This window comes from Eulemur rufifrons, chromosome 3 (assembly GCF_041146395.1).
Source record: "Eulemur rufifrons isolate Redbay chromosome 3, OSU_ERuf_1, whole genome shotgun sequence".
In the NCBI taxonomy this organism is placed as follows: domain Eukaryota; kingdom Metazoa; phylum Chordata; class Mammalia; order Primates; family Lemuridae; genus Eulemur; species Eulemur rufifrons.
The window spans coordinates 71,749,628-71,810,575 of record NC_090985.1 but is presented as its reverse complement, the minus strand read 5'-3'; the positions used below and the strand labels follow the sequence as shown (position 1 = coordinate 71,810,575).

At 39.3% G+C, this 60,948-nt stretch overlaps 1 protein-coding gene across 2 annotated transcripts; it reads left to right on the top strand.

The window, feature by feature from the left end:
- Positions 1-621: 621 nt before the first annotated feature.
- On the top strand, positions 622-16,586 carry CA2 (carbonic anhydrase 2). 2 transcript variants are annotated; one of them, XM_069466265.1, is made up of 7 exons: positions 624-974; positions 2,100-2,297; positions 9,911-10,029; positions 10,511-10,603; positions 11,624-11,686; positions 12,933-13,088; positions 15,753-16,586. In XM_069466265.1, exons 1-7 carry the CDS (start codon positions 941-943, stop codon positions 15,870-15,872), a joined length of 783 nt encoding a protein of 260 aa, XP_069322366.1. In that variant the 5' UTR covers positions 624-940; the 3' UTR covers positions 15,873-16,586. The 2 variants fall into 2 exon arrangements, with proteins under 2 accessions (XP_069322367.1, XP_069322366.1); XM_069466266.1 differs by lacking the exon at positions 9,911-10,029 and having other exon boundaries at positions 622-974.
- Positions 16,587-60,948: the final 44,362 nt, after the last annotated feature.

Below are 60,948 nucleotides of genomic sequence, written 5' to 3'. Positions count from 1 at the left end.
TCCGCAGTTAATTTTTTAAAGAGAAGAAAGACGGTAGAAGGAGAAGATGAGCACTCCAGGTGAGGCCCTGCCAGCCCACAACGAAATGCAATCTCCCAGGCTCGCTTTTGTCCGGGCCACCCGCCCGAGAGACAGCGGCGCCGTTTTCTCGCTTTATTCCACGACCGTCCAGCAGAGGGCGCGTGGCTCTCAGCGCCCAGGGCTGCTCGCTCTCCAGCGCCGCAAGGACCTTATCCCTATTTGCCCCAAGGTCATAGCTCCTAACCGAGCTTGCCCGCTCCAGGGCCTGGACGCCAGAGAGTGAGCCCTCGGAGCTGGAGACCCCGGCGCGGTTGGGGCCGATGGGGCAGGGTGGGAGGGCTACGGGGCCAGGTGTGATGCTATCACAATGGGGACAAGGCATGAAAGACACCGGGGGCCCGGGTCCCGAGCAGTCCCCGCCGTCGCCAGACTCCGAGCCCGGGAGGGGGATGGGGTGCGCGTAGACGCTCTGCAGCCCCAGTTGGACCGAGGAGCCCGGGAGCTGCTGCCGCCGCCGCCGCCGCCGCCGCCGCCGCCACAGCGCGCCGAGAGATCGGAGCGTCGCTGCCCGCCCAGGAACCCGGGGCCCGGGCCGCCGGCCTTGGGGAGCTGGGCGGTGGGGGGAGAGGAGCTCTCCAGCCCCGCCGAGCGCCCACGGAGAAGGCGTTTTCCCCGCCCCCGAAGCCTCCCCCGCCCGGCCCGCCCCGACCGCAGGGAGATCACCTCCGCCCGTCACCTCCACCCCTGACTGCCCAGGTCCACCCGGGGTCCCCTCCCTCAGGCCGCCCCCGAGCACGAAGTTGGCGGGAGCCTATAAAAGCCGGTGACGGCGTGACCCGTGGACACATCGTGCAGGCGCCCGAGCAGCCACCGCTAGACCGGAGCCAATTCCTGCCCTGCCCCGACCGCCTGCGCGACCATGTCCCATCACTGGGGATACGGCAAGCACAACGGTGAGTGCGGGCGGCGGGCGGCGCGGCGGCGCCCGGGTCCCGGGTCCCGGATGCCGGCCGGGGCCCCTTAGCGCCCGCACCTGCAGTGTGCCGCGGCCGCGGGGAGCGCTGGAGGCTCAGGTGCGCCCCGGGCGCCCGCCCCGCCCGCGGCTCCCCCGCGCTGGGGATGCCCCGTCGCCCCGGCTCCGGGCCACTGTCGAGGAATCCCCACGTCCGCCGGAGGCGCGCGGGGCCCGGGAGAGGGGGGCGCACAGCCCTGGCCGCGGGACCCGAGGACAGTTCTTCCCGGGTCCCGAGCTGGGGACCATCCTAACTGGACCTAGGAGGAGGCGGAGAGGGGTTATAACGAACATTTTCAGTTGCTGATCGCAGAGAAACTAAGGGACCCCCTTTCCCAGACCCCTCCAGCTTCGGCACCACCTGTGGCTGAGGCTTTCAGCAGAAACTGTCCCGGGGCATTTTCTAGGTCTCCTTTTAATCTATTGCTCTGATTTCCGAGTTTTCTCTTAGTCTCTCGACTTCTAACGTTGAAAGGTCGGTCACCAGGAATCGGGCTTCAACATGGCCACAGATCTGGGTTCCCGGGGTCAGCGAGGTGAAGAGAAACATGGGTCTGGCCCACCTTTGGAGGATGTGGGACTTCCTGGGTAGTGAGGACCCTGGCCGTTAAAGGAGGGGTGCCCGGGCCTGAGCAGTGACTCTGTCCTTCCATCCAGCACGAGGGAGGAATCTGGACCTGCTTAAATGACTTAGGTGAGCTTGCATATCTCAAATCCCGACCACAAGCCCCGAGTTAGTGTCTGCCCGATTTCATTTGCTGAATTTCAGTAAAACGACTGTATAGTAGTTAATATTTATACAGCCCTCACTGATGTAAGAGCTTTAGGTGTATTGATTCTAATTCTCCCAAGGACATCTATGAGGAAGATATTATTAACCCATATTACAAATGTGGAAACTGAGGCACAGATTAAGAGTTTTCCCAAAGGTTACTCAGCTGTTAAATGGTGCCGCTAAAATTGGAACCGAGCAGATCGGCTCCGGAATCATTGCCCTTTTCTAGGGGTCTAGGTGTACCCTCCCCACACTGGGGGATACACGAGTGTCTTCTCCTCCCGCCCCCAGGACCTGAGCACTGGCATAAGGACTTTCCCATTGCCAAGGGAGAGCGTCAATCTCCTGTTGACATCAATACCGGTGCAGCCAAGCATGACCCTTCCCTGAAGCCTCTGTCTGTTTGCTATGAACAAGCGACTTCTCGGAGGATCCTCAACAATGGTCACTCTTTCAACGTGGAGTTTGATGACTCCCAGGACAAAGCAGGTCAGTGTTTAAAAAATAACTTGTGACTTTAAGCCAGTAGCTGTTTTTCCTACTTAATAGAAGGAGTCAGGAGCAGTGGCAGGAAACCCCTTAATAGTACAGTGTGTCTCAGTACTCAAGATGCCACTCTGATAATGTTCGTTAGGTCCCAGACTCCGAGAAGTAGGCTAATTACCTTGAAGTGTCCTGGGACTTTCTCCCCTGTAAAAGTCCTGGCATTTATGTAGGGCATTGAATGACTATGATATGCCTGTGAAAAGTCACAAAAGGCAAGATCCCCTGGCAATAAAGATCAGCAATGATGAGATTTGTACAAATTGAACATTTAAGATCCATTGTAAAATATTTGTCTTCTAGAGTTGATGCCTATCCATTAGAAATATATCTTAGTGAATATTATCTTCAAGGTAGCATTGAGAAGAGTGATGAAAACCTGACAATTTCAAATAATGAAATTCTTGGAAAATATTGTATTTATGAATATTTCTCAGAATTGGCAGCATATCTTGGTATCTATCCAGAAATTGATTCCTCAAACGAAGATGTTTTAGACTTGGGGGACATATCTGGCCCATCACTGACAAAACCAATTACCATCATTTATTTGTAATAGAGCTGTTTACAGGATGCCCACTGAATGCTTCGTTTTTCTTATTTAAAACAGAAGAACAATCCCATTCAGACATAGTAGCTGCCTTCTTTGCTCACTGGTTGCTTTAAGTGCCAGTGCCCTATTTTCCTGAGTGCTTTCCTCTGAAGGTCATTGAAATGGTGCTGTAGACACATTCTGTTCGGTGGTGGTGTGGGAGAGCAGGGAGTGGTGGAGGGAAATGAGAGAAGATAGAGGAAACATTCACTAATGTTGCCACGGTTTCGGAGTAATGACCTATGGTAGTAATATATTATATAATATGTAATTGTAACAATCATAGTCCAATTCACTATTCTTTTTCAGTAGGTATACAATATACTCAGTTCAGTTTTGAAAAAAAATTCTTGCTCCCTCCTTCCCTCTTTTTAAAAGTTTAAGACATTTGGCTTTCTGAAACAGAGATTCTAGAAGACAAGTTGATGGAGGATAATGTGGAGATGATCTGAGAAATGTTTTCACCCTACCGGTGCCTGTGTATAACTCTTGCCAGTACACACACACACACACACACTCACACTCACACATTCTGGCATAGTATCATGATTTATTAGAATCAAGAAGAGGATGCACATTGAAGACACTTCAATGTTTCTGCTACATTGCCTTCCCAACCATTCCTCCCACTCAGAAGAAACAATGCTCAAATAATTAAACAATTTCTTTTTTCAAGAAATTGAAATTTCAAGAATACTACATATTTATAATATGACAAAGCCAAAGGTCTCTAGGTACTATACATACAGAAAGAATGCTGTAAAATTTCATGTCCACTCATTTAAAGAAGTGAGCTACTTTAGTCTGTAGCTGTCAACATTTTTTTAAGAGCCACAGTGATATTATTGTTTTCAATGGATGTGATATCTACCAAAATATATGCTTCATTAGATGCTACATAGAAATTAGATGCTTAAAGTCTTTTTTTGGAACAATGAATAAACAAATATCTAACAAATGGAAGAAGATGAGGTAATTCCCTGTATTCTTTAAAAAGTGATTGTGAAATAAATTGTTCCAGTAATACATATTCTCAGTAAGTGGATTTCAGCACTATAGTCTGGTGGCTAAGAGCATAGTCCGGGGCAAGACAGACCTGGACTTGGGTTCCAGTGCTGCCACCAACTAGCTCAGTGACTTTAGGAGTAAGAGTAACTTAACCTGTCTATGTTCTAGTTGTTTTAAACTGTAAAATTGGAGTAACAGTAGTATCTTCTACAGATGAAGGATTAAATGGGACAGTATATATAAAGCATCTAGCCCAGTGCCTGGCCCATAGCTATTCTTCATGAATGACCTCTGTTGTTGTCATGACTATGCGCCATTTGCCTTTATCAGGAAATTGCTGTAGTTGTTGTGCCTGTGACAAGGTTTCCGAAAAAACTTAATTTAATGAGCTTTAAGATTAGTTCCCATCGCTTGATGATATTTTAAATTTTTATTTTCATATATTCCGAAACACCTTATTTGTCATATTAAATATGTCCTGATTTTATATATGAAGTTAATATACTGTTATATATTTTACCATGAATATGTTACTTAAGCTTTGATGGGTTTTTCCGTGAGCAGTAACTAATTAGAGCTAGCCACATTTTCCCAGCTATTAGTATTTCTTCTGGTGAGTAATGTATACATTTGAAAAGAAGTTTAGATTGTAGAACAGAGTAAAACTACGGGTTGAGATAGCTCCAACCCATGTTGTTAGAGACACATGTATTATCCACATAGGTCTCACATAAAAATCATTCCTAACACCAATTTAATGCATGCCAAGCTAAGCATCATGAAGGCCGGATGGAAGCCAGGTCCCTTTCCTGCATCTCCAGGGCCCATGCCGAGGGTACGTGAAGTAGACAGACATAGACATAGTAGACACTGACATTCACTTTGATGTAAGTACAGAAAGGAAGTTTCCGAGGAACCACAGAAACACGAAGGAGACTTAGTAGTCTAACTGTGTAAGTCGGGAAAGACTTTCCAGGGTAAATAAGGCTTATGTGGAAGCTTGAAGGACTTTGATGTCTTGGGACGAGCCTCCAGGCAAAGGGAAATAGGAAACACCAGAGGACTCAAGAGAGCACAGTATGTGCTCTAGACAGGCAAGAGGTATGTACTAAAAACAAGGGTCGAGAGTGAATATTAGAAAGACTTGCTCTCCTTTGCATATGAAAGAGTCCTTTGTAATTTTGCCCATCTTACATTGTCAGTTATTTTGGTTAAATGAGGATTCAGAATATACCAAAATGTTGACAGTAAGAGAAAATATATCTACAGAATAAATTTTCAAAAATCGTACCATGTGGAAAAACAACCTTTAGACTTTTCTTTAAAAAAAAATCATAGACTCTCAAAGCTAGAACAAAAGGTAGAGATACTTTAGTCAAACCCATTTAAAATAAACATGAAGAAACAGAAAGCTAAAGAGTTTTAAATAACTTACTAAGTTGTCTCCTTCTTAGTTTGCTGGATAGACTAAATGACAATCACTTAAAAATAGAATTTGAATAAGAAGCTTTGAATGATAATCATAGTTAACATTTAGTTTGTACATACGATGTTTTAAAAAACTAATATGCTTTTCTATATACTTAAGTCTAAAAATAATGTATTCGTTTTGGCTACTTAATTGTTTTTAAATCAATAGTTTAACATTTCTTTGGTTAAGAGTTATTTTTATAGTGTTAACATTTTTAGATATCCTTTACCTCTTATTTCCTATATCTAAATGCAGTTCACGTATCTACACTCTCTCCCCTACCCTACCCACCCCCATTTAATGAGATTTCAGCCTTCTAGAACTTCTCATAGATTCAGGTTCTCAGTACAATGTCCTAATGTTACCTTATACCCAAACTTAATTTTGGGCTATCAGGAACTGAGCAGCTTGAGTTTATTGCTATGTTTAAGCTTGAGAGAATTCTTTTTAAATGTGAGGTTAATAGGCTTTAACTAGAAGCTTGGATTAAAGCTCTCCTCAATCTTCTAAATTCCTTTAAAAATAAACCAACTTAAATTCATCTTAAATTGATGAAAAATTGCTAAGCCTTTTAAATTAAAAAATAACTCTCCCTGCTTGAGATGTTTTATTATCAGCTTTATCTGGGAGAAAAGAATGGCAGTCAAATTATTAACTCCTGCTTATTCACTTTTATTAATGAGTTTAAAGTTGTCCTACTTTATTGCAAAGTTAGGGGCAAATATTGGAAGCCAGTGCTAGAATTATTGGGCCAACTCATATACAATTCTCAAATCATTTATGGTTTTTTGAAATTGTAATTTTTAGATATGTTATTTCAAGAAAAGAAAAGGAAGGAAGCAGAATGAGTTTACTTGTGCTCAATTTTAGCAGATCATCATCTGTGTGACATAATGGATCTTCATAAATGGGTCCTGCTGAACTTTCAGGGACTTGCTTTTGAAGCTCTAAAATGTTTTCTCCCACAGCAATCATAAGTTAAAAAGAAGCATAACAACAACAAACAACAGGGCTTGTCACGCACATGGTTAATGGTAGGTAGCAGCAGAACCCTGAATGTCTAGAAAACTGACCAAAGCTTTCTACGTGCTGTAGTTAATTATGTTTACATCAAAGAGCTTTTCTTTTACTCCTGTATAATTGTCGTATAGCTTAAACTACAACTTCTATTCTCTTGAATTTTGACAATGTTTATTCTCATGAAAGAGACAGCCAAACATCTTATTGCTTTAAAAACATGGAATATGGATGTCTGAGAAAAAGACTTGACACGAAGGCCTAGGATTATTGGCTACTGCCAACAAACAAAACAGTAATGTACGATTTTTAAATGTTCAGGTTATTTTTAGAGAAGATGGTTCAGCTCCTGGAAATGCCAAGTTTTCTGTATAAAACTTCATTAGTAGGAAATCACTTAAATTTTGGTTTTAAACTAAGGATTATTGGGAAGAGTTTATTTGTATTTTGGATTTAAGAGATTATTAATGTTCACTAAGGTCTTTGGCTTATTATTCCAATGCATTTTAATTAAATAGTAATAGTAAGTGATTAGGAAGAAAAATATTCAAAAATATTAAATTTTTAGTTTTTAATTTGTATAGGTAGTCTGATTTTTTCAATATTACTGAGTCTCTTTATTTTTCATAATAACATAATTTGCATAATTTTCCCAAATAACATGTATAGGAAGACAGATTATTCTATAATATTTTACTTGGTACTTAGTTTGCATTATCTATAGTATGTATAACTCATAACAGATCATGAAAATTAAAATTGACTGGAGCTCTTAGTGTTGAGATTTGAATTCAGATTAAATTTTGGGAGTCTTGAAAAGAATATTAGAGTAGAAAACCTTATTTATGTATCTCCATCCCTCATGGAACATGTTTCTATGATACAATAAATCATTGACTTTTTAGAGCTCCACTACCATGGCTGGATTTTATAGAAAAAAAAGTGCAGTGAGCAATTTCTGCTATTTTTAAAGATTATTTTTGCATTAGAAAAAAGGATTCATTTTAAATAGGAAAAATTTAGGAAATGGCATGCAGTAATCAAAATAAGTAAATAAGTAGATCTGGAATACAGCATAAGCTCCTTATCTTAAACCAAAATGTGATCTTTTCTGTTTCTCAAATGAAACCATGTATGCTAACTTTACTAGAGTTTGTAACAATTTATTATTATAACAATATTATTGGAGGACTTCTTTGCCTAAACTCCATGGTAAGAATTTGCTGAGAAATAATGAGCTAGTTAAAGAAGGACAGATATGCTGCTTTCTGTAGCAATTAAACTTTAAAGATTTAATAACTTTTCCTAATTACGGTGGGTTTCTAATCTTCATACCAATAAGTTATACTTTAACAAGGGGTAAAACAGGTGTCTGGTGACAATAGATTAGCACTGAATGTGTTTAATCATTGAACCCAGAGCTTGCTTGCTTTTCTTTCTTTCTCCCTCCCTCTCTCCCTCCTTCTCTCTCTCTCTCTCTCTCTCTTTCTTTCTTTCTTTCTTTTTAATGTTATCAAGCCTTGTTTCATAAAAGTTTATATACACTCTTGGCTAATTCTAAATGTTCTCTGAAACAAGTAAGTTAAAATGGAATTTTAAGGTTTGCAAGAGAGAGAATAAGAATGAGAAATAGCAAAAGCTTTATTTTCTTTAAAATGTAAGATCCTGGTATGATTCCTCACAGGTGGAAAGCAGATACATTTAGAAAATCAGTTATCTCAGATGCTTAATATGGTTTTATTTAATGAGTTTTGCCACCTGGTAGAATTAATGTTGTTACAAATGGCATTGGCTTTTTATTATCAGCCCATCTGTTACTATGTTTAAGGAGTTAATATAAAGACCTTTTTTCAGTAGCAATTTATTTCATAAACATATATTTCACTTTTAGGATATATTGTTATGAAAAGGAAATTCTTTTATTTTTGAAAAAGTCTAGTATTGAGGGCTAAGACTAATTCTTTCCTTACTGAATTATCAGATAAAAAATAAACTTTTACAATAGTTGTTTTTGTGTTTCAAGAGATGTGATTTTTATCAGAATATATGTTTCTTAACAGATCTGTAATATAACACCATTTATAAGTTGTTCTTTCTGTTTTCATTCTTCTTTTTTTCTTCTGGCCTATTGCAAGGAAGAGGTGGCAGCCAGCGGTTACGTGAGGAGCCACAGGAAGGCCCCCATGCCTAAATATCTTCCAGCCAGTTTTATCTTTTACTTTGAATAGATGAATGGCTGTTGCTTTCATTTAAGCATATTTAGGTGAAGCTAAGTGAGCAAACTTTGTTGTACAGACCTCATCCCTTTGTTTTGCAAAGCTAAAGTAAGTCTGGGCTCACTACTTTATGGAATTATAAAGCAAAGCTAATAAGATACATGTATAGCAACAGATGTTTTGATCTCAGTACTAGAAAAATGAAATTAAAATAGTAGCACTAAACTACTTTTAAAAGCTTTTAAGTATTTTGGTTAAATCCCATTAATACTTATAAGTTAGGTAAAAAGTTTTTTGGGGGATGATTTCCCACTATTTTAATCCTGTCTCAAGACACAGCTCATTGAATATTTACAGTAGTCTAAGAATGTGATTTCTACTATTGATTTTACTGAATAAAGTTATATTAATACCAGAATAATAGAATCATGGGATAGTTGTTAAAGTTGGAATTTTAAGTTCTTAGAGATAATAGAGCACATTACACTGCATATGGAAGATGATCAGCAAATTACTGGCAAAGTAATAGATAATTTAATGAATTCCTTTTACAGATTAGAGAATTAAGGCCAAAGAGGGGACAAAGCTACCTAGCAGCAGTGACAATCCAAATTTTAAAGGCTTTGGGAAGCCTATGTGAGGACAATTGGATTTTAGAATGTTGAGATCAATGGAATGCTCATTATTTCACAACTTCTGGTATGTAGGAACTGGTACAAAGGGCAGCAAAGCAGGCTGTAGGGCAGCCACTGGGCCATGGTAGAAGACAGGTTCCCACGCTTGCAAGAGTGTGCAGCAGACCACTGCACTGGCACACAGCTGCATTGGCTCTTCCTAAATGATTCGCAGAGGAATTATTATTTCTATTTAAAATTTCCTCTCTCTGGACGTGAACCTATGACTCCAAAAGAAACCCAGAAAAGAGGTATCACTGTGCTCAGAAAACAAAGATGAGAAAAGCATCTATCCTTCAGCCAACACATGTGAGGAAAAACAAAACAAAACAAAAAAATTGAAATGATTTTGTTCAGCAGTGTAGACTAAACTTGAGTCTGGGTTTAATTTTAATTTAATTTTCACAGAGTGAAAATGTGGCTAAAGGTATACATTTAGTACTATAAGATGGGACCGAAGACAGTAATATTTAGTATTGCATATTTCATGTGTGTATGTATGTGTATATGTGTATACATGCATATGTATGTGTGTATGTGTGCACGTACATGTATCTTACATATATATTTTTTGACTTTAGTGCTCAAAGGAGGACCCCTGGATGGCACTTACAGATTGATTCAGTTTCACTTTCACTGGGGTTCACTTGATGAGCAAGGTTCTGAGCACACTGTGGACAAAAAGAAATATGCTGCAGAGGTAAGAGAGGCTTTATTTCTTTCCAGGTCAAAATGTTTGTAAATTGAGTTAGCATTAATTTCAAAAGCTTAACTTTGTAAATTCAACTCACACCAAGTGAACTACTTCTTTTACAAAGGACCTTCACATTTGCTTTTATAACCTTTAATGGTGGCATTACAATTAAGGCTCAAAACTTTCTCTACTGTCTCCAAGGACACCAGTTGCAAAAAGTAAATGAATTTAAATTCATTAATTTGTGCTTTCCCTCAGAACTATACGTTTCGTTGTCTTAGCAGTTGTTGATGAAATCACTTGCCATTATACCAAGTGCTATACTGGATAATTAGAATTAAAATGAAAGGAAAGTTTTCATTTAAAATTATCTACATTTTCACCTTCTTCAGTAACCTTTGGCTATGAGGAAAAGATCATTGGATAAGATCTATAAGCTTTTATTATGTAAATCATTCATTGTGGGTTTGTCTCCCATGGGCTTTAGCTTCACTTGGTTCACTGGAACACCAAGTACGGGGATTTTGGAAAAGCTGCGCAACACCCTGATGGACTGGCTGTTGTGGGTGTTTTTATCAAGGTTAGTGGATGGCCCAATGCTTTTTTTTTCCCTGTTTTCAAGAAAGATTGACTGGATAAAACATTCATAACAAACAGAGCATTCTACAAAAGAACGTAGGAAACGCCTTTGGCTCCAAAGTATTTTCAGTCTTCTTTCTCCGTCTATATCTGCTGGTAGCAGCAGAAGGAAGACAAAAAAGACAATTTTAGAGGCATTTATTAGGTACTATTTGGATGTAAATGTGAAGGACATAAAGAGGTCAACTTCGCATGACTGTTAGGTATTTGTTTTATTCTATTTTAACCTGAAGAAGCTACACAGAACTACTACATGATGCTAAAGTAAGATCAAATTCTGGAGGGGAGAAGGACAGTGACTTGGTCCTGGAGAATTTCAGGCAACAGTGGGACTCAACAGATTGAGCTGCCCTCTAGACAGTTGTAAAGGGCAGTGAAGAAAGGTCTGGGCTGGAGATTTATGAGTGCTGATTCATAGGTTGAGGTGGAAGCTACAGGAGTCTATGAAATCATCCAAGGCCGGCGTAAAGAGGGAGATGGGAAAGCAGCTCAGCATGCAGCCCTGAGAAACTGCAAAACGTAAGGCCTTTAAGGCAGGGGGAAAGATGTGAATGACTAAAAAGGAATACGAAACTCAAGGGAGTCACTAAGAGGTTGGAGGGCACAGGGAAAGCCAAAGGAGGAAAGGATTTTTAAAAAGAAGGGAAGACAATAGTGTAAAAGCCTGCAAGCAAATTAAGGTAAACACGAAGAATATTGCTGGTTTTGGAGATCACTGGGGACATTTGACGGGGTGGTTTCAGGAGGACTAACCGGGCAGAGGAAGAGGCAGGTTGAAGATTCAGTGAAAGCAGGGAAGTCCATGGGACCAGTGTCTTCTAGCTGAGACCGATGTGTAGCTTGTGCAAAGTGACAGATTTGGGTTCACTATTTGGAGAAATTTTATAAAAGAGTCACCCAAATCAAAACTGTTACAGTACCAACTAGGTTACAGCATCTTGTCCCTTGTGTTTTTCTGTAGATTGGCAGTGCTAAACCAGGCCTTCAGAAAGTCACTGATGCTCTGGATTCTATAAAAACAAAGGTAAAATGGAATTTTCTGCCACCTTAGTAGAGTACCTATTTTCAATACTCCATTGATTTTGGATTTTCTTTTGATCAAATTGAACAGTCTAGATGACATGTAGTGTTTGAATGAGTAAAAGGTAAAATATTGTGTATATATATTTAATTATATTTTCTTTCTCCAAAAGTCATTCCTAAAGCTACTATAATTCTAAGTCATGTGTCTATGTAATCTTGCTTCCCCATCATTTGAACATCCATACATAAGAGTCAGAGAATCTCATGACTGGTCATGATTATCTGGTCAAATTTTTCACTCATTCATACAGCAAACATTTGTTGAGTATTTTTTACGTGCCAGCCACCTTCCTAACCCAAGAGATACAATGGTGAACAAGATAACTGAGGCTCTGTTTCATGGCGATTTATATTATGTGACCTCTTTGAATTGATCCACCCAGTGTTTAAATGCTCTCTACAGCATAGCTGTGTTGAGGTCATTGAGCATCTACTTAAATACTACAGTCACTTCCAGTGGCAGCCCTGGCTCTGTAAAGCTGATCCTCACATTGATGCAGCACCTATCTTCTGAAATGCTCACCTTTCACTTCTAGCTTGATCCCCTTGAATTATATAGAATAAACCTGATCTCCGTTCTACATAACCCTACTCTCTGTCTACTCTGGACTTTCACTTACCACTAGCTAATTATCTTTAGTTCCCTTTAACTACTCTCACATGACATAATTTTCTCTCTGTGCAGCAACCTTTCACTCTTCCAGTAAAATCATTCCTGTTTGCTTTAAAATTGTAGTGTTCAGAACTGAATGCAGTTCTTTGGTTCTGATCTAGTCATCAAATAGGATAGCAATAAAAATCACCTCCTCATCAAGGATACTCTATTTCTGTTATTGCAAACTAAAATTGCATCATTTTAGTGGCAGTAGTCTCATTTTAAATACTGGGTGTGATCAGTTAATGACTTTATGGAAAATATTACATAAGGGATTATTTTAGAGAACAAGATGAAAAATGGACAGGTGAAAATAAGAATCAGTTTTCCTTGCTCATACCTGCCAATTTATATTTCCAATTGAAATGTCTTCTGTCAATTTCATTTTGTTTACCGGTGAATATAGAACCACTCTTTAAAAAAACTTTTCTGGCTATCAGAGGGGAATATACCTATTTTTGTCCCCCTCTCTCCCACCTGCCTCCTCTCTGATGATGTGATGGTTTTAACCTGTGTCTTTGCCCTGTTCCAGGGTAAGCATGCCGTCTTCACTAACTTTGATCCTCGTGGCCTCCTTCCTGAAAGCTTGGACTACTGGACCTACCTGGGCTCACTGACCACCCCTCCTCTTCTGGAATGTGTCACCTGGATTGTGCTCAAGGAACCCATCAGTGTCAGCAAGGAGCAGGTGGGTTTTCTAATGGGAGGCCTATTTAGAGACCTGGAGTGTTTAGTCAAGGCAGAAGACCTTGGCCTCTGGAGTCAGACAGACCTGGGATTTAATCCCCCTTCCTCTACTGCTTGCTATGGAACTAGTGCCCGTGGCAGTGCTTAGCAAACAAACAGCATTCAGCAAATATTTATTGTTATTAACTATAACCTTAGGCAGTTTGTTTAGTTTGTAAAACGGGGTAGTCATTGTGAAGATTCAGTAAGAAATGTGTCTGTCACCTAATAAATGGTTTGTCAGTTATGAGGAAACTGAAACTCAGAAAAATGAGATTTCGTGGTCAAGGTTACATAGGTATCAGGGATAATTCCAGCCTCCTGCTCACTCCCATCAGAGGTTTCTGCAGTTTTATTTATATCAGCATGCATTTCTGAATCCTGACAAAAATGGGAATCATCCCTTGGAGAAAAGGTATCTATTAAAACTCACCCCAAGCTGCTTTAGAGGCCTAGGGCAGATATTCTTACATTTCCAATGCAGTGTACTTTGTGACGTTCAAGTGATTAATGCAGCTTCTAATTCACTTCACCAAAGTGGATACAAGTGAATTTTTCCTAGACTGTCTCTTAGCACACAGTTGAAATGTAGAAAATGGACATTCCTTAGCATTCACAAGAGTTTGGATCCTGCATAATTTATGGAGAGAGTCAACAGCCAACAGTCTTGAAAATGATAACTGTCTGAGTAGTTGTAGTGGGACTTAAACCTACAAAAATTCAGAATCATAGTTTAGAGCTGCAATGTGCACTGGATATTATGTTGTCCAACCTTCTCAATTCGCTAAGCTAGAATTGTGTTGATAAACAGTCTGAGAAAATTGAAGTGCTTTCCACTTTGCTACTTCATGGCAGAATAAGGTCTGGGAGCAAGGATTCTATTCCTGTGTTCTGCTTTAGAATATTAACTCATAAGTACTACAGATATTCCACATCTTTCTTTAGAGGACATCTATATCAACTAGAAATTTACTTGTAATATATCAGAGTGGGCCAAAAAAAATTATATGCTTGACTGGTTTGTCAGTTGAGTATTGACCTTGTGGTCATAATGTATTTGAGCAAGCTTCTTGAAATAGTAGCATAAAGAAAGGTCATAATAATGCCACCTCTTATTTGTAGACATAGTGTTTTGAGTTATAATTAAGAACATGAAAATTCTTTTTCTTCCTTCACTGAGAATAATCTACCTTGAGATCATGGTCTAACATTCAGAGCTGAGGCAACAAATGGATTTATTGTGTACACACACACCCATGGCCAGAAATACACACGTAGGTAAGGGCAATTGAACCTATTCCAGTAGTCCCTGTGCCATCAATTTTCCCTTTAAGGTAATAAGTAGTATTAAACTAGATATATTAATTGTGTACATTGGCAAAATACCAACAGGGCTGTTTTTCATATCCTATGACATGGCGTCCAGAGGAGTCATGCTTACCTCAGGAAGCCAGAACTTTGGTTCCTCCTTTGTTGTTCCCTTGACTTTGCCTTGTTCATTGGTGACTTCATCCTCAAGGTGGTTACAAGAGCATTTTGAGAATCACATCCAGGTATAACCACCTTTTGAGGACGAAAGGAACACACCTTCCACTGGTTCCATAGGAGCAGAGAAGCTTTTCCCTGAAGACCCCAACCAAACCTTTCACATTTCACTGGCTAGAACTGTGATTCTTGCTCAGTCAACAGCAAGGGAATGTGATCACCATGGTCAGTTAAGACCTACAAATTTACCCACTTGAGGCTTAGAGGAGGAGGGCAGATGTCTAATAGTGAGAAACTATGGAGGGATGGATGTGGGTAATATAAATAGATCTTCTAATTCTGCTACCTTTCTTTTCTGTACTGAGGTTTTTTCTCTGTGATGCTAAAATAGAGTCAAGTTGACTGATATGAGGATGTAATTTAATCAGTGGAGTGGAGAGTAGAAATTGATTGTACCGGTTTGATCTGATTGTACTTTATAAACAGACTGTCTTTCAGATTCCTGGGATTCTGCCATAATGTATCAACCCTAGATGTTCTTAGAACATCCCCTCGCATTGCAGTAACGATAGTTGTGCATGCTACAATAGTTGACCTATGTGAAATTGACTTTGTGGGAGTGACTGAGGGAATATTACTGAACAAAAGAGATGGGGTTAAGGGCTGTTGATTCGTGGGCTGCTATAGTCCTACCCATGCCACCCTTCTTCATTTAGATCAAGTCGTGTTCAGAGGAAGGGAGACATCACTTTTCAAGAAACTTGATGAAGTAGGAGACTGTTTAAGGGCTGCCTATGTCACAGTGGTGGACCAGGAAACACACAAATTTAAAAGGGTATGAGTATAGCCTTTTAAGTATGAGTTGATAGTCTTTTGATCGATTTTGAAATTAAAAGCTCACTGAAAAATTCCTTCAAAAATGATACCAACCTTTTCATGTATTTTATATAAATTGCTTTATTATAAAAGCATACATACATAATCTATACACGATTATATATGTATTAGGAATCAAATTGAATTTTGGCCACTGATACACAGTGCTGTGAATATTGGGGAATGTATTTTAACATATAACACAAGCGCGTAAGTGAATACTACTGTGAAACTTTAATTTTCAATTTTTTGTTGTGTCTTTTAGATGATGAAGTTCCGTAATCTTCACTTCAGCGGGGAGGGCGAGCCTGAGGAACTGATGGTGGACAACTGGCGTCCGGCCCAGCCACTAAAGGACAGACAGATCAAAGCTTCCTTCAAATAGGTTGATTCCACGGCCGATGTTCAAATAACGAATTTTCAGGTGTTTCCTTTTACCTAAGCACAAATCTACTTTGGTGATTTGGACCCTGGCTGCTTTGTGTCTGGTTTTCTGGACCCTTCATCTTTCACCTGACGTCCTGAAGTGCTTACTAATAAAATGTGAAGAGCAAGAGCAATTGTCATGTTTGACAGATTGCCGCAGCTGGTTGGTGCTTTGCTTACGGTAGTAGGTGGTAGTCTTTCTGTAATGGAGAATGTCATGTAAGGAATAGGAATAAAGTACCTTGACTTCTTGCACAGCATGGAGGGTGATATGCACTCACAATTGTTCACTAAAATGCTATTTTTAAAACATAGGACAGTAGAGTGGTTGAGTGCAAATCCCTATCATGAGATAAATTGAGTAGTCAAGGCAAACCAGATAAAATAGTCATGATTCCATGTAATGTGAATCAGATCAAATAAATGTTCATCACTCCCATATGTTATAATAGAGAAAAACTTTAAAAATTCTTATATATTTGTAGCAAAATTATCTTCGAAATGAATTATGTTGTAATTTAGTGACTTTTGAATTACAGAGATGTAAATGAAGTATCTGTAAAATTATTATAATTATAGTTGTGATACAGAGTATATTTCCATTCAAATAATATATCATAACTTAATAAATGTTGTATTTTAGATATATTCTCTAATAAAATTCAGAATTTTAGTCTGGGTTATTTTGTTGTATGCTGGGCAGTGGGTTATACCTTAACGGAGGAGCAAATGTGTACTTTTACAGTTCATATTAATTCATTATTAATAGTAAGCCATCCTAATTGGCTTACTCATAATTGAAGGAATCTCCATAAAAGGAAAAACCCTGGATATTGTTTACTATTTGCCAAGTACTGTTTTAAATGCTTTCTGAGCACTCATGTGACCCTCATGACAACGCTGTGAGGATTAATCTTGCAGGGGAAATGGTTACATTAAAAGGAGCAAGGTAGAGACGGCGGAAGGAAGAGGATACACACTGACCCAATGCAAGCTCCTTGGAAGTAAAGTAAATAAAAGTCCATTTCATTCAAAAAGGAAATTCAAGTGATAACCAGAAGTAAAATAATCATCCGAATCTTCAAATGATCAGGTATACCTATTCCAGAGAGGAAGAAGAAGAGTGAATAAATGAAATAAAAATATTTGACTATTATGCCTGTTTTGAATGTAGCTCTGTACCTTGACCATGAAAAGTTTGGCTAATCAGTTATTCTGGGAAGCCAAGTTTAATACGGAATGTATGTTCTACACTTCAGGGAATAAAAATCCATTGTTGCTTTAGATAGAAAATTTTCTAAACTCATTTACACTCTCACTTGCTTTTCTAAGGAATTATTCTGAGTTTTGTATAGGATCCCAGCTCTGGTCCTGGGTATCCAGAGAGAGTGATACCTGGGTGGAAGCTCTTTGCTTACTGCAGCTCATCGCATCTTCCCTAAGCCCCGCCCACCCTCACCTCCAGTCCTTCACTTAGTGGCGGCAAGCTGGTTGGAAACTAAAACCTGCCACTAAAGAACATCTCAGTCTATTCCGGTTTAAGCAGGGTTTTTGTTTTTGGTTTTGTTTTTTTAAGGTTTCTTATTCCCCATTCACACCAGCCTACACAGATGGAGCCTGGTTTACTGGGGAGAGGACCCCCGATCTGCACGATGTCCCCTAGGTCCTTGCTGGCCTCTGCCGTGCAGTGGCTGGCCCAGGGCCCACTCTGTGTCTGCTGATGTGGGTCCTGTTTCATCTGGTCTTTGGAGGCACCTATAGCTGAAGGCTTATCCACGCCACTCTCTAGTTGCAAAGTCCTGTAGTCTTTTATTATGACCCTTGGGAAGGGTTCAGTTCCCAGAAGGCAACAGGGTAAAGAGGAAGCCAATGTCACACAGTAAGAGTCACACAGGGACATCTATCTCCTCTGACCCAAGTACCAGTTATTTTGTTGCTCCTCATTGCCCAGGTTTGACCCCAAAAGACTGGGGTGGGAGGAGAAGGATACAAGGACACATCGGTACCTGACATCTTTGTTTAATTTCTCTTCCCTCCTCCTCTTTACCCTGGGTCAGAAAAGGTTGGCTGTCCCTGCTTGGTTCTTCCTGTTCAGCAGTGGCTTCCCTTATACCACGTTTCCTTCTGAAAGCAACATTCACCTGGCCCCTTCCCCAGGGTTAAAATACACAGAAAGCAAATTCGTTTCACAAGGGAAGGGCCATCGGAAAATATTTCAAAATCAGTACCCACATTACACTTAGCAATATGCTGGTGCCGAAGACTTCAGTGGGATTTCTTTAGCCCACCTGGGAAAATCTAGCAGAAATTTAACCTGTGTTTCTCTTCTTTCTCCATCTCCTCTCTGTCCCTGACTTCTACCTTCATTTTAAGTGCTATGTAGTGTTTCGATGAGTTTAACAAAAGGTAGCAGCATTACTTTTTGTCTAGTATTTAAAATTTTTCTTTTTTCTTAGTGACAGGATCTTTCTCTGTCACCCAGGCTGGAGTGCAGTGGTGCAATCATAACTCACCGTGTCCATGCCACCACATCTAGCTATTTTTTAAAATTATTTTTAGAGATGGGGTCTTGCTATGTTGCCCAGGCTGGTCTCGAACTCCTAGGCTCAAGTGATCCTCCCACCTTGGCCTCCCCAAAAGCTGGGATTACAGGTGTGAGGCCACCGTGCCCAGCCTAGTATTTTTAACAGTTTGTTTCAGAGAACTCTGAAATCTCTGATACTGAAAGGTTCATGTTCCACAAATAGAAAAGTACACAATTTTCTTTCTACATAAGAAACAGAGATGGGGCAGAGATGGTCCATCTGTGGGACTTGTGCGGAGAATCTCGCCATACTGGCTCAAGGCTGCGGCAGTATCCACGATGGAATTGCATTCTGTAGAGCAGGTGCCCCCACTATCAAGGATTTGTCTTGTAAGTAGAGATGCCTGGAAAGAGGTGTAGGAACATGGCCTTCAGCTGCCAGGGTCCTGGAGGTGCCTGTGGAGAGAGTGGGCACTCTCCCCTGGGCACCTTGAACACTCCAAACCAGGGCTGCAGATGTGTGAAGATTTCCTCCGTGCACCTTTGAATTTTGGAAGGAGGATTTTCCCTGATGTTTTTAGAGAAGTATTGTTCTGGGTCCTTCTCTTTAAAGAATGATTCTGGCTGGTTTGGCAGAGTGTAAAGTGCCCTCCCAGAAGGAGTCTGCTCAGTCACTGGGCTGTCATTTCTCCTCACCCTTCCCTCCATCAGAGTGTCTACTTTCTAAAGATTTCAGGTCTGCATGCTTTGTGGTCTGAAGTCTGCTCTCAGAAAGTTCTGGCAGAAACGATGATGCCTTTCAGCCCTGATACCTATGCATGGGACATGTGTAGAATTTCGAAATAATTTGTTGGTGTGTGTGTATACAATGTGTGTGTTTATGATGCGTAAGATACTTTATATATGGCTCTCTTGGTGAGCCACCTGGTTCCTTTAGGAGCCAGTATTGAAGTTGGATTTAGTGTTACATCTTCCTACATCCTTTCCTAGCCATGTACTCTCAAAATCAGAAAATTCAATGTAGGCTGAAGTTGTCATAGAGAGAACAGAAGTGAGGTTTTACATCACACGGCATGCATCCTTTCATGGCCCAAATCCCCATTCACCACCAGCCTCCTCTCCCCTGGCTTCAGTCCCCTGTCCCTGGAGCCTCCCTTGGGCCTCATTTGCTTCTCTATTTCTTTTTTTTTTTTTTTTGAGACAGAGTCTCACTCTGTTGCCCGGGCTAGAGTGAGTGCCATGGCGTTAGCCTAGCTCACAGCAACCTCAAACTCCTGAGCTCAAGCGATCCTCCTGTCTCAGCCTCCCGAGTAGCTGGGACTACAGGCATGCACCACCATGCCCGGCTAATTTTTTTTCTATATATATTTTTAGCTGTCCATATAATTTCTTTCTATTTTTAGTAGAGATGGGGTCTCGCTCTTGCTCAGGCTGGTCTCGAACTTCTGAGCTCAAACGATCCGCCCACCTCGGCCTCCCAGAGTGCTAGGATTACAGGCGTGAGCCACCGCGCCCGGCCTGCTTCTCTATTTCTAAGAGCAATTTAGCTCCACCTCTCCTGCCTGTTCCCCCCCCCCCCACACACACGTACACTCAGAGACACACACACATGTGGATGTGTGCACACACGTGCACACGTCTGTCTCCTGATACTGTGCTACAGTTAATCATGCTAAACGTAGCAAGGGAAATTTCCTCCAGTGTCAAGATCTCTCCATAAAGGTGGCAAGAGAATTACAAATATTTATTTTTCTTGTCACTGATCATTTTTGTACTATCTCTCAGATTCTCAACACAGTCAAGTAAAGATTATTCCCATCTTACAAATGAAGACTTGGGGGCTCAAAGAGGCTAGGAAATATTCCCAAGACCCCCCTACCCCAGCATATGTGGCAAAAGGGGGTGCAAGCTCAAGGTTTAGTGTTCATGTCCTCTCTACTATATCACATGAAGGATGATACTTGATGGCTCAGGGCCTGTTCTCTGTGTCAAACCATCATCCCCATTCCTATCCTTTTGATAAACTGCGGGTTGTGGGGCCAAACTACAAGGAATAGGGCTCACCGGGCTGGGCTGGCCAGGCTTGCAAGGGGAATTTGAGAATGTGAACTGGGCCAGGCTTCGCCCAGCATGGGCACCTGGCTGAGAGTAGAGGTTCAACTAGACCTTCAGTAGATATTGCTGAATGAATAGATAAATGTATTTAAAGTCAAATGTAATGAAAGATGGCTGGATGTGGTGGTTTAAGCCTATAATCCCAGCAGTTTGGGAGGTTAAGGAGGAGTTCAAGGTTATAGTGAGCTATGATTGTACCATCATCACACTCCAGCCTGGGTGACAGAATGACTCACTCTCTCTCTCCACGTCCCCCCATATATATATATATTCATTTTATATATATAATGAAAATAATTCTGAAGGTGGATGTTGGTGATGGTTGTACAACAATGTGAATGTACTTAATACCACCCAATTAAATTTAAAAAGGTAAGTTTTATGTTATATGTATTTTATCACAAATTTTTAAAAGTCAAATGTAAATTACTTTAATATTATCCATTGTTTTATTATTCATTTCTTCCCTGTCAGTTGAAAACAGGCATATTTTGCACAAAACAAATAGATGCTTACAAATCTAACTTAGAAAGGGGATAGGACTTAAGACGTGGCGCCAAGATGACCTGGATTTAAGAGTGGCAAATGCTGTGGTTGACCACAGTGGATTCTGGAATTCGATTGTCTAGGTTTAATGCCTGGCTTTTGTCTCATAGCTGCATGAACTGGGGCCAACTATTTAATCTCTTTAAACATTTTGCTTATCTGTAAAATGAGGATTATAATACTATACTAATATAATAATATAATATTAACACATAGAATTTTTGTGAGCAAGTCTAGGTAAAAGATAGCTATCATGCTTCAAAAGCACTCAAAAAATATCAGCTGTGATCAGTAAGTCTCTAAAAACAAAATGCCTTCAGTATTAGTCTGACTCAAACCAGGCTGCTACTTGCAAACAGCTATGATTGATTTCTTATGTAATCTTTCCTTTCTTTCTCCTAGGTATCTGAACACCATCTATGCTGTGTTCTTGAGTAATGACCCCAAGAATTCATGCCTGTCCTGATCATTCTGTGAAATATTTCTTAGTAATGAGTAAATACTAGCTGGAAAAAGAACTAGTATTTTTTCCATTTGCTTCAAAATCTAGGAAGCTTTTACGCAACCAGAAAATAAAAGCCAATTGCTTCCCTATTGCATTGCCTTCTGCAAAATGCATGTAAAGTTAAGACTAGCCTAAAGCTTCCTCCTACATATTTTAACTTTGGCCTAAAAGTTTTCCTGTACATAGTGAACTATAACCAAACTGGAGGTGTAAACAGATTGTAACCTACTCTTGTACCAATCACTGAGTTTCAGCCAATCCCAGGTGGCCAACTGTTCAAATTGTGTTCAAATAAGGCAAATGCTGAGCTGTAGCCAATCCAGTTATTTCTGTTCCTCACTTCCGTATTTTTGTACCTCGGTTTCCTTTTTCTGTCCATAAATCTTCAACCACATGGCAGCACAGAAGTCTCTCTGAATCTATTCTGGCTCTGGATTCATGAATCATTCTTTGCTCAGTTGAACTCTGTTAAATTTGATTTGTCTAAGGTTATTATTTTAACAGGTATAGTAAAAAAAAAAATTGATTGTTTAAGTAAACCACACTTGAGTCCCCCAGTGGGACTCAAGTCTCCCACACACTGTTTCTCTCATTTTTGCTTTAATTTCCTTTTTTTTTTTTTAAAGAGAGATGGTTGATCTGTTTCAGATTGGCATTTTGACTTATCTTACTTATTTATTGACCACTCTGGTGAAATGAACTGAGAGCACTTTCTCAGCTTATCTTAGTCTAATATGACATGGAAATATAAATATCAGCTTTGAGGAGAAAGATATTTTATATGCAGAATTGTTACCAATCAGAGAGTAACAGGTAAGATATCAGAAATAATTAAAATGACAATTTTTTGAACACAAGAAGGGAGTTAACAAGAGTGGGAAGTACAGCCTTTAGAATGCAACTGAAAGACCCATATTCCAACTTTGTGATCTTGAATGAGTTGCTTAAGGATTCAAACCTGTTCCTTTATGTATAAAATGGAGATAGTAATACATTTCAGAGAGTTGATGTGAGAAGTAAGTGAGATTATGTACAAAAGGCACCAGTGTGGTCTGGCTTATAGAAAGTGCTCAATAAATGGTTGCTGTTATAAATATATTCAAAATAAGATTTTTTTTTCAGTCAAGCAAAACTAAGTTCATAATCTTCCTTGAGGATCTCTTTGGCCTCTTTCTGGCTGACTCAGGTAAAATAAGATAGGGGCCAGCATGGGGCCACTGTGGGGTGAGTTCCCCATGAGGTAATAGGGAAGGAATTTAACTTCCTGGGGCTCTAGTTTTCTCATCTGTTCAATGGCGATCATAAAGATTTCTGCTTGTTAGGGTTGTTTTGAGGATTTCAAGATAAATTTAGGTAAAATTCTTAACACTGTGCCTAGCTCATAGCAAGTGCTCAACAAATGTTATCTGAGGGTATTAAAAATTCATTTTGGCATCAACCATGCCAAAATCTATTTCACAATGTAGCAGTTGGATTTTTCCTAGGCTTCTGGAAATTCATGACCAGATAAGTGAATATATGGCTGCCTACAACAACGACATTGAGATTTTCCACTTGAGGACAAACTTTGGTCATGCAGCAAGCCTATCAGAATGCCACATTCCTCTGGATATAACTCGAGGAACATCCACCCCAAAATGGGTCCCATCCAGCAGATACATGGTGCATAACTATGGAATAACAGTCGCAGGAATGAGTTTGTGAAGACACGAGGATCTGATGCCTTCCTTTAGAGATAGAGCTGTCAGGGGCCAACAGGCTCCACCATTTATTTTTTCAGCTGATCTTGCAGAGATGCAGAAGCACGTTTCTCGGGGGCACTCCCAAACATTGTCACAGCTTTGGCCACTGTGCCAATGAACAAGCACTTTCAGTGCATTTGCTTAGTTTTCACGTGCCAACCTCTCAGGTAAATTTACTGAGGATGTACAAAATGATTGCTATAGCTATGAGTTTACAATATGTGTTTTTTTAAAAGTCACTATCCTTGAAACAATTAATTTTGTATTTGTATAGAGGACAATAAACTGACTTTAAATGTACACTATTAAGATTGCTACATCCAAATTTGCATACAAATCAGAAAACATTTATATTGATGTTTACATTTTTGGTGTTCTGATCGTACCTGATGGACTCGCAAGAAAGTTTAGTCTGAGAGATTCTTTCTTTCCAAACATTTCTTCAAATCTGAGAGGTGTGACATTTATTTATAAAATTCCTTGGGCATAATTCACTCTTACTGCCTGCTGATGAAGTGGGAAATCAGAGACATTCATTCCTTGTGGGCAAACTCCACAGGTGATGGTCCCCTGAAAGTTCCCTGATTCTGTGTCCTTCCATCACTCCTGCTACCAGGGAGGGAAGGAGAGATCTGCCATTGTCATCAGGGCTGGGGACCCACCCACCTCCCTGGTAGCGCTGCCAACCTTTCCGGGGCTTCCAGCTGAGCCCTTATAGTCTCACGGCCTTAGTGCGTACCTCCTTCAACTCACGCAGGTTGTGATGCTCTTGAAAAATGCAGGAGCTGTGATCATTTCCCCTCTCTCTGTATCATAATGTACTGCTCTGGAGCTGCCTGTGTGCCAAAATACTGAAGGCACAGTTCTTTCATCACACACACACACACACACACACACACACACACGTCATTGTCTTTAGGGTGCTCCCACAGCACGGGGGCCCATTTGGCCTTCATGGTGTGCACCTTAGGGTCCGGACTCCATCTTCCCTTGTTGGTGCTTTTCCTTTCATGGTGCATTCTGGTTTTAATCATGTGTCACCCCGGTTCATGCGTTTTTATAGATTGAATCTCAGTAAGGTCAGTGTTCCTGTCTCTTTTGCAAAGGCAGGCAGATTTTCAGCTGTTGTATAAACTGATTCATTTCTAATAGACCAATGGGGATATTGTCCAATTCTGCTCCTCCATAGCATTTAAGTTTAACATTCTTACGGATTCACTGAATGAGAGGGGATTCCTAAATCTACTTACCAGCAGCCATTGACCATCTGTCTCAGTTTGCTAGGGGGTCTGTAAAAAAGTACCACAAGTGGCTTCATTGTCTCCCAGTTCTGGAGCCTGGAGAACCAAGATCAAAGTGCCAGGCAGGTCTCTGAGGTGCTGGGGAAGAATCAGTGCCATATTTGCGTCTTAGTTTCTAGTCGTTACTGGATTTGTGGCAGCGAAACTCCAATTTTCACAGGGTATTCTCCCTACGTGTCTGTGTCCAAATTTCCCCTTTTCATGAGGACACCAGCCATGTTGAATTCTGGGCCCACCCGACTCCAGTATGAGCTCGTCTTAACTAATCACATCTGCAATGACCCTATCTCCAAATTAGGTCACAGTTGGTGGTAGTGGGGGTTAAGATTCCAATATTATCCTTTTTATTTTTTGTGGGGGAGGGACACAATTCAACCTGTAACACCACCCAAAATATCTTTGATATTCTGGCACATCAGACTTGCCAAAGTGAAATTACATTCTTCAGTAATTTCTAAACATTCCCTATTTGGGCCTATGCTTTAATAATTATTGCTTCCTACTTAAGGATTTTATGGAATTTATATGGAAAGTTTTAATTACTGCAATAGAAATTCAATATAAATTTTAAAAGGAGGGAGAAAAAGCACAATTTGGAGCCCCATGTGTAAATTTATGTCTTTCACAATAGGCAGAAATTTTTACAGAGTATTTGTGTAGGTGCCAAACTGGAAATAATCAATACTTATCAAGCTACATTCATGTCCCTGAGGTCTTCAAATGTATTTTATTATAAGCCTTCATGTTTTGGGAAGCAATGTTTCTCTTGCCCATACCCTGTGTTTCACTAGCATGTTTGTTATCCTACAGTTAGAGTTGTAAGACATGTTCACTTATAATGAGGGCAAAGCTATTTCTACATATGTTAGACTATGACTTATTGTTACCAGTGTGTCAAATTTCTATAATCTTTAGATAAAATAAAGCTTTAACAGTTTTGTTAGCTGAAAAAAAGTACTTTTTGTATAAAATAAACATGAATTTGGTTTTATGTCAACTCATTGACTCAATACGGAGAAATAATTTACTTTCAAACTTTTTTCTTAAGTGGCTAATACTCTGGCACATCTTGGACTTCAAATATCATGTTTATTTTTAAAGGAGTTCTGAATCAACACTTCATATAATTTCCTTCGCTCTTCAAAGACTGGGGAAAAAAGTGTTAGATTTGTATTGAAAAGGCCACAAAGAGTTAGCCAAACTCCATGCTGTTGATGCAAATTAAATCAGATCATTAGATTAGAGATCACAGGAAATAATGCATTGGTCATGATCACCTTGTCAGTTCCCCTTCCTACTCAAGTCATCGCTCTATGGTTTCAGGAAAGCAGTGCTCTACTATTCTCTGAGTACTGTTGACCACTTATTTATTGGATTGCAGAGGAGATCCAACTACTCAACTTTGGACCAAGAAAGAAGTGGCTTGGAATAAAGATTTCTCCCCAAAAGAGATAACAATGAGTAGGTGAGTTTCTTAGGCAGACTTCCTTGACAAACAAGACTAGAGACTACAAAGAGGATTGTCTAACAGAGAAAGGAAAACAAAACAGCACACAGAGCCTTCAAGACAAAGCCTATAAAACTCACAGGAGAGGAGGAAGAAGCTGGTCCCTAGAGCTGGCTAGGTCTCTCCTACTGTTCTTTGCTTCTCTCTGTTTATGTAAATTCTTAGCCTCCCATCTCCTAAAGTGGCCTTACATATTCTTTCCTTCTTAAAATCCAAAGTGCCAACACATGCATAATCAGAGATCACTTTATTTCTATGAATATTTACTGATCCCTTCCCATTAGTGGTGGGCTCTGTGCTGGAGATTTCCAATACTCCAGGAGTGCACAGCAAAATCTTTTATGAATTTAGAAAAATCTAAACAAGTGACAATTTAAGTGTGTCTATTCTATTAGCAGAGTAGCAAAACTGCCCTTGGTTTCTATTGCTGAGTTCCTGGAAGACTTGGTGAATGAATTGCAAACTCATTTTGAGCTAGGGGAACAAGGACTTCTTCCCTCATGTGTCATACTCCCATGAATGTCACGTGACAAGCAGTCACAACTAAGAATTCCTACATAATGCCATGAATTTTCTTCTTTAAAATAAGCTTGAACAAGAACTAACATGATATGTCATAGTCCATTGACAACATTTTTGCTAGCATGGATGATGGTATTATATTTAATTGTTGGAGTTGGAATTTGGTTAGACCATGCATGCATTGGCTCTTTAATTCACCTATGTTATTTTAGGAAATTAACTTCCCTGATTCTCAATTTTACCATCTTGAAACATGTAGATAATAACCTTAAAAGATCTTTTGCAAGAACTGAAAAAGATAATGCATTTTAAAATATAGCATAGTGCTGACTGATCAATAATTATTCATTTCTTTCCTTTGCTCCCTCCCTCCCTTCCCATCTTCTTTTCAATTCTTGTTATCAATAAAATTACATGCAGTCTTGAAGTCTACTTTTAAGGTTTACATCAAGAACCACATCCTGAAACCTAAATGGCAATGTATTTTATTATTCTGAGTGAGTCCTACTTCATGTGACATTCATTTCCTGTGTCACGTATACTGGCTGACCTTAAATATAAACCAAAGGGAAATCATTTTCTTGGTGTGTCATACAGAAGCCTTCATACTAAGTATGATGAAACTGCTTTTTAGCTCTACTATTTCTACCACGGGGTATTATATGTGGTTGGGAAATAGCAACTATTTCTCCTCTGTAAATTGGACTCCAAAAGTATACAATGTACAGTTAATTCTTCCTTGTGACAGACATGAATCTCTTCAGTGATGCAATCTGCGCCACACTTCAGCATTCTTTGGATCCCTCCCAGCTGTCTGGCATTCCCAGACCTCTTATCTAGGAATTGGCAGGGTCTGAACATCATGCAAGTGTCTAAATGACTATACTAATAGCATTTTCTGTAAATTAAAGAAACAATGTTAAGTAAATACTTAGAAAATACTCTTTAGTTACAAGTCAAAACATAATATATTTGGTTAAGAGCTTGTCAGAAAATTTGCGGTTCAACATGAGGATCTGCGGCTTGGTCTCTGTGCACACCTGGGCAAGTTACGTCAGCCAGCTCAGTTACAAATCCATGTCATTGTTCACAGCGGATCTCCTGAGAAGAGCTGTCCATACTACTGTCTCCACTTCCTCATTTCCTTCTATCCTCGGCTCACTTCAATCAGCATTTGTCTCCACTAGACCAGTAAAATGGCACTAATTTAAGATCACAAAGCCTTAAACCCAAAGATCACAAAGATCTAAATGAAGCAAACTCTCCCTCTGTGTCCTCATCTTACTTGACATGGTGGTTTGATACAGGTGACCACTCCTCATTTGCTTGTTTGTTTAACACTTTATTCTGCTGGCTTTAGTAACAAGTTTTCCTCCCAGTTTTCTACCTATCCTCTATTAATCTCCTTTGCTGGCTCCTTTTTCTCTAACAGACCACCTGTTGGTGGAGTTCCCGTGGACCTACTTTGTTGTTTCTCTTCTACCTACCTCCCAGGTGATCCAGGATTTCAGCTTTAAATGCTACCTGCATGTTGAAGACTCCCACATTTTTATCTCCTCTCCAGACCTCTCCCATGAACCACAGTCCCTCGTGTTCAACTGTTTATTCAGCTTTGCCACTTGGATGTCTAAGAGGCATCTTAAACTTTAATATGACCCAAAGGGCCAATTGAGCTCATCTCTGCCATGTTTGTCATGTTCAGCTTTCTTTAGATCAGCAAATGGCATCATATTCCATCTCGTTGCTCAAACCAAAAACTTGGAAATCACATCTGATTCCTCTTTTTCCTTAACAGTCTTCATTCAATCCTTGTTCAAACCATCACCGTATATTCCGTGGACTACTGCAAATATCTCAACATGTCTCCCTGCCTCTGCTCTGGCTACCCTGCCATTTATTATTACACAGGAGCCAGAGTTATCCATCTAAAGCATAAATCAAGTCATATGTTCTCTTCCATGAAATTCTTCAATGGCTTCCCATGGAATCCACGAGTGAATCCAAACTCTTTACCCTGCCCTCAAGGCCTTCCGTGGTCTGGCTTTTTAGCCTTCTCCTCTAAACTCTTTGCCCTCCTCTCTTTCCCTGTTTTGCTGCATTCCAGTGCTTGAAAGGCTTTGCATTTGCTATTCCTTCCCCTTGGAATGCTTTTCCCTGAGATGTTCAAATGGCTACTCCCTCTTATTTGTGGTTTCAGCTGAAATGATGCCATTTTATAAACATCTTACCTTACTATCCTAGTTAAAATAGTCCCCCACTCAGTGCCCTATCTCCATCACTTTATTATGTATCATTCTATTTTATTTTCTGCAAAGCACCTACTGCTATTGGAAATTTTATTTATTTATTTATATGTTTTGTTTATGGTGTTTCTCTGACCTCTAGTATGCAAATTCTTTGTTGTACCACCAGCACCCAGAACAGTGCCTGGCACGTAGCAGGGGCATCGGCTGTTTCAGATTGCAAGAAACTTAAAAGAGACATAACGATTAAATATACTACTTGGAATGTGTTTCCAATAAGTCAATTATAAAATGACATATTTGAGACAATGGAAGAATGTTGAATATGAATTGCGTATCAAGGAATTATTGTTAATTTTGCTGGATATAATAATGACATCATATTTATATATGAAAAATAGGCATTTTTAGTGAAGCCTAGGGAAGAATATGGGTATTAAATCTCACGATGTCCAGGGTTTGTCATAAGATCATTCAGGAAATAAGAGCAAGAGAAAGGGTAAATGTAGTAGAATTAGCAATATGACTATTGATCATTGTTCAGTCTGAGTGAATTGTGATGGTTCATTTTACTATTATTTCCACATTTGTGTATGTTTGAACTTTTTTCTTCAAAAAGTTGTTTCAAAATATCATATGAACAGTTATGTTTCCTTTAACCTCATTTGCTCTCAAGTTTCATTCTCATCTTTCTCTTTTCGTTTCTCTTGACATTTTCAGAAGTACCTCTCTAGCTAACCACCTTGTTTACCTACTAACTTCCTTGTTTACCTACAGCAATCTGAGTTTCATGCACACAGTTTTCTGGAAACTGTTCTATCACAAGGCATCCAACATCTTTGGTATCTTTTTTTTTTTTTTTTTTTTCAACATGGGGTCTTGCTCTGTCACCCAGGCTGGAGTGCAGTGGCACAATCATGGCTCACTGCAGCCTTGAAATCCTGGCCTCAAGGGAGGCTCCTGCCTGGGCTTCCCAAAGTGCTGAAATTACAGGCATGAGCCACTGCCCCAGGCCACATCTCTGTCATCTTCTAATTCACTCTCCACTCCACTGCCAGAGCAAGAAAGGCTGTTTTATCCACAGAGAGGAGGGAGACAGGAAGCACAGTGGGGGAGGGTGGGCTCTACAGAAAGAGCTGTTTTAACTGCTTTGTTCCCACATACATGGTATCTGGAGGGAAGTGAGAGGGGGAATTGGTTCCAGAATCCCCAAAGACACCAAAATCCTTGAACGTTCAAGTCCCTTATATTCAATGGTGTAGTATTTGCATGTAAACTACACACGTCATCCCTTATAGTGTAAACCATCTCTAGATTACTTATACTGCCTGATACAAAATAAATGCTATGTAAAACATTGTTATACTGTTTTTAAATTTTGTGTTATTTTTTATTGTTGTATTGTTATTTTTAATTGTTTTTTTATTTTATTGTTTGAATATTTTTAATCCGTGGTTGGTTGAATCTGTGATTGCAGAACCTGCGGATACGGAGGGACGACTGTATAAGATCACCCAGGGGGTGCGATAATCCTTTCGAAGGAGTTGTGGTCAACTATGAGCACCTCAGCAGCCTTCATTGGAACAAAGGATAAATTCTTCTCTGTGCTTACCGACTGATCTGTCGATCAGAATGAATCTGATGTGTTTGGGGGTCCCCCAAGGCACAGTGTGAGGACTCTTGTCACAGGGACAAAACGTGCCCTTAAATAAAGACCAAACTCTTCTTCTAGGTTGCTAGGGCCTGGCATGATTAGCTCCAGCTCTTTTGGTCCATAGCACAGGCTCACTGTGCTCTATGTCTGCCCCGCAGGGCATGTTCCAGGGCCTCCTCCCGCAGGCCTGGCAGGCACTGTCCTCCCATCCCCCCTCTTCCCGGGCCACCAGCTCCTTCAGAGCTCAGCAAAACCACTACTTTCTCAGGAAGCCTCTGCTCCCTAAGCAGACCAGTCTCCCACTCCATGTGTGTCTCCTTCCTGCCCCTTATCAGGCTATGACTTTACATGTGTTACATGTATTCAGTTTTTGATAAATCTATTCAAGTATATAGTTTTCTTGAGGATGAGGACCATGTTTTAATTTTTTGCCCTCACTAATCCTTACTGTCTTGCAAGTCTTAGGCTCTTAATTAGTCCTTGGTCAATATCCCTAAATATAAACCTCAAGAGTCATTTTTCTGATCTCCACCAGGACTGCTCTGTGTCTCCTATTTATGGCCTTTCATTTGTTCCTCTTCAGTCCAATCTGAACCTATATATATCATGGGGACCTCATGAACTTTGAGGTTAAAAAGTAGAGTCAATAATCTCTTAAATCTCCAAATTTACGAGATCAAAACTCGACTGCTTCCTTTTCCCTGTGTAAAACCTCTTTGTCTTTAGCATAAGTTCTCTAATTTGTCTTCCACTCACTTCCTAAACATAAAAGATTTTGAAGCTTGTCTTTTTCTGCACCTCATGTCCTGTCAACATATCAGTGACTCCAGTGGTCATGTGGGTGACCCATCAGAAAGCCTGACCAACCCTTCCAGTCCCTTGCCTTCTTCTCTCCAAAGATCTTTACCTCCACTCCCCCTCAGTCATACGTAGTTACACTCTCACCTGGGACCTTGCCCTGTTAGAAATCTTCAATTTCAATATCCTACTCTGGCCATAATCTTCAACGTGTCTAGTCCTTATTTTTGCCAAAATGTATGGCTTGTCTTCAGCCCTACTCTTACCTGATCACTTTGTAGCATTTGACAGTGTTTCCCAATTTTTTCTTAAAAAAATTCTTGACTATCTTGTCTATGATAAAAATCATCTCTCCTGGTCATCCTCTATCTCTTTTCTCATTCCTTCTTATTGGCATACATGGGCATTTTTCCCCTGACTCTCAAACTATTGCTTCTCCAATTTCTGTTCTTACCCACTGCTCTTCTCATTCAACAGGTCTTTCTGGGTGATTCACTTGGTTTAAGCAACTCCCATACAAAGATGACTCTATCTGTATGTCTGTCTATCTATTTTTTCAGTTTTTACCTCATGTCTGGGATAGAACCTTGAATAAACAAATGCTTACTGAACATCTCCTCTTGGATGTACCACAGGCTCTTCCAACTTTGTATGTCTCACCCTCACCCCATAACCTTTTCTTGTCCTGAACTACTCTTCCTCCTGGTTTTCTTATCCATTTAATGGTACAACCACCCCAGTCAGAAGCTTGTGAATCATCTGAATTCCTCCTACTCTCTCTCCTCTGCACATCCAGTTAATCACTAAATGAATATTCTACTTCCTAAGTCGTATGAATCAATGTCCTTTTTTCTGATACGACCGCCTTCTTTCATTTACTCATTATTCCTCTCTCCTGGAATATTACAATAGCCTCCTACCTTTGTTTACTTCCCACTAATCTCACTTTTTCATTATTTCTCACAGGAATATTACAATAGCCTTCTATCTTCCTTTCATCCTGGGAACTTTCAAATTTTTCTTCCTTACCGTCCCAAGAATGGTCTATCTAAAATGCAATTGCAACCAGTTACTCCTCTGCTTAAAAATTTTCAAAGCTTTCCATTTTCCAGAAGTTCAAGGCCTGAGGCAGTACACACAAGACCTCCATGATCGACCACTACCACCATGGCCAAGCTAGTCTTTTATTAATCAGAATATCAAGCTACTTGTCATTCCCATAAAACCACTCCATTCCCTGTGTCTCGCCACCACTGTCCTAGACTGTAATCTCAGCCTTTCTGACCTCATTTAAAGGTATCTTAACTACTTATCACTTGCTAATATCCTCCTATCTGCCAATCCATTTGCCAGATGGCTATATAGTTGCTTTTTCTAGCATGTTGATCAATGTCATTCTCCTGCTCAATACCTTTGTTAACTAATCAGTTTTTTAAAAAAATATATTCATTCATTCACACATTTAGCCAACAAATGTTGAGCATGTATTAATAGCACATTCTAGGCATTGTGCTGAAGTTCTCAGCAACATGGCCTATATATTCAAGGACCAACTTAGGCTTCCAGCTCCAGATCCTTCCTGCTGGTCTCTGCCTGGAATTCGCTTCCTTGGTTCAATGTAGCTGACTCTTTCTCTCCCTTCAGGACTCAGCCGAGACATCATTTACTTAGGAAGGTATTTCCACATCTTTTATCTAAATCCTTTTGCTCTTTTCTCAAGGATGCTATAGCAGCATCATCATTTCCTTCACAGCACTTTGCATTTTATCAGCACTTATCTATGTCATTGATCTCTTTGTCCCTCAGTATAGTAAGTTCCATGAGGACAAGGACTGTCTTCTTTTGCTCACCAAAGTACAGTACCTAGTACAGTACTTGGCACATAGAAGTTATTTGTGAAGAGAATAAATGAAATCAGCATAAATAAAATGATACAAATCATGATTCTTTGTACTCTTTATTAATCTAAAAATTTCAAATTTTTGAGAAAATAGATATGCTATGTTTAAGTAGTCTATGCCCTGTCCCAGCGTATTATTTATGTTCCATTGGAGTTGAATGTGTCCCAGATATTTCCATCTCCAGCCCATTTACATGCTGTGTTAACTGCCAGGAATTTCGTAGTCTCTTTCCCTACCCAATACTCCGTTATCAATTCTCCATCATTTAATCCTCCTCCACCAGAAACATAGCTTTGCCTGTGGGCTCTCAAATACTCACTATATGTCTGTCCTTCAGCATTTATAAGGTAGTACACAGGTCCCTATTGGATTATGAGTTCCCTAAAGTTAAGGCTCCTGGCTCCAGATCTAGGGTAGACAAATACTTCTTGGATACTTGACTTCATACAAGATATTTTATTCAACCCTTTAAAGAAAACTTTACAAAGTAGATAATATTGCTTAGTTTTGCGGTAAACAAAGCTGAAAGTCAAAGGGGTTAAGCTATTTGCTCAAGGTTAATAATAAGCTAATAAATGGTAGAGCTGGGACTCAGTAAGTTAAGTCTGTTTCAAGACAAAGTGTTGTTATGTTTGCTTCTCTTGTTTATCTTTGTATGCCAAGAACCTAACTCAGTATCTTCCACACAATAAACCTCAAATAGAATATAAACTTAATCAAATGGAAATAAGACAGGCAATCATCTTTTTTGATGTTTACTAACTGTGTGTTGGGTAAATTCTTATCCTAGTTTTGTTCATAAGCTTTAATATACACACCAAAAAAGACATATTATCCCCCGTCCTTGTCAACTGATGATAATTTCTTCCTACTCTTCCCCTCAATGAAAACAACTTATGTATTGTAAGAAATACTGTGATATCCCACCATTCATTTCTTCCAGGTGACTCTCGATTTTGTGATCTATGAAAGAAAGCTACAGATATTCTAATTACTTTTTAGGGCTAATCCAGGGGTGGTTAATCTGTGGCCTTCTAGGTCCTTAAGTGCAGCCTTTTGACTGAATCCAAATTTTACGGAACAAATACTTTTATTTTTATTAATATACTTTTGTTCATCTTTTATATTTTTATTTTATTTTTAAAATGAATATATTTAAAATACCAAAGAATAACATAAATTTGAACGAAATAATCCTCCCAGGTTGACTGGCACAATTAGAACATTAGTAAGCTATAAGGGCTAGATTGACAATTGCTAAGCTCATGATTCAGTTCTAACTCCCCCTGCCTGACTGGTACCACTACCATACAAGGAAGGTTGGTGAGAGTTTATGAGGGTCAAGTATTCCAGTCTGTTATCATCTTTTCACACTGTGCACTATGGTGCACAGTGTTTCTGTTTGAAGTGGAATTTGTGAATAGTTGCACAGCCCAATAGTATTTTTTAATTCTGTGTGCTTAACAGCCCATCATGTCAAAGAAGGTCAGGAGAATGCTGAAGGAAGAAAACAGATTTTTTTAATGAGGACTGGGCATTGCAATATTATCTTCTTTCTGCTAAAGATGATTTGCTTGCTCTGTGATACTGCAATATCAACATTAAAGAAATTCAGTGCTTATCAGAATTTAGCACTCATAAGGACCACAAATATTTTAAATTGGAGGGAGAAGCATGCATGAAAGATTGTATTGCAGAAATTAGAAGATGAAAACCAAAAGCAAATACAATTCTTTCAAGCAGCAATAAGACCTGGAATTAATATCACTGAAGCAACTTATAAAGTAGCTTATATACTCAGGAAAAAAGAGAAGTCATCCAGTGACATAGAAATTGTGAAAGAATGCATTGTTGAAGTTGTAAGATGCTTAGACCCTGATAATGTTTCAAAGTACAAACAACTGGCGTCGTGAAGTTGGACTGACTTTGGTAAATTTAGTAAGCATATGGACAGATGGTGCACCTTCCAGGAGAGGAAAATATGAAGATTTTATTGCACAGATTAAAACAGTATTAACAGATCCAGATGCTCTCACTTCTTTTCATTGTATCTTGCATCAGCAAAATCTCTGTGCTAAAGCTACGACTTTAAGTGATCTTTGCAACAAGTTTTAAGTATTGTTAACTATATTCATGCAAATGCAACATGGCATAGTCAGTTTTATAACATACTAAAGTTGAACTATGAGGTATTCAGTGCGGATTTGAAGTATCATTCTAAAGTGCGTTGGTTATCACAGGGACAGGTGTTAGTAAAAATTTTATCTCTGCAAGAACAGACAGCTAAATTTTATGAAGAACAGAATCAGCAATGTGAATTATTGAAGGAGGATTTCTATAGGAATGCAGCATTTCTGTGTGGCATCATGTGAAATCAAAACTACTTGAATATTACTTTGCAAGGTGAAACTAAGTCTACATATGATACGTGGCCAAAAATCCAAGAATTTCAAAAAAAGCTATCTTTTTTCAAAACACTTCTTCAAAAGGAAATTTTAGATGAACATTTTCCCCAGTTAGCAAAGGTCATTGATGAGCAGGATGATATATGTGAGTCATTTGAAGAATATGCTGCTGTTATAGACCTATTAATTGGAGAATACAATGAAAGTTTCACTGACTTTGAGAATCATGACATCACACACAAATTAGCATTTCAGCCTCACCTATTTGGTAGCACCAAGGCATCTAAAGAACTACAGATGGAATTGATTGAGCTTTCAGTAGATGACATTTTAAAATCATTGTTTTGTGCTAAGAAAGATCCAAGTGAAATCCAAGATTGAGCCTACATTTCTTAGGTCACATAATATGTATGCAAAGAAATGCAAATAGATTCTTTCTTATGCTTATAATAGACACAAAGGAATGCACAAGTGTTTATTGTTATATATCATATGAAAATAATTGGTCCAATTTCCCTTGATCTCTGTAGTCTTTGGACTGAATAATAGCCTATAAATATAAAATTAAATTAAATCTTGACTCTGTTTAAAAAAAAAGACTGAGAAGGAGAAAAAGGCATGAATTAATTTTTCCCTTTCTCTGTCAGAAAACATTTCAAAACCAAATTAAACTAGACTGAAGAATTGTAAACTCAGCAGTAGATAATATAAATGACTACTCTGAAACAGACTTTGCTAGTGTAAACCTCGATATACACTGAAAGAGAAAGAAAAATAAGCTACATCCTTCTTGAGGCCTGGACCTTTTAAATAGCTTGCAGTTCTCCATTTTCCAAATTTATCATTAGGAATAAAAGTAAGGCAATATCGAGACAATGCCTCAGCTATATTGGAGGAAGATCCCAGCCCATATTATAATAAACCAGGATTGGAAAAATTGTGTGAGTTTTTGTTTAGGATGCAGTAAACATTTTTCATGGAAATAATCTTTCACGTGGCTGTTTGGACCCCAGAAAAGTCCACAAACCTTTTTAACATGTGTTTGCAATACGTACTGATAATGCTAAAGGAATACAATGCAGGTGTACCAAAATGTTCTGACTCAATAACTTCTTAGCCTAACAGTCAAGCTCAAACCACTTGCTCTGTCCCACAATGTCTGTCTTGCTGTGTCCCCTGCCTCCTCTCACATACCTCTTCACTCACCCTCTGTTCTCTAGTCGCACTGGTCTTCTTTGAGATCCTTGAATAAGTTTTTTCCCACCTTAGGACATTTACATGAGCTATTTTCTCAATGAGAACGCTATTCTCTCTGACTGTCTCAGACATTAAGAAAATTGTCAGTGGGAACACCAGCCTAAGGAACACCTTAATTATTGGACCTACTCTGACAATGTAGATTAGCCATCTATTCATCCTGTTAAACAGTTATCATGTTTTAATTCTTTGCATAGCTCAAAAACATCTACCACCTGATATTTTCTTGTTAACTGTTTTGTATTATATTAATATATTCTTTGTGTCCCCCAGCTAATATGTAAATTCCATATGAGGAGAGATTTTGTTCATCACTGCCTCCCATAGCCTAAAATAGTGACTGACAACAGTAGGTCCTTAACGCATGAATAAGCGAATTAAACAATAACTCCACAAGACTACTATATGCTGTAATAGAGACCCTAACAGATAGCACTGGAATAATTATTCAGATTACATTGTAGGGAGCCAGGACCACATCTTCTCCTGGTTCCTCCCTGATGGTTTCAAGGCACTAAAGCTGTCTCCCATCACTGAGATAAGGGAGCCAGCCTTAGGTATGTGGCGCTGAATATAGCAGGTGGGGTGATGCGAGAATGAAGAACAGTATTGAAACTTAATGAGTGGGGGTGGGAGAGAGCTCTGGGGCAGGGCTTCCCCTCTTCACATTTTTCCTTCACCCCTTTCTCCCTTTTATCTCCCTCAATTCCCACCAAACAAATCCATTGTCAGGAAAAAAGCCTGGCTGGCAGCATTAATTGGCCAGCAATGGATAAATCTTTTCCCCTTCCTCCTTCTCTCCTGTCACTCCTCTCTTTTTCTTGTCTTCCCTTTCTTCTTCCTTCTCTCCTGCCCTTCATTTTTTCCATCCCTTGTTCCCTTCTCTTGCAGTCTCCAGTTGGTGCTGGGGGTGGCGAGGTTGGAAATGAGGACTGCATACGGTGCCTTGCATACAGTAAGTGCACAAGCATGCTTGTTGACTGACGGACAGAATGAATGAATGAACAGATTCTGTTCTGTGGTCAGTGGAACTCTAGAGAGCATATTTCCCTAGATTCTTATAGTATATGCCGCACAGGACAGAGTCTAATGCTTTACCCAAATCAGGACAGAGTACTTCTCTGGCTTTCTCTGTGCACTAACAGATCCGCAGCTCAGCTGCTGACAGGAATTTCATTAATTGGGTATGACATGGTTTTGTGTGATGCTGACAGGATTTATTAGAGACTCAATTTTAAGAGACTTAAAATGAAAAGGTCCAAATAGAAAACACAGTGAATTCTATTGTTTTAACAGAACAACTTCTCACACTCAGTCGGTAATGCCTACTGCTATGGACAAGTTCCTCAATTTACTACTTTAGTTAGAATAAGGCATCTTTTTCTTTTCAGATACTAGAATCCCTTCACCAGATGTTTAGACACTCTTATTGCCTTTTCCAACCGTCACTAAAAGGTATAAAATTCAGTGATAAAGTTTAGTGGTCCAGTTGCCTGTTTCTGTGTGAGAGATGATTTGCCCCGTGGACTCAATGAGACCAGACTCCGGGATTCGTTCGGGTGCATTCGTGAGCATCTCTCTCTATTTCCCAGCGCCCTTGCAGACGAGGGGTTGCTGGCTCAGCAGGTCTTTGTCTTCACGCCCATCACAAGGATATATGACCTAACTCTGGGCCAAGGAGAAGATTCCAGCCTGTGTGGCAGCTTCTTTGCTCTTGGATTCTCACACAGTGACGTCTGTGAGAAGCGGCTGGCTCACCGAAAGTGGTTAAGGAGGTGGGAATCCTCGTGCCTGCTGGTTTTTCCCAAATAAGAGGCAGGCTGGGTGCCAGTTGCAATAAAGTCTTGTCAGCAAAGTTTCACTTCAGAACGGTGAGAAAATGCTATGAAAATCCACATTTAATTTGATAGAGAATGAAGCAAATTTCAGTGTTGGAGTCTTTGGTAAAATCTCCCAATGATTTTTAGGCCTCTATCTATGAGGATTATTTTTAACTTCTCTCGTGCATGCCTGGGTTTCACATTGTGTCCCCCATTCCCCACCCCCAGCTATAAATACAGTAGCACAAAAGAACTGAGAAGGGAGTTTAGGAATTGAAGTGGTCCCCCTGTGGCTGTGTGCCTAGCATCAGTCTGCTTCTGTCCCACATGGCAGCCGTGGTCTGGATGGGAACAGCCCCTCACCATGTCCAGTGGGGACCCGCAGGTGGCCCTGCCAGTCAGGGCAGTCCCACCCCTCTGAGTATGTGGCCCCATTCGGATGAATGAAACGTGAGTTTTTGTTAAGGAGGGGGCTTGCTTGCTCTTTAGAGAAAGCGACTAACTTCCCGCTACTGTTTAAGGCAGTTTGGGAAGAGTTGTCATGACCCATAACTGAAACACTCTAAATGGCACATACACCAGTTGTGATTAAAACACTTTTGGAAAATTTCATTTGTCAACAACACCTATAAGAGTTACTCAAATGATTCATACAAAGAAATTATTTGGTTTGAAAGGTCAACCCTACCTTGCATGGATCATTAATTAATAACTTTGACACTGAATTCTGCATATCAGAAAAAATATTTTTGATTGGGTTTCTAAGCATATCTCAGGGTTTTTCTTAATATAAAGCGGTGGTTTATCTAATTCTAAAGTCCTTGTACCAGGCAACCACAGATAAAGTCAGAGCATTTCAACAATTACTGAAAATATGCCCAGAGAAGATCAATAGTTCTTATATTAGCTTATTATTTTCATTGTCCTTTCTCAAGACCTTTTAGAAGCTTTGTTTGGCCTTGACAGAATTAAGTAGCAATTGTCTCTGGAAATAACTATGAAAAGTCAATAAAATCCATTAATTACAGGGGTTTCTAGTGATAGAAGAACAGTGGATAATAGTTACTGTAGTAAAAAACACTAAAATATGTGTTTTTTAAGTAAATAATCAAAACATTTAACACATCTATCCTCTCCCTCTTGTAGAAAATAAAAGCTGGGGGAAAAAAACCCTAAACCTCTAATTCAAATGAAGTATGGTCAATACTTGAAGTCAATTGAAGGTTTAATTGCATCCTACTCTGAGATGCATTTGTTTTTCATTATTACTTGTGGGGTAGAAAGAAAAAGCTGACTAAGAAGCTTTACAGAAATTACTTAATAATTAATTCATCTTCTCAAAGGTGGCCAGAGTGCTCAGAGTGTGAGATGAACTCTAAGGATCACAAAACTCAATTACACATGTCTGTTTTGGATGATCCTGACTAATTTTCCTTAGTTTGTTTCTTCTTTTCTCTGTAGAATTAGATTAGTAGTCATAATAGGCCATTCTGGCTTACACCTGGGTTCTGCTCTTGCATTTCATTTTCGGCTAATGGAAAAAGTTACAGAAAATGTAATTCCTCCCCCTTCTCAGGCCTAGAGGTGCTAGAACATTATGTAGCTGAGAAAAAGTAGTTTTGACTGTTAATTAATGTCTGTAAAGATGTCAAAGGAACTTTTGGTGCTTTTCTCCATTGTAGTTTCATTCATGAATGTGTTTTGCTGATAATTGATCTGCCTGCCTTATGCCTTAAACTGTTCAAACTGACAGGATTCGATGTAGTTAACTATACTATATATACTATACTATATACTATAAATTACATATATAAGCCATTGTCTGTTATAGTATAAGAAAGAAGAATGCCATAGTCAGAATGTTCCTAGGAGTCTTAGTTTTTTTATATTTGGGCAGACATTGCTTGGCTAGTAAAGTGAGAAGTACAAGTTATATTTTAAACATCAGAATAACATAGGGATTATGTTATTGTTTTCACATTTGAGGTTTCGGTATAAATGCAGTGCCTAGAATAGTTCTAGTAATGTAATAAGCATTTAATAAATTCTTGTCTAATACACTATTAAAATCACATTGAATATGTTGTGTTTACTTACTTGATATACTCTGCTTATTTTTACCAAGAATTTGAGTAGTTTAAAAAATACATGCAAGAAAAAGTACTAAAATAAATACATGAGAGAATTAGGACAAAGAAAAAGTATAGGTAGGAAAATAATAACTCTGTAGTAAAATTGGCATAGAGAAATGTATCTGTACAGTTGCTAGAGGTTGGCAACAATTATCTCTATGCATCCTAGTGCCCAAAGCGAAAAAGAAAACAGGATCAGTTACATGGTTTTCAGTGTCCTTGAGATAAAACAAAAACAGTTATTCAGAAGGATCTCAGATTTATTTGACGAACACATCTGGGAATAATTTCTGATGGGTCCTATTTATGCAACAACCAATACCAAAGTTGCCAGTTTTGTGCGGATATTTATGGGAGCACTTGACAGTGTCACTCGGTAAAGTAAGGCTAAAGCATATTTAAGTAAATTAATTCATAAAGACCCAAAGTAGTATAATTTAAGCATGTAGTTTTCTGATAAGGAAAGTCTCACTACAATAAAGGAAACTCATTTTAGGATCACACAGAGTGATGTGAACACTAGGCCTGAGGCTTAGCTATACAACCTCAGGCAAGTTACTTCACTTCTCTGTGCCTCATATGTGAAATGAAGATAATTAATAGCTACACGTGACATTGGCATAAGCACACAAATAGTTAAATGTCTTAGCACTGTGGCATGGAACAAGTGCTCAGGGGATGGTGTTTTTATTTTTATTGTCTGTTTTGGTCCAAAGAAAACATTTAGAATAATTGGAGAATTGAATATGTCCTTCAGGCATTTCTTCGTATGTGCTAGCTCTCATAATGAAGCGTTTGTTGAGGAGTTATACAATAGACAGCTGAAGTTGTCATTTCTTTCAAGACCCTGCATTGCAGCTATAGAAGAGGCAGAAGGTAGCCTAAGACACATGCCTGAGAGGAATGGCTGCCCCACGATAGCAGAAAGGAGGGCAATGGGACTGCCTAAAGGCAGTGACAGAATCCTCTCTGGAAAACACTTCTGGGGTGAGCGCGGTGGCTCACAACTTTAATCCGAGCACTTTGGATTAAAGTGGAGGTGGAAGCTGGAGGATAGCTTGAGTCCAGGAGTTGGAGACCAGCCTGAGCAACATAGCAAAACCCTCTCATGCGAAAAATTAAAAATAGTTGGGCGTCGCGTGGCATGTACCAAAATCCCAGCTACTTGGGAGGCTGAGGCAAGAAGATCACTGGAGTCCAGGGGTTCAAGGCCACAGTGAGTTATGATTGTGCCACTGCACTCCAGCGTGGGTGACAGAGAAAGACTCTATCTCCACCCCCTCACAAAAAAAAAAAAGAAACAAACAAAAAAATACTTCTCCTAAGCCTCTGATGTTTAGATCAATAGTGATTAAGTCCCCAAAGGTCTGGGTCATACATCATAACTTCAAACAATTTGGCCTAGAAACTTTTCAAGGCAAAATTTACATCAATAGTTTATGTGGCCAGTGAAATATTTCGCAAAAAGGTGCTCCTAGAACATATAATTTTAAATAGTAAAACTAAATAAATCCCCTCAGATGAATTTATTGCAAATATTATGCCCTGGTAATCTAAGACTCAGAAATATCCTGACCTTAGTGTTCTACTTGTTCATTTTAAATAACTATAAATTATTTTGAAAAGACCAAAGTGCAACAATTTTTAAACGTAAGACACTTTGAATGAAGAAGGCAGTAAACTTGCTTTGCTGTCTCCAAAAATGGTATTGATTATTTGGTTAACTTGGTTAGTAAAGGAAGTTACTAGAGTTTTATGTCTCTCTATCTCGTGCTTTCTCACTGGCTTTCTTACCTACAGTTCCTTTAACTGAGGTATTTGCAGTAGAGAAAAGATGACCTGTTCAGAATATAAGCTCAAGGAGGCTCGAAGACATTTTTGTCTTTTCTGTGTTGTTATTGTTATATCTCCAATAGGTAGAATGGTTCCCGATGTGTGTGGTTTGCACTAATAAACCTCTGTGGAATGAATGAATGAATGAACTAGATCCTCTGGAGTTCCATCTTTACCATTTGATAACCCTGTACATGATGGGCAAGAACTTGATGTCTCCGAGTCTGTTTCCTGCGGACCTTTGAGAATAGAGCCGCCCAGTGCTTCAGAGTAGCTCTCATCATTAGTTTACACCCATGAGAAAAGGATTTGGGGATGGTAATAAACTATTCAAATGTGCATCATTCTACTAGATCAAGGCCTCTTATTTTCTAAGCCACAGACTCTTTTGGTAGTCAGTCAGCCTAGGGACCCCCTCCCAAAATAGTATTGTTAATGCATAAAATAAAATGCATAGGATTGCAAGAGAGATCACTACAAATAGTGAAATACTGTTATCAAAACATTCAAAAAACAAATTCTTGCTATAGTGGTATACATATGTTTTTGTTACCATGTTTAAGAAGAGAATATTTAAAATGTAGGTAAGTTAATTTTATTTTTAAAGACATCAATATGAAGGCTGCTGTAGTTTAGCTAAAATAAGAGTATTAAACTGTGGAGTGATCTTTGACTCATCTCCTTCCATATACTGACTAATAAGAAATTATAGATGGGGAAAGAAATGTAGATGCTGAGGTCACCAGTGTACTCCACATGACTGCACTGTTTGGCAGCTGTTCAGTTCGAGACTCAGAACTGACCAATTGTTGGCCAACTTGCATCAGAAGGGCATTTGTGGACAGAAAGACTGGAATCACGTGAGTCCTAGCAACAGTGTACTAATGAGTGCAGTCTGGGCACAGTGGCTCACGCCTGTAATCCTAGCACCGTGGGAGGCCAAGGTGGGAGGATCCCTTGAGGCCAGGAGTTCAAGACCAGCATGAGCCTGAGCAAGAGTGAGACCCCATCTCTGCAAAACAATTTAAAAATTAGCTGGAGCAATGTGCACCTGTAGTCCCAGCTACTCAGGAGGCTGAGGCAGGAGAATCACTTGAGCCCAGGAGTTTGAGGTTGCTCCTGTGAACTATGATTATGACGCCACCGCATTCCAGACCAGGCGACAGAGTGAGACTCTGTTTCAAAGAAAAAAAAAAAAAAAGTAATGAGTGTCATTCTAAAGTGTGATATATATCTCTCTGTATAGAGAGATTTACAACAACAACAATGTAATATAAAAATATCGGTGATTTCCATTTATGATGAAGTCATAAATTCTGCTAAGGCCATGGTGATGCTTACTTTCATATTGGAAAAAAATACTACATTTCGGTTAATGATTAGTGACATAAAGATAGAAGCTTTCCTTTACTCCTGAAGATAAGAACCTCTGTACTAAATCAAAAGTTTCTTAAGACTAGGAGGCCCTGATAAAGCATTGTACTCTTAGCAACATCATACTGTATGTCTTCTTCATAGTCAGGCAAAATTTTCTTTATATTTAATAAATGATCTTTTTACTGGGGCCTGCTTCTACTTTTCCTAACCCATTTGGAAGAGTTGGATGGCTGCAGAAGCCAAGAAACTGGTCAAGATAGCAAGCGACCACAGCGCATTGTCAAGCCAATTGGCAAAAGTCACAGGAAGAAAGAGTTCCACCGTTTCCCTTTCCTGGAACTTCCTACTGGCACCAATGCTGTGTGATAGAACTGAGATGGGTTGAGATGGATTCAGAAATGTATAGTCTGTTGACACTAATGTCAGCTGGAGAGACAGGCGGTCTAGTGTGTGGCCTATGGACTAAGCAGCGTTCCTCTAGATGTGCAGAATCACAGGCCGCCCCTCAGACTTAACCGAAATGGAATCTGCATTTCAACCAGTTCTCCAGGTGATGTGGGTGCATCAAAGTGTGAGAAGCTGTAGCTCTGTTCTGTACAGATCGCCTGAGCTTCTTCCCTTGATATTTCATCCTTCACCCTGCACACACTCTTCCCTAGACCGTCCCCTTAGGAGAAGCTTATTTTATTTGTATGTTTGCTTATATTACAAAATCATTAAGATTAGGAAAAGCTCAGTAACTAGAGCGACTGGGAGAGGTGCCAGAGCCTTGAATGTAGCTGGAACCTCTCTCCATTTGGAGTAATTCCAACTGTAAACTTGGCCGGCCTCACTGGTTGGTCACAAGAATGTAAACATTCTACAATATCTTTATCTTTATCTAGTTTGTTTGTCTCAATGCGGTGCCGAGAAATATGTTCTTCAGAATCCACTGACAACACACATTTAATCTGGTATGTTGTTCTTCTTCAATACAGTAAATTTCCCTTTTGATCAGTGCTACCCGGAATTCCCTCACCGATTACTGCCCTTTTAAATGTATCTCCCTGGAAAAAGAAGTTCGTCTCTGCTGTCGCCATATTCTTCTCTACTCACTCGCTCCTTCTGGCAACTCAGCTTTTAAGACCAACAGGCCCCAGTTCATACATGAGTATGTTACTAAAGTTTGTTTTAAAGTCTTTTGTTTAGAATCAAAATGCACATTCTAACAGAAAGTATCAAAGTGGTGGTTGGTTTTTCAAAGTAACAAGCAAAAACTTATTTAATCTTTCATATAATCATTCATTTACAATGAAAAGGTTAATAAAGTCATGTTATTTCAATGCTAGGAACTAAGCAAGAGGAAAAACTAATGACAGTGAATAAGAAGTGATGAAATATGCATTTTAAATTTGCATTAATTAAAGAAGCATGAGAGAGTACCATTTGTGGAGATCATAATAAGGCTAACTTTTATTATTATGAATAATTAGATCTAAAAATGATCTGTTCTCTGTTTCTGGATACAAATGCATCCAGTCCCCATTTCATGTCACCTGACCCTCCTGGTCCCTTGGGGATCAACATAGGTCAGGGGGGAAAAAAAACCTGTCCTCATTATTTCTTACAATTTCTGATATAATTTTCTCTCTTTCTCTCTCTCTCTCTCTTTTTTATCTCTTTGTATTTCTGCACCCAAACCTGCTCTCTCAGTTCAGTCGTATTCTGGTTACCATGAAAAATTAAAAAGATCTCTTGGCAGGCACCATGGTGTGTGTGACTTTACCGAAGCTCTATCCGGGCCACTGCAGAGGAATGGAAATCACACGCTCTCACCTTGTTGTGCTCTCACCTCCTTGTCTCGCTCATCACTCTGCTCCCTCTGCAGAGCTTTCTCAGGACATCTGAGTCCCCCAGGGAGTGTCCCCGAGTGTCCCTTCTGATCACCTCTCAGGTGAAGCAGCACTGCCAGGACCAGCCCTCTGGGATTATCTCTTCCCACCATCTGGCTCCTGCCAGGGGCCTCCCCACACAGCTGTCCCTCTGGGATGCGGTCACTGCTTCCTTCCCTTGTCTTCAGGCCTCGGGGTGGCAACAGCCCCTTGCTCGTATAGGGTGCTGCACTGTCCCACATACAGTCCACACCCTGCCCACACTTTCTGGAGTCCCTTTATTAAACTGTCATCAAATTACCCGACTCGTGCGTGCCTCCACTTCCAGCCAGGACCCTGGCAGAGGTGGGACTATGTTTACCAAGTTGCTCTTGGGTTATGACCCGGAAATAGAATGAATCACATCAAGCTAGTGCGAAAGCCTTTTCTAGGTAATAAACATCCAGCAAATTGGTTTCCTGGGGCTACTGAGCCTGATCTTCTTGGTTCAGCAATTTGGCAATAAAAATGAAGTACTGATACTGAATGAAGGAGCAAAGTAAAACACAGAGGAATCTCAAAAACACGACGCTAAATGAATGAAATCAGTCACAAAAGACTACATATTATGTGATTCCATTTGTATGGAATGCCCCGAATAGGCAAATACATAGAGACGAAAAGTAGATTAGTAGCCTTCAGGAGCTTGTGGGGGAAAGGAATAGGGAATTATTGCTAATGGGCACGGGGTTTCTTCTTGGGGTGAGGAAAATGTGCTAAAATTATAGTAGTGATGGTTACACAGTTCTTTGAATATACTAAAAGCCACTGAATTGTGTACTTTAAAAAGATGAATTTTATGGTATGTAAATTATATCTAAACGGAGCTGTTATTTAAAATTTAAGTCTCAGGAAAGTTCAAAAATCAGAGTAATTTACTACTTTCATAATACAGCAAGATAATTTTCAGTTTTCTTAAATTATATTCTAACATGGGCAAAATCGATCTTTTTGGGGGTAAAAATCAGTCCTTCATAATATCACTTCACAATTTTTGTCCTTATTGTCAGTCAATAAAGGTTTAAATATAGAGGCACTTATAAAGGAAGAGTAAGAGGCATAAAGATATTTTTTCTTCCAGTTTTCATTGAACTCTTCCCACATGTCCAGGCAATTCCTGGAACAACACTTGAGACCTCTGGGGAAGGAGCCCTATGACCTTCCTCCTCGGGCCACATTGTTCCCTCGTCCTCTGCTGCCCTGTGCCAGTCTCCTCTGACTCTGACTCTTAAGTCTTCCTCCGGGGAAAGCCAACATTTTGAACTGAACCGTGGTATGAATTTCAGGTCCCAGCATCAGTTCTGACCTGGATGGATGCGTGGAGGGAATGTGCTATGCTCGGTCTCATGGAATCTCAGTGCTGGGGGGCAGAGCAAGCAATTCTTCCACAGCAAAGTTTCTGAAAATAAGAGGACTCAGGAAAACTTACTGAGTCTAAAATGTTATTTTCTGCAGGCACAAAGCAAGTACAAACCTCACCGAGGGCGGGTGGGGGGAATCAATTTTAATGAATACATAGAAACAGTCTCAGAACAGAACACATCTGAGTTACTTGCAATTAATTGACTTTTAAAGTCATGGTGCTTAAAACCCATCTAATGGGTCCTTAAAAAAACGGAGTCAGTTACTTTGAAAATGTCTCTGTATTGATATGGTTCAAGTTACCTGACCCTTAAAATGGAAGTGTTAAGTTGGGTCTGTCAGAGAGATGTATTATTCTTTGAGAAACAAGTGAAAATTAATAAACTGATTTCATGTGGCAACCAAACTTGTGCCTAACTCTTGCAATAATCGTTGAAAGGTATTTCGCACAGAAAGAGGACCTGCAAAGCAGCTTTTAAGAAGAAAGCAAGAGTCTTAACACCTCATTCCTCTGCATCCTGGTAATATTTATTAGGACTCCAAGAACACACAGGGCAGAGCAGCAAGACGTAGCCTCTTTACTCCTTGTTACTTTACAGGACAGTTTAAGAAAAGCTGCTTGGGGTAAGAGGCCAATTCTGGAATTTTGGGTAAAGAAGACTTTCTTACTACCAGTTAAAAAATTATCAATTTTTTTTGCCTCCCTTTTTAGTCACATCTAAAGACTTCCAGGGGGGTTCAAGTCACAAATGGTTTGTGGAGCAAAGATAGACATGTGAAATGGAGAAACAATTTGGGCTTGAACGTAATAGTGACCCAAAAAAGTCCAGGGGAGGTTTTAGGTGGGAATGGAACCGAAAATGAAAGCTCTCATTTCCCAAATAGTAACAAATCCCCAGGGGGACCAAAAAAAAAAAAAAAAGAAAGAAAGAAAAGCATTCTAGATTGAGACAATTATAGGCAATCTGTCACTTTTTTTTAATCAGAATTAAGACAAACTAAGTTTTGTTTAACATCTTATTAAACCTGTGGAGAGTTATTTCTTATATTATTTTAGATAAGTAAAAAAATCGAATAATGTTTTATTTTTTAAAAAGAACTTATAGAGTCTGTTCTATGTAATTCTATAATACTAAAATACATTTCTACTTTGACATATCAGCTAATAAATAAAGTCTGATTTGGGAAAACTTTTCAAGAAGTCTCATTAAAATGTCATCATAACAAATATTTGAATAACAACATTTCCCTTTAAAAAAGAAACTAGTGCTCACTTAAATCTTTGGTATTATGAAGAACTGAGTGCATGAATCAATAGATCTTGGTATATTCATTGGAAAAATTGATTATCTTCGAATTTAGGTGAAGTGTCACATTTTGAGTGTGTTTTAAGTCATAGCATATATTGATTATTATTTGCAAACTATATATCTCAGATTTTGTGTTCCTTTGGAGGATAGGAATGAGATTTGGGTTGATTTTAGTCTTAAAAATGTTTGAGTAGATGATAGGGTACAGATACCTTAACAAGAAAACCATGGTTTTCTTACTTTAGGTGTTAGGTGTTAGGTTTCAGCCACCAGCTTTTCAACTAAAATTATTTTATTCCCAGGGGACCAATGGGCAGCTATATCCACAATTCCTGAGCCCTGGAACTTCCTACATGATTGTGACCCTTTCTTTTCACAGTAACCGTGACGTGTTTGGTTTGAAACGGTTCTTTAGCCATTGGAATACTTATCAACTTTCTCCCTTGGAAAAGCTGGAGCAATGCCTGAGATCCTTGGTGTGGTCTAGCATTGTTTTTGTTCTGATCATATTCAGTGGGAAACAGCCACTTAGCCAAATTTACATTGGCACTTCCTATGGTAGCTATTGGAAACTAAGCACAGGCAGAACTGTTGCTATCTATCGCATTTGTCTGGCTCTTGTGTAATAAATAAATAGAAATATTTGTACTCTTCTTTTCCACATTTTTCCCCTATGTTTAAAAATATTTTGAGCAAATGATGAAATGTTGGCATTTGATCATTCTTAGGAACCCGCTAATAGAAGGCATTGTATCATGCTACACTCACTTCCTAGGGCTGCTGAGGCAAAGTGCCATAAACTGGGTGGCTTAAAACCAAGAAATGTATTGTGTCCCAGGTCTATAAGATAGAAATCAAAAGTCAAGGTGCTGGCATTACTGTGCTTCCTCTGAAACCTGAAAGAGAGAATCTTTCTTTGCCTTTTCCTAGTTCCTGGTGGTTTGCCAGCAATCTTTGGTGTTCTCTGGTTTGTAGACGCATCATTCTAATTCTTCATTCTCACACAGTGTTCTCGCTGTGTGTCTTCACGTCTTTCCTCCGTGTGTATCAATTTCTGTGTCCAAATTTCCTCTTTTTATAATGACACCAGTGATATTGGATTAGGGCCCACTGCAATGACCTCATTTTAACTTGATTACCTTTGTAGAGACTCTCCAAATAAGGTCACATTCTGAGGTACTGGGTGTTAGGACTTCAACCTTTCTTTGGGGGACACAATTCAATGCAGAGCACATGTCATCTGCACATCTTTCTACAAGCACTGATGAAGGAACCGCTGAGCTAAAGCCAGCCCACACCTTTCTAAATAATCACAAAACACGAGGTACTATGCTCAGATTTAAGGAACCTGTGGCTTACAGATTGAGATGTTTTATACTGTGGAAGCAGGCTGTAGGGCTTCAGTAGGAAGACAGTGGATGGTTGCAGAGCTGCCCTGGTAGATGCTGGTGCCCTCTGGGTGGTACTGTTGGTAATGGTCCATCAGCCAACCCTCTATCCCTGCACATCTGTTCTCTTCCAGTGCCCTGAATGCCCTCTTGTCAGCCAGTAATCCTCAAACCTCATTGCTCCTATTGAGGATTTGAGCTGAGCTTTCTATAAATGATTGGTGGTTTGAGGCTGGATGAAAATATTCGAGTTAGGGACATGGTTTAAGCATAAATGTGTGCAGATCTACATGTATGCCAACTCTGGGGAGATAGCACCTGGGCTTACCTGACCGGAGGTCTGTGTAGAGAGCTCTCACTTCCAGGACAGACATTGTCCATTTCTCTCCATTTGCTGCCTGAGTGCCTGTGTGGGAAACAAGTGCTATCTCTGGACTGTGTTTTAACATGCTACACCTCTCTAATGCCTGGGAAGTAGGCTGAGGGGTCAGATTTCCTTGCATGAAACATTCCTGTACACTATTTTGACATGTAGAAAGAGGACCACAGAATTTAATACTAAGGAGAATTAATTGGGTCTCCATCCTTCTCTTTGAAAAGAATCTAAAACAACACCTGTTATCTTTCTGCACTGAAGACATGGAGGATTTTTTGTCTGTGACAGCCCTTTGAAAGTTACCTAGGTCACTGACTTGTGGTGTCATATTATGTCTATACCTATTTCCACATTATGATGGACATTTGGAAAACAGGAATCAACCTTATTATTGCATTTCATCCACTCTAGGATGCACTTTCCCTGGCTGCCCCATATTTTAACATCTCTGAAGGCAGAATGTCTTATAATCCACGGATTGTTACCATCACCATCACGACAGACTTGCCACTGCCTGCACCTGGGTTAATTTGGTTGCAGTTCTTGATAATATCATTGCATCAGTTGAGTTATGGCATTGTTGATATTCCATATATTGAATTTAATTGCAACTTAAAATTTGTATAGAAAGAATACATTATAATTCCATAATGAAATGAAAGCCCTTTGTCATAGAAAGGCACAGAAATGGAGAAGTGGGGTACAAATTTAATGGTAGTAAAGCAGACATTAGTGATTGAAAGGATGATTACAATGCCGTATTTTCTTGCAAAGCAATTACTAAGTGCTTTACATGACCTGAGAAAGAAAGAGAACCACAAGTGGTTGAAGTGTCATTACGTTTTGTAATAAAATGTGGGCAAAAAGACTTTTTAGCATATGCCAAGCAAGGTGATTGAAGAAAGGAGAAATTTCCAGTTATCTCTGAATATATGAAAGAAACTGTAATGAATAAGAATTGGTGTGACCAACTCATGCATTCATACAAACAATCAGTACGGCATTGTGTCATCAGCTAGTTGGAAGGGTTTCTCCTTCCTCAGTTGACATAAAGTCATGGTGTGTCTTATAACTGACTGTATCACTGAGTCAATGATATGGAGTATTTTTGCCATCTCCATGAATTCTAGTCCTTTAAACTTCTTGAGAAAGCAGAAAAGATCGATTGAGTGTATAGGTTTTATTAATCTAAATAGAAAAATGCCCCATTATTGTGGCTGGCAGGGTTGGAGGCTGCTTCTGTGAGTGAGAGAATAAGGTAGCAGTTTCCTGGTCTGCTTGGTTGCACAGGTCTTGAAAGTGAGGGTTAAGTGAAGGAACGGAATAGAGCGGGTGGCTGATGTGAGAGAAGACTGAGGCATGGGAAGAGAACAGGTTTGGCAATTAGTCACCACCCTCCTGGCACATGCTGGGAGCCATTGTCACCCACAGAACACTCAGTGACACTGTAGGGAAGCCTTATCATGATTTTTCCTCCTATTCAGACTTCGCTTAAAAGCTCTGCTTTTACTTTAATCATTTTCATAAATGCATGCATTGGTTCAATTCAACAGATAATTTCATGCCATTTACAAGATGGCTTTTTCTTAACCTATTTGTTGGACCATAGTTAGTGTTAATATTTCTAAGAATACCTCCCGGATAACCCCTCTTTCAGTTTGCTTTGCACCTCTCCATCTCCTTGCTTTGTATTAAGGGAGGATTTCTTCCCCACCCTCCAGGTGTACACCCCGAGGTTTTATATTGTCATTCTTATCATTCAGCTTGCACAGTTTTGATGCCACTAATATCCATGAAACACTCATTCTTAAAAGTGTTATTAAATATGTCTCTGTGGCTAGCAATAACCCAATTCCATAGGTGGCTGTAAAAGTACTTTCACTTTGCTTTCAATAAAATGCCTCTTAATTTCATATGTCCTCTTGTCTTTACATTTGTAGAGCTCAGCAAACAATTACATGTGCTCTATTCTTTATATCCCTCTCCTCTAAAGTAAATAGTATGTATATTTGCATAAAAGGGAAAAGAAATTAGTATTTATTTCACATCTAATAGGAATACCAGATACCTATACCATGTGTTCCAGAGGCCTTAAGTACTTTTATTTAATCCTAAAACAATTATATGAATTATATATAGGCATGAGGAACTTTGGTATAATAAATTACATTTTCAGTATAAGAAAACTGAGGCACAAAATGCTTACATAGCTATAATATGGCAGCTTAGGATACTCTAGCCCCAAATGTGTTTTTTTCCCCTCTAAACCTACACTAAACCTTCACCATGTAAACTAAGCAGTAAATACCAGAGGTGGCTGGAGAGTCCTAAGCTATTAGATTTGAGATCAGATGAGTGTCTACAACAGCAATAACAACCACAGTGTTAGTGGACATTCACTGTGTGCTGCTTTTGTGCCAGGGCAGAGTCTACGTTCTTTATGGGCATTTAATGAACAGGACAACTCAAACATGAAAACCATAATCTTCCTTATCTTATAAACAAGAAAACCGAGGCGAGGAGGTGAAGTCATTGGCCTAAGCTTGCAGAACTTGCAATTGGAGTCAGGACTCGGTCCCAGGCAATCCATCTCAGAGCCTTCCTACATAACCACTCCAGAGTCCTGGCTTCTCCTTTCACAGTATGAGAAACTGAAGCCTGGAGAAGCCTTTCGGGAAGAGCTGCCCAGGATCCTGAGGAATGTTGGTCTTAATTTTCATGTTCTAAGAAGTTGTTAGACCTTGACACACCTCAGGATTTCTGATCAGTAAGTAGAGAGGAGTAAAAGGCAGGACTAGAAATGTAGTCTTTCTGTCTATACTTTCCTGTCCTGCTCCCCGATGACACCATGAACTAACTTCATCAACTGTATTCAGGCCCCCAGGATGGCCTCACTGCCTGTTGTTCCAGCCTCTTCTGCTGTGGCTCTTTCCTTGCCCCCAACACTTTCCCACACACATCCCCCTTCACCCCACAGACCCCACACACACACACACACACACTTGACCTTCCTCGAAGTCCCTATTGTCTAGAATGCCCCTTGTCGAGTCCCACTCTACCACCCTCTCCCACCTCAGTCCAATTCCTCCCACGCATCCTATCAGAACAAACCAAGGGGTGCCCTCCTCGGGGAGCTTTCCCTCACCTCCCCACCCTGCAGCCCTGCCCTCACCCCTCCTCATTGCGCTGGCCCAGCCACCTCTGTGCTCCCATGCCGTCCTGCGCATGCCCCCGTCACAGCACTTACCAGGCTGCTTTTATCAGTCATCTCTTGGTCAGCTTCTTGAGGGCAGAAAATAGGTAATTAATGCTTCCTAACGCTTGGCACACAGCTGCCCCTTACAAAGCAGGTATTGGATACACGAAAGAGTGAACAAATGAGTGAATGGAAATGGAAAATGACCCAGGTCACTGAGCCACCTCATCCCTATCAAAAATTTTAAAGGTGGGTCAGAAATGCCCAGTCATCTATTTTGAGGGGATTTTCCCAGTCTTGCTCAGCCAAGAGACTTCAGGGAAAAGCTTTAAGTGAGGAAAGACAAAGGGGTTGGAGCATAGGTTGGGAGCGTCGGCTGTTGTGAGAGAAGCTGCCTGCTCAGAGGATACAAATGTCCCCCTACCTGGTGGCAGCAACCGGAGCCAGGTGAGGAGGGCACTTAACCCAAAGTGATGAGTCACATACAACTGTGGGCACCCAGAGGGTTACCCTGCAGTTTTATGTGTCTTATGGGGAAAAATGTCTTTCCAAGTGTATTAAAAGTGATCAAATGTTGAGAGTGATGTGCACTGTCTAGGAAATGGACACAACTAAAGCTCAGACTCGGGGGGATGGGGAGGCATGGGCAATGTATATAGCCTGATCTTTTGTACCCCCTTGATGAGCTGAAAAACAAACAAAAAATAAAAATAAAAATAAAAATAAAAAAAAAAAAAAAAAAAAAAAAAGTGATCAAATGAGAGGAAAAAAATATGTAATGATGTTTGAAGCTGTGAAGTAGAATCTTCTGAACTGTGGGAAGAAAGCCCATGTAACCCTCAAGCCAGCTTCCTCTCTACTGCTTGGCAAAGTGTTAAAGACATTTTTTGTTTTCCAAGAACTTTTACAAGTGGATTGATGTTTGACTAAATCAGACTCCGGCCTGTGCTGCCAGTTTTCACTGCCGGCTCACAGTGGGAGCTGTGGAGTAATTCTAACAAGAAAAGACTTTGGCTGGCTATTAGAAAGACCAAAAATGTCAGGATAAATTGATAATACATCAGAAGAAAACCTAGTTGAACGTAATTTTCACTGCAGAGAGGAGAAATACTCCCCTACTAGTTGATGAAGGAAAAATGGCTTGGACATGGAATCAGAAATCTAGATCTGAACCTGAGCTCTGACTTTACTGGCCATGGATCTTAAACAGGTTATTCAACTGCCCTGAATGTTGGCTTCCCAATCAACAAAATGGTAAAATGATACTTACCTCACAGGGTTATTATGAAGAGTAAATGAATTAATATTAAAAAATCGGCTTGTGTCTGAGATAAAGTAGATGCTTAATAATGTTAGTATCTTCATTATTTAGTGGAAATGAATAGTGTCCCTGATTTAATTGTTTAAAAAACTGCAGTGTTGTTGGTAGGACTGCAAACTAGTACAACCTCTGTGGAAAATAATATGGAGATGCTGCAAAGAACTACAAGTAGAACTAGCATTTGATCCAGCAATGCCATAACTGGGCATCTACGCAAGGGAACAAAAGACATTCTATAAAAAAGACATTTGCACTCGAATGTTTATAGCAACACAGTTCACAATTGCAAAGATGTGGAAACAACCCAAGTGCCCATCAATACATAAGTGGATTAATAAAATATGGTATATGTATACCATGGAGTGCTACTCAGTCGCCAAAAATGGTGGACTATCTCTTGTATTAACCTGGATGGAACTGGAGACCATTCTTCTAAGTGAAGCATCGCAAGAATGGAAAAACAAACACCACGTGTACTCACCATTAAATTGGAACTAATTGATCAACACTTATGTGTACATATGGGAAGAACATTCACTGGAAATCAAGCAGGTGGGAGCAGGGAGGAAGGGATGGGTCAATTCACCCCTGATGGGTACAATGCACGCTATCTGGGGAATGAGCACACTGACAGCTTTGACTCAAATCGTACAAAAGCAATTTATGTAACCAAAACATTCATACCCCCATGATATTCTGAAATTAAAAAAAAATTAATTAACTGCAGTGTTTACCAAAAAGTGTGCTTTTCTGAGTCAATAATTTCAATCACAGTGTTAATTACCGACAAAATGAAAATGAAACATGAGGTTGCTAAAATGTTGCTAATAAGATATTTTTAAAATCTTCAAAATTTAGTAATCCCCTGCGGAAGAGGATAAGTGTGGTTGGTGGGAAATCCTTGAAGCAGAGAAGAGCAACACCGCGAGTAAAACCCAGACGGAGTTGGTGGCAGGACGATCTCTCATCTGTGGCCTGACTTCTGCTGCTATTCCTTGAAAACTAGGATCAAGAAGGAAGCATAATGTAGCAGGGTGAACTCTCTAACTGGAGTGAAACTCTTTTGAGTCAGTGACTCACAAATTCAAAACAAATCAATAATGCAACACTCCAAATGCAAACTCCTTTGTCCCACTTCAGTTCTGAAGAAACAGAATCTCTGAAAGGTCCCAAGTTATTCCTATGACCAACCACTTTGAAGAGCCACTGTTAGAGGTAATGCTCTGAGATTTTTAGGTTGTTTTTTCAGAGTTCATTAATTATAATTCCAGAGCACAAAGTGTAGCAGAGGTAATATTAATATTTAAATATGTAAAATTCTACTTAATAACTACAGAATAACGTCTGTTGTGTAAGATATCATTCTTGTCTTTCGTTCATTAACATGTGATATTCCTTTGAATTTTAATAGACCTTTTAAATAACAGAATTTCTTTTATTTCCTTAATCTAAGTGTATTGCCTTGTTTATTCAAGAAAGACGTTCGTGAATTGGATTCCTCATTAACATTGTTTCCTATGTGCCCAACACTGTTTTAATCTCTCTAATTTTAATCATTAATCTGTACAACAAAACTATGAGGCAAGGACCATTACTGTCCTTGAGGAAACAGGAATCAAAAGGTTAACGATTTGCCCATAGTCACACAGCCGGTAACTATCAACACCAAGATTTGAACCCAAGTAGTCTGGTTCTTAAGGCTCTCACTATTATTATCACTAGAAGAAAAATTATTCATTCAGAAATGTTTCATGTACTGCATGCCAGGTAATATGCTAGGCACTGGGAATACAACTTTGATGGAAAAATATTCATGCCTTCAAGTTGCTTCTAATCTAGTAGTTGAGACAGGCAATTAAACAGGCAGCCGCAGTGACGTTTGAAAAGTTCAAAGATGGAAGAGGCCCTGGGATCCACGAGTGCAGATAGGAAGGCATATAACTAGACTAGGATTAATTGTACCATGATTAGGCATAGGCCTTGGAGCCAGGCTGCCTGCGTTTTAGTCCCATACATACAGCTAAAGACATATGACTTTAGCACAAACATGCCTCAATTTCCTCCTCTAAAATGCAGTTAACATTGGTGTCCAAGTCATAAATTGTCTTGAGAGTTAAATGTGATAACCATGAAATTGTGAGGCAACAGTGAGTACTCAATATGCATTGACATACAATAGCAATTGAATGTCATTTAAATGGAGATCTGAAGATCATCTAAACAGGAGCCATATGAACAGAAGGAATCATCCAGGTCTGTTCAACCCAACAAAGTCTTGTGTTGTTAATACCCTTTTGAAATGCTAAGAGCCTCCCTCACTAGACACACATGCAGGAACTAAGCCCAGAAAAAAATTAAATTATTAGTCTGCAGCAGAGCTATCATATACTCGTCTGCCAACTGTTGACAAAGTAAAATAAGAATGGAAAATAATTTGGCTTCATATAGATTTTTCTTTTATTTATTTCACTAGTTTTGCTTCTTTTTCCCCCTCTAAGGATGTTTTTGTGTGAAACTTTTGCTGTTTATTCATTTAGAGAAACAGAACACAATTCATTTTGTAATTCTAAGAGTCACAAGCACAGCCTTGAGGGTGCTTCAGCAATCTTCTTTTTCCTCCCACCTATCTTTTCTCCAATGTCTATTTATTCCATAATTATATTTGGTTTAAAGTTTAAATCTCAAAGTCACTGAAAAAATTATCTAGTTTTTTAATATGCCCTAGAGAAAACCCCTGCAAAACATTTTTCTTGTTTTGATGCAGTCATTCGTTTGGGATTTTAAAAACCCAGTTTCTCCTGTGATAGTACTGTGTGGCTAACGGAGCAAACACTGTTCTACTCATCTGGGTGAAAAGAGAAATAAAACCTGAATATTTCAATGACAACTTCATGACATTATTTGACTCTTATTGATGCCTAATAATGTAGCAGTCTTTATATATCAAGCAGAGAAGTTGGTATGGCATATTTCTGGTAGATTTATGTCATCTAGACTGATAGATTGGTAAAATAAAACCTGGGAGATAAAGAATGAATAGTATTCACACATGAAATAAATGTAATTGTCAACTAATGGAAGTTCTCTAAGCATGAACTCTGTCATCTCTAATGCCAGGTAAAGTGGGCCCCGGGCTAACTGAAGTTAGGGGATTTTGTATCTTTGGTGTCCTTTCCTCTCTTCTGGTCTGCTTATTTTTCTACATTTCAATTAAAATGGATCTTATTTGTTCCTGTCAACCCCTGCTTAAATTATCAGCTGATAACTACTACAAAATTTATTGATTGATTGTGATGGGTATGGGAGGAAGATTAGTTAGCTACTGACAGCACTTGTGTTTAGTAGAGGATGAAAACTCGCCAAGACCCCTGCAAATTACACTGTAAAAATTGCAGCTTCAAAGGTGACAGAGTTGCTATTCTTGAGCGGGGGTCCCTGCCCAGCTTCCTATTCAAGCTCCTACTCAACCTTTCTTAGCTGGTTCATAACACTGCATCTGGCATTAGTTTAATTCAGGAAATACAGAACTTTTTGAGAAAAGGTGGCTCATGAGATTGTCCCAAAGATGAATATATTGAGAAGAAAGCATAGAATTGTTTGATATATAAATGGGAATTATTTGTTCAACAAAGATTTAGTGTGTAAATAATACACACAGAACAGACAAAAATCCCTGGCCATAAGCAGCTCACATTCTAGTAATACAATGAATGGTTGGGTGGGATAATTCCTTGTAGAAAAGCTCAAAGAATCTGTTGAATTTTTACTTGAATTTCACCTTTTCCAGAGAAATAAACATGTGTACATATAAGCGGGTACAAGTTGTCATTGCAGAATAATTTCTACAATGAAAAATTCAAAACAATCTAAATATCTGTCGATGAGGGAATAATATTATAGTGGGCATGATTTTTGCAAGCCAAAAACCCAGATATGAAAACAATATTGGTAACATTCTTTATTTTTCTATAAATCAAGATAAAGATTATATGTTGAGCTTCCATTTGGTTTGATGGCAGAAAATTTAATCTGGTCACTTCCAGGTATCAATTTAGGTCTTCTTCCTCTTTCTTTCCCCCTGGGATATCATGTAAATTCCGAGGTGTTAAGGGACCATCGGGCTTGAGCAGGGGGTTGTCACCGCTTGATGTCTGCCTACACTGGCATCTACTGAGGGGTATGATACCATTGTCAGGGCATGGAAACTGAATACACAGGTTTCTCAGAGGTAGGACCACCCAGCCAAGCCCTTCTTGAATTCCTGATTGGCAGAAACTATGAGAAATAATAAAATAATTATTTTTGCTTTAAGCTATTAAAGTTTCGTGATAATTTGTTATGCAGTAATAGATCACTGGAACTTCCTTCCTTCCATCAGTTTGGTAGCACCTGGTCAAAGTCTCCTCTTTCCAGAGACCCACAGGGACATCTAACCTTCAATCCCCTTCTATTCCCAGTGCTGACAACATTATCTAGTGTGCTGGTGGGGGTGAGGATGGAGGTGGGATAGTTAATTTTGACTCTTCTGCTGTCTCTATTCTCTTTCCAAGCTATTGAGCTATTTTTTATGTTTTTTTTTTTTTTTTGTCAGCTCTGCCCCAATTTTACTTTTGAGTCTCAAAACTCAAAAATAAAACAAAGCAACAAAACACCTTTTCTTTATCAAAATTTTAAAAAATGGCTTTCAAGACTTTTTTTGCCATCATTTTTAGAAGCTTACTTAGACACTTAAAAATTAAGGAATGGACTAGCTATTTGATTCATTTGGGTATGTTAGACCTCCTCTGAGGCAATGAATGCTGCTAGCTACGTGGGGTCAAGAGTCAGGGAATAGCTGTTATGGGAAACAAACCTTAATTAACACCTTAATTTGTAATCTTACAGTTAAAAGCAAAAAACAAAAAAACAACAGCAAGTCCATACTCTAAATTACTAGGTATCAGGTAAAAAGAATGAGGTGAATCTATATGGATCATGGAAATGTTGCTAGAGCAGAAAAGCAAGTTGCAGAAAAATAAATGATACTATAACATTTAAGTAAAAATATTTTTATAAATCAAAACAATAAAACAAATATAAATGTATATATGCATACATAAATAAACTCTGGAAAAATGCTTTTTAACTGGTTTGTGGAAAAGTTAAAAGCTTTATCTGTATACTTTGAATTCTTCATTTTCTTAAAGTAAATATTAATTTTGTAATTAAACTTTTAAAAAATTATAATAAATTTAGGAATAAAATATTTTAAGAGAACTGTTATTCTAATGTCAGCATTAGCACATGTACTCTCATACGCACAAAAATTCATATATAATTTATAGAGAAATATAATATAAATTTAAATTAAATCAATTTTTGAGAAAGTTAATCTTATATCTGTAAGTTTTTCAAATAGTAATATAAGAAAAAAATTATTCACATGTCTCCCAAAATGTCATGTCCTTTAGATATTGTTAAAGTTTGAAAATACAACTTTTGTTGCATAGCCAGAATAATCATTTTTCTCATGAAATGTGATATAGACATTATTTGACCCTGAGTCCTTCATAATTATTGTAAGAGCTCATAAAATGGGCTATATCCTTTATTCATTAACTAAGTCAATATATATTTAATGAGTGGCTACTATGTGCCAGTAAGAGAAATGGGACATGTCTTAGCATAGAAATGGTCCTTGCCCCTCTGGAATTTACAGTCTAGTGGAAAAGACAATAATTATTTATAATCACACAAAAAACATATAATTACAAATTTAATAAGTTCTCTACAGCAGCAGTTTTCAATCTCAAGTAGGGGTGATTTTGTCCCCCAGAGGACTTTTGGCAATGTCTGGAGATATTTTTTGGTTGTCACAACAGAACAGGATGTTAGGTTGGTGCTACCAGCCTCCAGCGGGGTAGAAGATAGGGAAGCCACCAAGCATCCTACAGTGCATAAGACAGCCCTGCACGGCAAAGAATCATCCAGCCTGAAACGTCAATGATGCC

Bases quoted from the DNA above. Each gene is read 5' to 3' on its own strand.
- CA2 (XM_069466265.1), top strand. From the start codon at position 941: ATGTCCCATCACTGGGGATACGGCAAGCACAACG. The intron at 2,298-9,910 runs GTCAGTGTTTAA...TTTTGACTTTAG, and splicing joins TGACTCCCAGGACAAAGCAG to TGCTCAAAGGAGGACCCCTG. The intron at 11,687-12,932 runs GTAAAATGGAAT...GCCCTGTTCCAG, and splicing joins TGGATTCTATAAAAACAAAG to GGTAAGCATGCCGTCTTCAC.